Source organism: Papaver somniferum, chromosome 11 (assembly GCF_003573695.1).
Source record: "Papaver somniferum cultivar HN1 chromosome 11, ASM357369v1, whole genome shotgun sequence".
NCBI lineage: Eukaryota > Viridiplantae > Streptophyta > Magnoliopsida > Ranunculales > Papaveraceae > Papaver > Papaver somniferum.
This window is the reverse complement of record NC_039368.1, coordinates 131,409,153-131,464,363: the sequence shown is the minus strand read 5'-3', so window position 1 is coordinate 131,464,363 and position 55,211 is coordinate 131,409,153. Positions and strand designations below refer to the sequence as shown.

The following is a 55,211-nucleotide window of genomic DNA, read 5'->3' as shown; positions in this document are numbered from 1 at the left end:
TTTTGGAAACCAAGCAGGTGTATATATGAAGTTGAATGTTTTATTAATGTCCAATGCTTTATGTTGTTCTTCTAGTCTTTCCTTTATATGAAAACATATTTGGTAGTATTTAAGGTTTTCTGACTGGGGAGATGGGAAGCACGTAAGTTTTAACATCCCCATACTTGCCTCTACTTTCCATCTTTGAAGGAAGATATTAACTTTAAGAACTATCCTTGATTTATTGTAGGGTTAATGCAGATATCTATATACATGTGAACTGGCATACAGGGACGGGCCTAGCAACGGGCTAACCCGGGCTATAGCCCGTCCCTGAATCTGGCCCAACAAAAAATGTGTCCTGATATTTGTTGAAAGTTCTGTTTTAGCCCATTAGTGTAAGGTAATTTAGCTCATTTCAGCCCACTGATGAGATAATATGTAGCCCATTTGATGCAAAATTTTAATTTATCAGTAAAAAGAATCGATTTCTCTCAAAAAAATTCCACGGTCTCCGGCCGCTTTGCAAACAGGAATGGAGGCAATGCAGTGCAAGGGTGTGCAATTGCACACCCTTAAATTTCCAATTTCCATACTAAGTGTTAGTTTTGCAAGCCCAAATCAAGGGACAAATGGGTTTTGCACCCCTAAAATCCCAAAAGTCCAACTCTCCAAGACCAATCACAGTTATTATCCTTGCGAGTGTAGCTAATTCTTGCCTCTTTCTTCCCAAATTCATTTATTTGATCAAATTGAAGCATGCATCCGCATCTCAGACTCTTTGTTGCTGGTTGAGGTTGAAGGGCAACGAAATTTTATTTTTGATGCGTAAAAGAATTTTTATTATAGTAATCTTTTTATTTTGTCGCGTATTTATTTTTCTTGCACCCCTCCACAGAAATCATGGCTTCGCCCCTGTTTGCAAATTAGTGATGATCCAGCCCTCCCTCAAGAGAAATCCTAGGTCCGTCCCTGCTGGCATATGGTGGGCCCGGAGATGCGTATAAAATTGAAGCGAAATGAAAACGCGGGCCTACAGTAATACCGCAAGTGCACGGTCGTCAGTTGTAGCTCGTGCAAGTACGGGTCGATCCACAGAGACTGGGTGTGTTTTGGAGTTTCTAGCTATTTTGGGTTCTAAATTGCTATTGTTGGGCTTTGGGTACCAATGGATTTTGGTAACCAATGGGTTATGATTGTGCTTTGGGCCTTTGAGTTCTTTGGGAATGAACTGGGCTTTAGCTTTAGCCTATCAGTACACTAGGCTTTTGGAGAGAACTGTGGACTGGGCTTTAATGAACTGGGCTTTTGGAATTACCAGTGAGTGGGCTTTGAACCTGGGCTTTTAGCCTTTGGTTTCAATGAACTGAACTTGGGCTCAGTGTTGAAGTGAGCTTTGGAGCAGCAGCAGACAGGGAAAAGGCAGCAGCAGCAGGACTTAGGCCTTAACCAGCTGCAGCAACAGCAGCAACAGTGGAAGGAAAGCAACAGGCCAAGGGGAAGACAAGGCAGCAGAACAAGGCAAGAGGAAGAAAACAGAGATGGCAGTGAAGCAAAGACAATGGAGAAAATTTACAATGGAAGCAACACAGGGCAAAAGCAACAGCACAAAAGCATTAGGAGAAGGTGACAGAACACAGCAACCACAAGCAGAGAACAATGCAAGTGAACCAAGGCCTAAGCCAAGGGCAGGGGAGATGAGAAGCTAACAGTGATGATAATGCAAGGCCAAGGCAGTGGCTTCTAGGCATACAAATGGAATGGAAAGAGAATTAGCTTGCTATGAGCACTAATTTCTCCCATTGCTCAATCAAAACAATGCATCCTAAGCATACAAATGGAATGGAAAGAGAACTAGCTTGCTATGAGCACTAATTTCTCCCATTGCTCAATCAAAACAATGCTTCAAAGCTCTAACCTAGCATTCCACTTCTTGACAGTGAATTAAACCTAACAGTGAACTAAACATGGCACTAACATGACATTAAAATTAAACAGGATTAAAACATTGCATGAGATCAAATATCCTAAACATCAGACAAAACAAACAAGATATATGGCAACAGAACAATACATGAACATTTAAACTAACAAACATGAACATCAACAGGAAATTAAAACAGGGAAAGAAAATAACACACATGAACATCAACAGGATATTAAGAGTAGAACATTACACAGAACATGAAAGTCCTGGACGCCGGCTATTCCAAGCATAAAGTTTTACAACAACACCCACAAGGCTATTTATACCCACAGACACAATTAGGGTTCTACCCAAAAAAAATTCCCAAATTAACAGTAGACTAGGGTTTGATTTTTTTTTTTTACCTAATTTGATGTAGCAACATCAAATTAAACTCGACCCATGCTTCTATTTGTCCTCCTCTACCTCTCCATGCCTTCAATTTCTCTCTAGCACACGTTAATCCATCAACCCATAACCTAGGGTTTAGGTTAGGTAATAAGTTGATGGGATAAAGGGCTAGAAGGATGGGGGAATCTATCAATCACGCGTAGTATGATAGGGTGGCAGTGTGTGAGCTCGAGGTGGTTGTGGCAGGGTGATGGTGGTTGCAGAGGGTGAGGGAGAAAGAAGTCGATGGAAAGAAGGAGGGTGCGTTTGGGTAGCTGGTATAGGGTTTGGTACTCCAGTGTGTGGCGGCTTCATCAACTTTTGATGTTTTGTGACTAAGCCGTGAGATGTGGAGCTGGTAGGTAGATCGGACGGTGATGCGGAGGCAAGCGAGGAGCGACCGTCGGATGAAGGGATACAACGAAACGAACGGTGCTAGATTAGGTTAGGTGCTGTAGTGTAAGGCGGAGATATCAAACTTTGATGAACAGCAAGGGAGCAACCGTTGGATTCAACTACCATCTAATCTGAAGGCTTGGAATTTCAGCGCTGTGGTGCTTGGCAGAGACTTCAGATTTTGATGCTCTATGAAGGAGCGACCGTCGGATGCTTCTGAGAACTGATCTGATGGCTGAGAACGGAGGCGTTTTTGTGTGTAGAAAATGAGGTTGTGCGCACCATTCTTCGCGGCTTCCTTGCGTGATTTTTCCCGGCTTTTCACTACTTTTCTGCTCTTTTTGCTCCGCAAGTCATCCAGACTTTATTTATTACCTAAAAATGCAAAATTAATTAATAAAAATATTTATTCTTGAAAACAATGAAAATACAGAATATGGGATAAAATGTAGAATTAATGCACAAAAGATGAGTTAAATGCCAACAAAAAAGGGATAAAAATATACAATATTTGGCACTCATCAAATACCCCCAAACCTGAATTTTACTTGTCCTCAAGTAAAAAAAAACTAAGGAAATCCTAACTATACCACTGTCGCTGGTCTCTCGAATGCATTTAGCGTATGCACTAAGCCTTTTAAACCACTAAGTGTCCCTAGTGGACGAGTTGAAGTCTCGTGAAGGTTTGCTTAGAACGTACCTACAAAGTTCTAGGTCAAAATATAAGCTCATATTCCATCAAATGTGACATGTGCAAAACAGTTTAAGCTCACAGCAAAATGGAGATGTCAATCTAGCTATCGAAGGCACAATCCTAGCACTGATAACAAAAAAAGACATGTGATAAGAGTGTAAAGTGTATCTACACATGTGTAAAGAAAGATCTGAAGTTATGACTACTAATCACCAAGAGATAGTTTCTCAGGCTAAGAACTGAGGTCGAAATCTAGCTAGCTGTCCGGACTTTACGAGAATTGTGAATGAGTTGGAGGTATTTCACAATTACTCGCGTTGTACATCAATGGCATACACCCTCCTTGCTTATTACAATGAAACAACAAAAGATGACTCTTTACATGACTCTTATTTACATTGACTATTCTCATTTTATTTTTGGAACAAGAGATGATGGAATTGATAAGTACTTGATTTTTTTGTATTTTTCTGATATATATATATATATATATATATATTTTTTTTTTTTTTTGAAGGAGACACTTTTGATACATATACAAAAGGAAACAAAAGATTACATGACACTTTGCAAGAGGTATCCCTTTTTGATGCACCCAGTTAAATTCGATGGTTGTCTTTCTTAATGTAACCTCCACCTTCTATCCCAACCAACCAAAGAACAAGCTAGTCAAGTTTCGTTCAGTATTCTAAAGTGATTGGCAATCGTAACTTCCTATCAAACACCTTGAAGATCGAGGCCATACATGTATTGGTAGATCGTGCGCGTGCAAACTTCTTATCACTATGTGAATTGTGCTAGAATCAGGGTGCCTAAATATCTAGACTAAGACTCCTAATAATTACATATTTGCACAAGAGTCAACATTTCAAGGTAAATGAGCTCCATTTTTATGATTTTTCATTTTTTTAATTTTTTTGAATTTTTTCGATTTTTTCAAAAGAAGAAGGAGTTCGTTTTCAATTATAGCATATTATCGTGGTATCTACTCTATACCCCCAAACCTAAACTAAACATTGTCCTCAATGTTTCAAAATATGGAAAGAATTAAAATGCAACATATGGAAAGGGACATGCTGAGTAGAGTAAAAGGAGAGAGAATACCCGATTTCGGCGAAAGCAGAATTAAAACTCCGTTATTCAAGGCAAAAATCCAACATATTTCAGCCGAGATCATATTGGATTAGCAAAAATATACAAAAGGAAAAAAAGGGTTTTTAAGAAATTTTATCTACTGGATTATATACAAAAAAATTCACCATACACTAACAATCTAAAGAGTTGAGGATCAACCCAAAAGACAAAGTGTAAAGGTTTCAACGCTTCACACATATATAACAGGAAAGAAACGCAAGTGAAACTGTGAAACAAAATGAGCTACCCCCAAACCTGGATTTTACAGAAGATATAATTTTGAAAACAAAATCGCGCAGTTTCGGGGGTTCATCATGCAAAAGGTCTAGCTCGAAATGAACTTTGCTAGGGACGGGCAAACATGCTAATTCCAACTGTGGTTCCTCAAATGTATTATATTTGGATGAAAAATAGTCCAAGAGGACTTGGGAAGCACACAGTTCCAAACCTAGGTTGGGAATTTTCAGAAAAATCGGTTTGACAATATGGGTACAAACCAAATCTAGGTTGGGTGGAAGGCCAACAGATTGTGACTTATGTAGGAGAATAGGCATATCATTATCAATCAAATCAAAATCTCCTAACTCATCTACACATGTCACATCATGCTCACAATCATCAATCAAACTGGCAAGATCACAATCAGAGTCATCAACATCATCAACAAATTTATTCTTATGCATCGGCAAATCAGGAGAAATATCACAATGTGAATTAGGTAGAGAATCAGACACATCAAATATATTTTCATGCATATTAGTGTCTACAGAAGATTCAAGTATTCCTATGTCATGCTCATCTTTACAGAATAATTGTACGAATCCCATGTCAATATCAAAATCATATGAATTACAATGAGTATTAGAAAAAACAACATTCATGAAGGTCGAGGGCGAGAAGCCATATGTTTTTGAACCAACAGGTTCCACAATATTTTCATGTTCTTCTAACATATCATCATAATCATCATCATGGTAGCATGCATATTGGTCCTCATTAACAGTGGTGGTGTCATCAGTCGATTCATGTTCCTCTAAATTAGGTTCATATTCAACATTATTTACATGAATGGGACTAGACACTTCATTAGGGACAACATACATTTCCTCATGAATTTCCTCCTTTTGTCGGTGAAGCAAAATCTGATCTAAATGTGCATGAATTCGTGATGTAGATCTATCATAGTCTTGCTTACAGAGTCTTAAAGCTTCTGTGGTGGAGTCTAAATTCATGGGAGTACAAAATTCTTCATGTTCAAATTGTGGTGAATGGTACATGTGTGCATGGTCATTAGGGTTTACAAAATATTGATCGCAACCCTCAAAGGATTGATTATGGTCCCAATGACTACCATTCTCACAATTTATGGGCATTTCATACATTGGATTTTCTCTAGATTGCCTAAAATTATGCAAAATATGACAATGCTCAACAGGGTGGTCTAAACTACCACATGCGGGACATGCATAGATTTCAGGTTGCCTAAGAAAATTAGATGTGAAAGATTCCTCATGTGATTGCATTTCTAAAGCTGTGATTCGAGCCTCTATTTGATCCATAAGTGATGATTGTGTGAGTGAGGCACTAGCAAAATGTTCATTTTCACGTTGCGATGAATGATGCATGTATGAATAGTCATTAGGGTTCATGTATTGCGGCTCGGGACTTTGAAAATGTCCATAATAATTCCTATGACTATTGACATCATGGTCCGTGGAAGGTTCATAACGTGGTACATGCCCATAAGCAAGTTCTCTAAGAGTTTTATTTCCATCCCCAGGAGCAGACCAAAATCCAGACATGATTGGCTCAAAAGCTAAGTAACTATGTTACAAAGCCCAAAATTTGGTTTTTTAAAGGGTTTGGATTTTTGGGAAAAATTTGGTTTTGGTGGGAGACATTTGAAAATTTGGTTTAAATGGGAGCAAAAAAAAACTTTTGGTTTAAAATGGGATAAAGAAGAAAAAATTTGGTTTAAAATGGGAGCAAGTAAAATTTGGTTTTTGAATGGGAGAAAAGTAAAAATTTTGGTTTTTTTTTTTTTTTTTTTTTTTTTTTTTTTTTTTTTTAAAAAGAAAATAAAATTTGGTTTTTGAATGGGAGCAAGCCCACTGGTTTTGTGTTTGCTTTGGCTCGCTGGTTGAAAACTTTTGGTGGAACTGAGTCCAAAATCTCGGCCTAGAATTTGGGTACTCGGCCCACTAACGAGTTCAACTAGCGTGATCGGTTACAAGCTCAGCTGGGTTTAAAAACCCAGAATACAAAATACAAGTCCAATGAAAGAATTTAAACAAGCCCACAAATTAAACAAACAAGCCCACAAAAATTAATTACAAACCCAACAGAAAATAAAAAGCCCAAAAATTGGCTTTAATATTACAATCCCACAATTAAAAATTGGAAGCCCACAATTCGGGTTCTCTTAAATGGGTTACCTTTTAAGCACAGCCCAGCTGCTCTGATATTGTTGCAAAAACCCAGTTGGGCTTTGGTTCTTTTCCTTGGTGGCGTCCCAGCAGAGGAAAAACAGGTTCAGAACAGCAGGTCCAACATCAAATGAAGTGAAGAAGATGCAGATGCAAATGCTATGCAGTGAAATGCAAAAATAGCTAATAAAACAACAAGAAAAACACAGCACCAATCCCCGGCAGCGGCGCCAAAAACTTGGTAGGCCCGGAGATGCGTATAAAATTGAAGCGAAATGAAAACGCGGGCCTACAGTAATACCGCAAGTGCACGGTCGTCAGTTGTAGCTCGTGCAAGTACGGGTCGATCCACAGAGACTGGGTGTGTTTTGGAGTTTCTAGCTATTTTGGGTTCTAAATTGCTATTGTTGGGCTTTGGGTACCAATGGATTTTGGTAACCAATGAGTTATGATTGTGCTTTGGGCCTTTGAGTTCTTTGGGAATGAACTGGGCTTTAGCTTTAGCCTATCAGTACACTAGGCTTTTGGAGAGAACTGTGGACTGGGCTTTAATGAACTGGGCTTTTGGAATTACCAGTGAGTGGGCTTTGAACCTGGGCTTTTAGCCTTTGGTTTCAATGAACTGAAGTGTTGAAGTGAGCTTTGGAGCAGCAGCAGACAGGGAAAAGGCAGCAGCAGCAGGACTTAGGCCTTAACCAGCTGCAGCAACAGCAGCAACAGTGGAAGGAAAGCAACAGTCCAAGGGGAAGACAAGGCAGCAGAACAAGGAAAGAGGAAGAAAACAGAGATGGCAGTGAAGCAAAGACAATGGAGAAAATTTACAATGGAAGCAACACAGGGCAAAAGCAACAGCACAAAAGCATTAGGAGAAGGTGACAGAACACAGCAACCACAAGCAGAGAACAATGCAAGTGAACCAAGGCCTAAGCCAAGGGCAGGGGAGATGAGAAGCTAACAGTGATGACAATGCAAGGCCAAGGCAGTGGCTTCTAGGCATACAAATGGAATGGAAAGAGAATTAGCTTGCTATGAGCACTAATTTCTCCCATTGCTCAATCAAAACAATGCATCCTAAGCATACAAATGGAATGGAAAGAGAACTAGCTTGCTATGAGCACTAATTTCTCCCATTGCTCAATCAAAACAATGCTTCAAAGCTCTAACCTAGCATTCCACTTCTTGACAGTGAATTAAACCTAACAGTGAACTAAACATGGCACTAACATGACATTAAAATTAAATAGGATTAAAACATTGCATGAGATCAAATATCCTAAACATCAGACAAAACAAACAAGATATATGGCAACAGAACAATACATGAACATTTAAACTAACAAACATGAACATCAACAGGAAATTAAAACAGGGAAAGAAAATAACACACATGAACATCAACAGGATATTAAGAGTAGAACATTACACAGAACATGAAAGTCCTGGACGCCGGCTATTCCAAGCATAAAGTTTTACAACAACACCCACAAGGCTATTTATACCCACAGACACAATTAGGGTTCTACCCAAAAAAAATTCCCAAATTAACAGTAGACTAGGGTTTGATTTTTTTTTTACCTAATTTGATGTAGCAACATCAAATTAAACTCGACCCATGCTTCTATTTGTCCTCCTCTACCTCTCCATGCCTTCAATTTCTCTCTAGCACACGTTAATCCATCAACCCATAACCTAGGGTTTAGGTTAGGTAATAAGTTGATGGGATAAAGGGCTAGAAGGATGGGGGAAGCTATCAATCACGCGTAGGATGATAGGGTGGCAGTGTGTGAGCTCGAGGTGGTTGTGGCAGGGTGATGGTGGTTGCAGAGGGTGAGGGAGAAAGAAGTCGATGGAAAGAAGGAGGGTGCGTTTGTTTAGGGTGTATAGGGTTCGGTGCTCCAGTGTGTGGCGGCTTCATCAAATTTTGATGTTTTGTGACTAAGCCGTGAGATGTGGAGCTGGTAGGTAGATCGGACGGTGATGCGGAGGCAAGCGAGGAGCGACCGTCGGATGAATGGATACAACGAAACGAACGGTGCTAGATTAGGTTAGGTGCTGTAGTGTAAGGCGGAGATATCAAACTTTGATGAACAGCAAGGGAGCAACCGTTGGATTCAACTACCATCTAATCTGAAGGCTTGGAATTTCAGCGCTGTGGTGCTTGGCAGAGACTTCAGATTTTGATGCTCTATGAAGGAGCGACCGTCGGATGCTTCTGAGAACTGATCTGATGGCTGAGAACGGAGGCGTTTTTGTGTGTAGAAAATGAGGTTGTGCGCACCATTCTTCGCGGCTTCCTTGCGTAATTTCTTCCGGCTTTTCACTACTCTTCAACTCTTTTCCGCTCCGCAAGTTATCCAGACTTTATTTATTATCTAAAAATGCAAAATTAAGTAAGAAAAATATTTATTCTTGAAAACAATGAAAATACAGAATATGGGATAAAATGTAGAATTACTGCACAAAAGATGAGTTAAATGCCAACAAAAAGAGATAAATATATACAATATTAGGCACTCATCAGCATACAAATGTTTATTTATGCAAATTTAAGGTTTAGTGCGACACTGTTTCTTGCAATATATATTGATGTGAGGTATCGATATGTATAAGGTGTATCTCAAGGTCGAATATTACGAAGCTATACTAACATGTTCTTATAAATCTTAAGACTTGTTTTGAGTTTCAAAAGTACTTAGCTGGATAAAGATGTGCTTGCTCCGCACTTGTTTTTCTTTTAATGCGATCTTTTGTTTGCCTCAGCGCGACTTTTCATTGTACAGGCGCGATCTTTTATTGCCTCAGCTTCCTTCGCTCTCCTTTAGTGGCTAGCATTTGTATGAATTTTATAGGTCTTATTTGCCTCCTAAGTAAGGTCTTACTTCCTTCCCCACATAGAGAACTTAAAAGACTTATGGTCGCCTTGGGTAGGGTCTTCCACATTGGGCGACGAAATCTCAATTCCATGTGCTCTTGCATGCGGGTCATTGGCCATCGATCTCGCCTTAACTGTATTAGTATTTTTACCTCCTCAGGTTATTTCTACGACAATATACCAGGCCTTAGATACTCCCTAGAGTAAAAAGCCCCAACATATTGCCGTCTTTGACACAATTCAGCTCCCTAATGGAGGGTGCCGTCCATTTATATTCCCCCTGAATCTCACTTTCAAGGAGGTCACACCTAACCATTTCAGTTGGGCTTCTCCCATCCAGTTATTCAACGACCAGTTTTGTCGTGACCTCATGCCTTTCGCCTATGTGGCTCTGGGCGCGAGATCACACCCTAAGTGGGGTTTCTTTGGACCGAGTGAGGAACCATGCCATGCCTTCTCCTATCTCCACTGGCTATGTTTGTATACCCCATGACGGAGAACTTTTAGCTGAGTGGTTTGTTCTCAGTGGCCTCAAGCGGATAGGCTTTTGTTTCGCCCCAATATAGTGACTTCTCCAGGATACCCCAATTATGACGCGCGTTAGGGCTTATGATCGCCTCTTATGTGATCGTGCTAAAACGCCGTCGCACGACCATGCGAACTAAGTTGACACGTCAAAATTGTAGTCCCAACCTTCCTACTTAGAGGTTTTATAATAGTGACTTGCTGCCCCCTATTGAGGTCTTACGAAAAGAAAAACTTTGTTTCGCCTTTTGTTTGCTTACTTATAGAAAGAACTTTTCCTCATATTAAGGTTCCTTTGAATTGATACATAGCTTGCTTTCTTCATTTCGGCGTTTTAAGTGGTGTTCCTTCACATATAGTTTTCGCATGATTAGTGAGATGCGGCATACGGTCTTTCCCTCTTTTCTTTCCCTTTGTTTCAGATTTGGGTATGGGATTGACTTCCAGCGTAGCTTTTTTCATTGTCACCCTTGTAGATTCGCTTTAGCATTCCGTTGTGCGACACTTCAGTCTTCCTTAGTATGGATGTGGTTTGAACACACCACCGGTTCCTTGGTTTCCCCTTGTCGTGGCTCTATGTGACTCTCGTGTTAGCCATTTTTCCCATCGTTCATTCTGATACAGTGCTCTTCTGGTCATCTTTTTTCCTTTTCGTCCATGTTGGTACACTTCGATCCACAGTCGTCCATCTATTTGCTTTTCCCTTTCTTCTCTTTCAATGTCCCTTTCTCTATAGGATCTTTTGTACCTTTCTCCGTACCCTATTCCCAGTTCGTGCTCACGCACCTTTCTTTTCAGGTTCTGGTTTTCTATCATCAATCGACCGTGCTCTTGAGCGAGATTGATTCGTTCTTCTGTTAATATTTTTTCTGTTTCCATTATGCGAACCTTGCTTCGTATTCGCGCCGGAGGGAGAGAATCTCTTCATTCTTCCGTTGATGGCAGAACTGGTTTTCTTTTCTTTTGTCGTTTATACCAACATCTTTTCTTTCTGGATCATATGGCCTGACCCATTCCGTCCAATATTGCGGGTTTTCCGTGACAGTTGCCAGTTCCTTTTCGCATCTATTGTTAAAGTTACCTTTTTGCATCGCTAGAATCTTCGATGTTCGAAGGGTGGGGAGGTATAGCGTCTTGAAGGATGAACAATCTTTAGAGAATTTTCTAAGCAAAACAAGGAAATTGTGTTGTGTCTTCCACACTTTACGATAGAGAGAGAAAGTGAAGATGAGTTTACTGGATGTTTTGCGAAACCGCGACGATTTATGGTTAATACTTCGTGATGGGACAGGGGAGGAAAGTGGTGTAGGTTTTCAGAGCAATGATGACTTCAAACAACCAAAAAACGAATTCTCGTAGTGGTCAGGAAAAAGGTGGTAGTAAAAATAACAAACCAACTTGGATAGATGATGTTTTATAGCAATTAAGTAGCACATGAGGATAAATTCTCCCTGTTTCTAACGCCAAAATGTATTTGCGGAAAATCCAACAACTACACCCGTTGAGATGATAATAACACAAAACCTAAGTCATGGAAATTAACTCAAACATTAATGATATTACACACTACTTTGACACTAATTTGTTCTTCTCAAACACTTTTTATTGAATATATGATGTTTTTACAATGATTACAAAGACATTCGATATACAACAATGGAGGAAATAAAACTAAGGTTGAACTTTTATGGCTTATCTCTTTTCTTTAGAAGTGTTTCTTAGCTCTCTTACTTGATTGAATTCCTTTTAACCTCCCTCTCTCTTTATCATTTTAATCCTTATATAGGCAAATACATCAGTAAAAAACAACCAAAGTTCACGTGCACGATCTTTGTTAGCTGATCTTGTTTCAATTTGTCTTATTCGTCAGGCTTTTGAGAGTTGTCGTTGTCTATCGCGTCGTTGCTTCGTATCTCTCTCGATGAATGTTGCGTTGTAATTATTGTGTGATTGTTCCTCGTTCTTCTTCCTTGTTATCACATAATTACTCTTCGCCTAATTTCCTTCTTCCCCGTGCTTATGACTGTTTTAGTTAGAGTGAAGTTGTGGATTTGTCTTTTGCGATATTCCGCCCCCTCCAATTTCTGAGAAGGGTTCTGAGATTGATGGGGTATATGAAGTTTGGGCTTCAGATGTTTTTGTTTGTTTTGGTAGGTGGAAAGGATATTCACTAGTGTTGCCAATTTTGGTGTTTGGGTTTGTATTGAGACGGCATATTTGGATGTTTTGACAGTTTGACAGTGCAAAATACAAGAAATATATGACTCGATAGAAACTTATATCATTGGAAGCGCCACTGAATGTACTATTCATCGAACTCGGACTTTCACTAGTTCTCATACTTGAAGTCAGAAGTTCAAATAATGAGTCGAAGTCATTAGAACCTTTGACATGTTAAAATGATGAGCAATTTTGGTTTTTGGATTTGTGTTTGTCTCGCTAGAATCAAAGATGGAATCCCTTTGGAATTTACTATAAGTGATATAGATAACATTTACGAACAAGATGATTCGGCTAATCGAAATCCGAGTAATGAAAATGATTTAGATAATTTCTGTGAAGGCAGGTTCTCGGTCGGTTAATGAGAAAGAATCTAATGAATTGGAAATCGAATGGAGTAGAAGATTAATATAGATAACGTTCAATCATCAGTTTATGGATTCCAAGCTGAACTTGCTGAAAATGAAAATCACCATCCAAGAAAAAATAGTGCGTTCACCCCAGGGTCTTCGAAGCGTTACTGACGATCTTGAACCCCTTCAAGATCTTTCAACGACATCGAACTATGCTGTTTTCATTAGGAATTATGTTTATCATGTAACAACCCGTATCACGTCCATCCAAAAGTTGGTTCATTGTGGAAGTTTTAAGGTCATAACAGTAGAGAGTCATGTAATTGCCAAGAAATATAACTCATCGTACCTTGTAATCGTTAAGGGATCAAAGCACAACAAATCTTTCCAGAACGGCTCTTCCCGCTGATCAATGCTGAACTTCTTGATCCAATGCCACAAATTCTCGTCTTTGTAGTTTTCTTTCAAATCGCAACCATTTGTACCGGTGTTTGTATTTTTACTCTTATATTCCCAACTATCCATGCAGTGTTTATTATAGATTGTATACACCAAATACAAATTATTCCCTCCAAGCAACTTCAAGGGACGGTGTTATTAATATCTTCTAAACGTGGAATTGGGATTAACTGGAAATTCTCATCTTCCAAATCGAATGCTATGATCGAACGATCTTTGTGCCAATGAAGAGCTCCAGTTGCGTAGATACCTATTGGTGAATCCATGTCGGAAATATGGATGGATTTGTCTTTGTTTCTCCAGTCACTGTCACCCCCAATAGTATAAACTTGGACATGAGTATTCTTCATTGGATCTTTGTAGCGCTTGTACATTCTAACAATCTTGTACTCGTTCATTGAATGATAATAACCAAACCCAATTATCATATTAAATGCCAAATCTTCCGGTGTATATGTATTCGTTTTAGGCACATGCACAACTTTTCCGGTAACGGGATTGAAAATTAAGAAAGGTTCTCCAAGATATGAATTACATCGTCTTTCGAAACAAACCAAACCATTATGTTAGAGCATAGCTCGGTCAATCTCGCATGCGTTGCTATCTCAAGCATGTTTGTCAATGTTAGTGATCAAAACTATAAGTCTTGATTTCTAGCCTACATAGCTAAGTCTCGGACTAGGATAGAAAAGTGTAGTTGAGCTCAACGACTTCATGGCGATTCATCATACAACGACGAAGATCTATACAAGGAAACGTGGAACTTCATCAACAAAAAGGTATGTCGAGACCTGAACTTATCTATTACTCAAAAGTCTATCTCTTCTATCTCCTACTTCTTATGAGACAAAAGTCGTATGCTATATAGACTAGATCATACACATTTGATATTTCGAGCCGAGTATATCTCGCTTATCTATATCTCGAAATCATGTGTTTGTAAAGCGTTTCACTTTGATCAAGTTTATCTTCACCTAGTGACGAAAGTCATGAAAAGTTTCAATCACTTTGAGAATTGCTCTGACGTGAATCGGTCTGTGAATAACTGCTACATAGCGTCCTCTGAGAATGTCTCAATGATTGAAATTAGAGTTTAGATTACATAACCATGTATTCCTTGAACCGAAGTTTTCGAACTTTGTTGATCAAGAGAAATCGAAAGGATTGTGGAATTGGCTTGCCAAGACCGCGAAACCAGTCCGGAACTGTCGGAAGCTCTCGACCGAGAATTTCTGCTGGATTTTCCAAAACTCGTTTGTGTGCTTAGTCCGCGAACTGGCGGAAGTTCTCTTTCCGAGAATTTCTATTGAGTTTGGAAAACTCAACCGATTAACTTAAGTCCGCGAACTTGTTTGTGAACTTAAGAGGTTATGATCTAAAGATGTGCTCTGAACATGAAACATTAAATTACTAAGGAATGCTTTATGCAAACCGTGGCTATAATGTTCATGATCTGATTCAATCGAATCGAATCATCTTTGTTTCAATTGTGTCTTGTGTAGTTACATAAGATCTCATATCAATTGAACAACTCTTTAACTAGTTCATTTGAGTCAATTGAACTAGTTATGGTGAAGAAGAACAAGGTTAATATGAAATGCCCATATGGTTAACCTTTTGGGTTACTATGTTGAACCAACATATACTTACACGTTTGGGCATGGTTTTCACGAACCCAATAAACGTTTACCCAAGGGTGTGTGACAAGCTAGGTTTTTCGATCTAATGGTTGAGAAATATTAGCTTGAATCTAAATCAGGTTTTCATCTAACGGTGAATATAGATTGCTTTGTAACTAAGGCAAAACCCTGATTTGAAAGCTATATAAATGAGACATCTAGCATTGTGCAAAACTAATCCCCACACGTCTGTGTGCTACTAGTGCGCCCGCTAGAGTCGATCTCCATTAACCTTTGATTTTCTTCTCTAAAATCAGGTTAACGACTTAAAGACTTCATTGGGATTGTGAAGTCAGACTAATACTACTTTATCGTAGTTGTGTGATCTGATCTTGCATCTTCTATCGTACGAGTACAATCGATTGATTGGCTTGAGATCGTGAGAGTTCTCTGATAGGCAAGATAAAGAAGTCACAAACATCTTCGTCTCACTGTTTGTGATTCCTCGACAATCCGCTTATGTAGTCAGAAAGGATTGTAGAGAGGTGATTGATTAAACTAGGCTGTTCTTCGGAAATATAAGACCGGATTATCAATTGGTTCATGTTCACCTTGATTTTATATCTTAAGACGGAAAATACCTAGGGTTTATCTGTGGGAGACAGATTTATCCTTTGATAGACTTTTCTGTGTGAGACAGATCTGTTTATTATCAAGTCTGCGATTTTGGGTTGCAGCAACTCTTGGTTGTGGGTGAGATCAGCTAAGGGAATCAAGTGCGTAGTATCCTTCTAGAATCAGAGGCGTAGGAGTACAACTGTACCTTGGATCGGTGGGAGACTGATTGGGGTTCAACTGTAGTCTAGCCCGAAGTTAGTTTGCAGTAGGCTAGTGTCTGTAGCGGCTTAATACAGTGTGTATTCAATCTGGACTAGGTCTCGGGGTTTTTCTGCATTTTTGGTTTCCTCGTTAACAAAATTTCTGGTGTCTGTGTTATTTCTTTTCCGTATTATATTTTATATAATTGAAATAATACAGGTTGTGCGTTCGTGATCATCAGTTGGAAATCCAACCTTTGGTTGTTGATTGATATTGATTGATCCTTGGACATTGGTCTTTGGTACCGTCCAAGTTATCTCTCTTTGATAAATACTTGCAGATTTCTATTTGCTTGAGTAAAGATCAAATCGAGAGATTGAGATATAAACTCTTTGAAATATCTTTTTATTGATTGATTCTGACTGTCTAGTTGATTCTCATAAAAAGTATATTGATTTTTGTCAATACAGATTGCTAAGCGAAATATTGGGTGGTGTTGTTGGACCCCGTTTTTTCACATTACATGACCCAAGCATGTAACAATCTATGGTTTTATACCCGGAAGAGAATTGGCGTAGTTCTGCATCTCATCAATTATATGATAAGAGTAACTATATATCATCATCTTCCCATGAATAAGATCAAACTGATCTCCTGAATAAATTATTTCCCCGTTTTCGTCATAATATAATTCATCAAAAAGCAAACCTACCTTATCAGTCTTACTACTGAGGAGGATTCTCCATGTTTGGCATACCTGTTTGGCTGCTAAAATTTGTGTCAATTGGTAATCGATCAAGTATATTATATACGATATCCGTGTGAAGCTTCTCCATTATGCGTAGATTTCTTCTCCAGCTTACTTTCGATGAGAACCCTGAACCCTAAACACAAACTGGTACGTGTGTTTCCTTTTTATAGATGGATGGTGGAAACCCACACTAACAGGGAACCCCACGCAGGCTATTAAGGTAATTGGTCAAAGGTCATATACCTTCTATGATTATTGCTTCTGGGATTTTTTGATGCCACATTACATGGAACTCCATCTAGCATCTCCTCTGCCAATAGAGTGAAACCATATTCTGTTAACCATGGCATGCATGTGGAGTCTGTTTCTATTTGTTAGCATGCCATCGGATGCTTTAATGTTGCCGTGCACATTTGTTCGGAGACTCTTCTCTTTGTGGGGAAGTTGTCTGTGGATGCATGATATCCCTGTTGAGTGAGCCCCATTTCCCGGTCCAAAGGGGTGTGGCCTAGAGATCTTTTGCACCTGCACCACATGGATTTATACGATCAGAGACGACCTAGGGCTTGTCAATGATGTGAATATAGTTGCGGAATACAAATGTTGTGTATGTTAACAGTAAAGGGTGCTAGATGATGTGAAAGCAGTACTCACCAGTAACCAGGGTCGGCCACACTACCCATAGGTTATGCTGTATTAGGCATTAGGTGAGGCGAGGCGCCAGGCACCTCACCTAGGCGCGTCGAGAAATCACTGGAAAACTGCAGAAGCATTCTTAGTAATACACCTGATATAGTAGTTGGATAAGATAGGTAAGCTTTCTACCGTTCATACTACAAATCACCTCTCGCTCATGTTCCATTTCATAAGAAAGCACGATAACATCTAAATGATCATCAAATAGTAATACATATGACACACAATTCTAATTTGTTGGTAACATAAACTCCCTCTATTTCAAAATTCATATCCTCTTTTTGGTTTGTTCCAACATTATGTCTTATTTTTTCAATAAACTTTCAAATATACCCTCATTTTATTTTCATTATGAAGATATTTTCAAGAAGATCTTATTTAAAATTATTAAAATACCTATGTAAAGTTGTTAACAGGAAACAAGTATGATTAATATCTTTATTACTTTTAAAAACAATTACGGTAAATATATAAGGTTAGTCTAGGAAACCCGGGATCTCCTTAATATTTTGATTTTGTCTAAGCGCACTAAAATTTTGAAACAGAGGGAGTATTTCATTTCGTATCAACATAATTGTGTTTCATTACGTTGGCTATAAGTATGTTAAGTTTACAAGTCGACTTTTTGTGATATACAAAATCCAGTTTGAATCGTAGACATATCCTTATCGATAATGATTATAATAAAAACATTATCATTATTTTTTATGAGATTTTGGGGAAAACTAAGCTGGAGAGAAATTAATAAATTATGTATTTGAGTCAAACTATTAAAGTCTGCGGGCATCCAACTCAAAATCAATTGGCAATGAGTGGAGAGGTCCTAATAGATTATAAACCTGCGGGTCTTACAAACACGTGGACAATAATCGGGTGACGCGGAGTAAAGGTGCGGTCAACTGACTCGGCACAAATAGCCTGCTCTGATATCATATTAAAGTCTACGGGCATCCAACTCAAAACCAATTGGCAATGAGTGGAGAGGCCCTAATAGATTATAAACCCACAGAATTTTAAATAACCCAACCATGTGGGACTAATAATCTCAACACAGACAACTCGTGTTAAGGTATGACGAAGATATCATACTCATCAGGTTCGCTTGATCTTACTCGAGCAAGGACACACAAATTAACCACTTGGTCAAGAGAGTCTTCTTAAATGTCAATATAAGTTCTCGATGAAACATCTATGCAAGTCATCTCCATGCATCCGGATCCTGGTGGGTCTTCCATTTCATCTAGCTGGCAGTGGAAAAATGGAAACCCATGCAATGAGACTAGGGGCCCAGTAGCATTATGCGATTTTTTACATGCCGAACTATTTTCAGACGCTATGGTGGATTTCCTGTATTAAAACAATTTTGTAACTTTGTAAACTTAAAGTTCTAAATTTATCATAAAAGTTGTGCCAATAATGAAACTTTTATAGCGACGTTAAAGATCGTAGTAGTGATGAAGAAGTGGGTGTATCAGATAATTTTGAATCCGATCCTACCGATTTGGATTATGTATTGAATGAGCAAGATCATATCAACCAAAGCATGTTTGAGGGTATTATTGTAGCACAAGAACAATACTGTCAGGAAGAAAGAAGGTGATAATGTTTATAATGGGAAGCTATGCTTTCTAACTATCTACTAACATTTATATGCATGTTACAATCACCCGAAAAATGAAAATGATCTAAAAATTTAACCCAAAATCGGCTTACTCGAGAGCACCACATAAACCAATCCTTGGGGCCTAGGCGAGCGCCCAGGGTGCCTTTTACAACATAGCTCATATCCCATATGAGAGTAATAGTAGAGAATAAATTGATCCACTTTGCATACAAGCTAGTTCCTCTAGTTTTTTTTTCTGAATTCTCTTTTGCAAACGGTTATTCCCTCGGCTTATGGGTCTGACTCGGCACGAGTCAGATCTTAGTCCATTTGTTTTTTAGTTTGAGTACATTCGATTCGCAACCTGACTCAGACCAAACACCTGACTCGGAACTGTTTGAGTCGGGCATTGAAATATCTCTGATTTAGGGATTAGTCCAATGATTCACATATTTTTGAGTTCGTTTAGTCAGATCAGCTAAAAAAACAAACATATTATTTCTTTTTTCAAAGATTGCAACTACTGACTAGAGCTGGCAATCCGAGCCAAAACCCGCGGGTTGGCCCGTCCCGTCCCGTGAAAACCCGCACCCGTCCCGGATCGTAACTAAACAAGACGGGCGCGGGTTGTATATTTAGTGGCTTGTGAAGAAACGGGTTAACCCGGCCCGTACCGTGAAACCCACGGGTTAACCCGGCTCATTCCCCACCGCTACGTGTCACAGTAATGTAAGCCTGTTACGTACGTGTCACAATATCTTGTTTCCCTCATATAAAAAGTTAAAAACGAAGAAGGAAACCCTAACTCCCTAAGCCTAAGCTGCTGCGGCCTTCATTCTTCCTCTAATCCTCTTCTTTTCTTCTTCCCTGCTGAGTCTTCTGAATTTGATGGCAGGTACGAATCACAGTCACAGAACAACAAATTGAAATCTAAAGATCAAAGTTTAAAGGCTAGCAGGTAACAACAACATACTTCAAAGTTTTACCCAAGATTTTTCTCTTCACTATTTCCAGATATCATTTTTTGTCTCTGAAATTTTCGTGTAACAGCAGAAGAAGATCGATCTCATGTATTTAAAGGTTCACTGTAAAGGTTAACTTCAGATCTCGTGTTTGAATTTCGGATTTCATCTTCTTACAGTTACAATCAAAAGTAAGTTTTCTTTTCTTTTCTCGTAAATATCATCAAAATAAAACATGGGTTTTGGTAATCAATTGTTAATTTCTTAAATCTAACCCCTTTACTTTTGTTATTCATCCAGTCTACCGAGAATACTCATACCAGCAGATGAAATACTAGCCTTTTTTCCCCAATTCTAATTTTATTGTTGGTAATCTCTGCTGTAGTTTGCACATAGGATATTTAGATTCTTTAATTGGTAATTTTGGTTGTGTTTATCGATTTGTCCCCCACAATTTATCTGAATACTCTTGTCTCTCTGTCCTGCAACTTAATTACTGTTTAGTGATGAACAAAATCTCATCTGTAACCTTTCCATGGAACTCAGGGGGGGACATCAAGCACCATCTTTGATTAAATCTACTGGGGAGAGAGTGAGTCCTTTTGCCTCCATGTGTTGTTATTGCTATCAGTTACTGCATCTTTTTCAGTTCAAGTTATTCTTCAATGTTCTGTTTAGCTGTATGATTTGGTTGGAATATTCGACTATATCAGTAGTGGAATTTGAGGTCTGAATTTCATTGACATTAGGTTTATATATGATGAACTATTAGGTACGATACTGGTAGGTCAATTTTTTCTGTGATGTCTCTTTCTCTTAGAAATCAATGATACACCTGATGAAGATAGCTTTTACACAAACAACTAATACAAGTGACAAATTCTCAATAGATTGGTAGTCTATACTTTTTAGTCACCAACACAGCCAGCAACATAAATAGCACCACCACCATCAGAGCATTATGCTTAGAAGAAGAATTGTATAAATACTTACAACAGATTTAGAATTTCTGAAATATGGTTAGGTTTCAATAGACAGTTGATTTTTTATGGTAATACAAGCCTGAGCTCCAATTGTATAAATACTTGCAAGACTTGCAAATCTGTAAGTACATTTTGTAAACTTAAATCAAATAAAATTTGACTTCTTTATCTTTTATGGTAATTTTCATTCTTTCTGTACACAATCACCATCTGATCGTGTGTTTGGGTTGCAGGGAAGAATACCATTGCTCTTTTTTCCAGCCTCGGGAGAAGTAGCACCAATCTACAAGTACACTACACTAGTACTGGTTTGTTTGTACCTCCTGTTTATTCATCTTCTTATTAATTTCATGTACTCTTTAAGAAGATAGAGAGATCCACATATTTCTGTTTGGTTTTGTGTTTTTTTTTGGCAATTAATATCATGTTCGGATCTAGGAAAATGGATATGATATTTGTTTCGGTACATTTTATCATGTTTGGATGTTGATGGTAAAGCTCATAGTTGTAGCACATCGAGTTTAGGTGCTGTAACTGCTGTTTATATTCGGCCGTCTCGGATAAACTCTCTTGTTAATTTCTTAGTTATTTTTTTGGTATCAAGGGAGAATGTAATTGTGTAGCATACGGTTGGAATGTGAACATGGTGACTGGTGATGCTTATGATATGTGCTTGCTTCCATGTAAATCATGAAAACTCTTGGAAACATGTGCATGAACATCATTATTGCAGATCTCAGAGTTAATGCATTTTTGTTGAACTATGTTTCTTATAACATTATTATTAAACAACAATATTGCAAGTTTGGTTGGTCAGGTCAATGTATCATGATGGTTGTATCTTTTCCCCCGTATAATGAAGATCAATTGGTTGTTTCCAAAACTGAGTTTAGGTGATGTTTATCTTCCTGATCATGTGAACTTAGAACCAAGGCTGTTAGTTATGGGATCTTAGTTGGCCGATTGCTATAATAGTTTTGTTGGATGTACATGTATATGTATTATTCAATTTCTGTTTATATAATTTTCACGTTTCCGAATGACTCTTTGACTTGTTCTTTGTGGCTCCATCCATTTCAGGATGTCAAGTGTACAAGAACAAGAGTTACCAGAACCAGACCATTACAACGATGTTATGAGTGGTGACGGTCAAGATGATGATGATGATGCTGATGCTGAGATGCTAGATTCTGTGAATGAGGATCCAACTGTTGGTTGTGCACCTACACCAGTTGCACGTGGAAAGAAAAATAGACTTAGATCCGAAGTTTGGGAATTTTTTAAACTTGTTAAGTATAAAGATGGTACAACGAAGGGGGTGTGCAAGGCTTGTAATGTAGGATATAAATATGAAAGCCAAAGAGGTGGAACCTCAGCCATGAAAAGGCATAAGTGCCTTAAACGTCAGTCTATGGATGTAGGGCAGATGATGTTAGCAGCTTCACAGAATAGCCAGTTGTCTACCCGTCTACGCAAGATTGATCAAATGAAATTACGGGATTTGTTTTCAGCTTTACTCATTGCAAGAAATGTTCCATTTGCTTTGGTGGAGTGGAAAGAATTTAGGGATATATGTGCTTATTTGAATGATGACTTTAAACCAATATCAAGGAATACTGGGAAAGCCGACGTGGTAAAGAAACATAAAGCACAAAAAGAAGTTATTCGCAACAGATTGAAACTTGCTCCAGGTATGATTCAAAATTGCCTTTTCCTAAAGAATTTATGGATATATGTGTTTCATTAATATGATGTGCTAATGTGTATGGCTTATCCTTACAGGTAGGATATGTCTAACATCAGACATGTGGACTTCTGTAACAACTACTGGATATATAAGCTTAACTGCGCACTATGTTGATCAAGATTGGATATTGCAAAAGAAGCTTCTGAATTTCTGTCCCCTTCCACCACCTCATACAGGTAAATCCCTTAATTTTATTTCTTTATTATCTTAAATATAATTTCATGTTAACTTTTCCCCTTTCTACTTCCTCAAACAGGTGAACACCTTTCTTCCAAGTTATTTGCAATGATAGAAGATTGGGGAATTGAAGACAAGGTATCCAACATCACCTTGGATAATGCTGCAAATAACGGAGCTTGTGCTGGAATTATGAAGAGTAGACTTGTTGCAAAGAAGATCTTGTTGAATGATGGAAAATACTTTCATGTGCGTTGTTGTGCTCATATCTTGGCTCTTATTGTAAAAGAAGGACTTACGAAGATTGATCCAGCTGTGCTTAAGATTCGAGCGACAGTAAAGTCCCTTAAAAAGTCCCAAGTAAGAAAACAAAAGTTCTTGGACATTGTTGGTACTTTAGGAATGTCTGGACTGAAAAGAGGTATTCGGCAAGACGTAAAGACAAGGTGGGATTCCACTTTTATTCTGTTATAAATTGTAAAGTTAGAGAATTGTATTAATGTTTTTTTAGATACTCACTGAATGTTTGTTTTATGCAGGTGGAATTCAACTTATCTTATGTTAGATAGTTGTATCTTGTATAAGCCAGTTTTCTCTCATTTGAAGTTGGTGGATTCAGACTATGAAGACTGTCCAACTAATGAAGAATGGGAACAAATTGAAGTAGTCACAAAGTTTCTCAAGGTGTTTCATGAACTCACAAAGATATTTTCTGGTAGTAAGTATCCTACTTCCAATCTGTATTTTGAAAGAATTTGTCAAGTTCAGGTGTTACTAAAGAAAGAGAGCAGAAGTAATCTTGAATTCATTAGGAACATGGTAAAAGAGATGCAAGAAAAATTTGATAGTTATTGGAAGGAGTTGAGTCCTATATTGGCTATGGCAGTTGTGTTAGATCCTAGATCGAAAATGAATTTTGTGAAATTTACTTACTCCAAGTTGTATGCTGATGAGAGAGAATTAGAACGTCAAGTTAATAAAGTCCATAATAATATAAAAGCACTTTTTAATGAGTATTACACCATGTCATGTTCAAGAGCTTCCAACAGTTGTGCAGCTCAAAATTTGGGTGTTCAAAATGGTGGGAATTTTGTTGTCCAAGAAGGGAGTGACTTTTTTCAGGTAATTTTAAAGCTTACTTAACTCTAATTCATGTTAGTGAACTGTAATTATTTCTCTTCCTTTAGATTACATACTTTAGTGAACTGTGAGTTTTGGATTCACCGTTTTTGGGGATTCTTATGTTCTCTTGGTTAAACTTGATTACATACTTTGTTAGATGATTTTCCTTTAGATTATATACTAAGAATCGACAAGCTATTAGCTGAACGTTTAGGTTCTCGTGTCAGGAACTCCACCCATTGGAAGTGTTCCACACTTTATAGAATGTCTCAATATAGAGATATTGCCTCCTGCTCTAAACTAAGATGTATCATGTTTGTGGTCATGAGTAGGTTTTACTAATCAGTGAAATCCCTTAGGATGTAAGTTTAATGCCACATTATGACGATGAAGCTGTTTTGCTGTGCAGTCACATGAGTGCTTTACATTGTTGGATTTAGCTTGTTTTCAACTGTGGATGTAATATGTGATGGCGTTAGCTTGTTTTCAACTGTGGATATAATATGTGATGGTGTTAGCTTGTTTCTAAGACTTTTAAGACTCGTATATTCATAGTTCACCCACTTCTAGGTTGTTTCATGCAGGAATATGTTGCAACACAGGAACGTGGTGGTAATGTATTAACTGACTTGTCAGAGTTAGATGAATATCTTGGCGAGACGTACAGAGGTTGTCTAAATTCACTCGACATCCTAAACTATTGGAAGAACCATGAACAACAATATCCAGTACTTTCAAGAATGGCAGGGGATATTTTGTCAATTCCTATTTCAACTGTCGCATCGGAGTCTGCATTTAGCATTGGAGGAAGGGTGATTGATCGATTTCGCAGTTCCTTATTACCTGAAAATGCTGAGGCGTTAATAACAACTCGTGATTGGGAATATGGAATTGGTAAGAAAATCAGTAATATTGTATTTATTGAATGTCTAATTCTTATCTATAACATTGGTTGTTTTTATCCATGTAGGAAAAGAAGATATGGATGAGGACAATGTGATTGTTGAAGAAGATGTATTAGGATTTGAACCTGACGCAGTGGAGGATGGGGCAGTGGAGGATGTGGAGGAAGTAAGTTCTTATGCGTCTAGTTAGTATGCGTACTTCTTCAATATAAAGCGGGGTAATTATGCAAATTCCATGTTTTTGACTTGAATCTTTTTTTTGCTTGGTTTATTTTTTCTTGAAATTACAGATTCATATTGAATAGTTGGAGCAACTCAAAGAGAATGTTTTTTGGACAGACAGTTATTTATCACTTACCAATGTCTCCAGTTTGCATAGAAAAGAGATTGGAGATGTTTTTTTTGACAGTTCACACTTTTTTGATTAACCACACAATATATATTTTGTGCAGGAAGTGGTTATTAATATGGTACAGTCTCGGAGGTTTATTTTCATTGTTGGAAACTATGTTTATTTTCATTGTTGGAAACTTGGAAATATCATCATGATTCATGAACTGTAAGTCTGTAAGTTGTAACTAAAGTACTTAAGTACTAAACTACTAATGACTAGTATAGTAGTATCTGTGTTTCTTTAAAGGCAAAATTAGTTTAGTTTTGTAATTTTGAGTTTTTGAATTGATATAAAAATGAATTGGATGAATGTTAGGTACTTAGGTTGTAGGAAAGGAACTTTAGATGGGCTGAATATGGCCGGAAATAGCCCAAAAATCGGTTTCTGGCGAGTTAACTCAACAAAAACCAGTTCACCCGTGAGCACCCGTGAACCCGCGAGCTTTACCCGGGACGGGCGCGGGTAGGATAAATGACCACCCGTGAAGAATTTCAACCCGCGAGCTCAGGCTGGTATTAACCCGTAACCCGCGGGTTGATCACAAGCCAGACCCGTCCCGCCCGTTTGCCAGCTCTACTACTGACCTCATAACTAAAGTCTAGACAACTTTCTTTCCAACTAGAACAACTTTACCTTCTTAAAAATTCCCAAAATATACACACTATTGCGCTTGTGTTTCCAAAAAGTGACATGCCGGGAACTCTATTGGGCATCACATCAAGTGTGGCATTCACACATCCGTTTTTAGTCAACCAAATAAACAAGTAAAGAATAACAAAAACAAAAATAGTCCCTTGAAGGGAATGGAGAGGGGCGCCAATTTCAATCTAACAATTTCGTGAGAGATAAGGTTTTTATTTTGGATTCGTCCTGATTATTTGTAAGGCTCTAAAATACACAAGCAGCTCTCTCACAGACACTCTCCCCATTTGCCCATCCTTGGGTTTCTCTCTGTTTTCCCATTCAGAGAGACTCAACACACAGCACCAGCACCAGCAGCAGAAGAAGAAGGGGTTCTCAGTTCTGCTCCTGCAACCAAATTAATCTTCTGCAATTCATAAATTGAAAGGTATTTTTAGGGTTTTTGAATTTGTCGCCATGACTGTTCTTCAAGCTTATCTGCTATGTAAACCCTCTTGTTATTCAATCTCAAAATTACAAATTTCTTCTGATAAAACCCGTTTTAGTTCTTCTTCTTCTATTGTATCTTATTCTTATATTAAACCATTATGGGTTGGGAGATTAAGATTAGGATTATTACATAAATCTCAATTGAGTTCTTCTATTAGGTATAATAAACCCTTGACTGTTACTTCCTGTGTAATGTCATCTGATAACAAAAACCCCATCTTGGAATCATCAAATTCAGACCAAAGTTTGGATAAAAATCCAATCTTTGAATCAAATTCAGACCAAAGTTTGGATTTGGAATCAATTCCAGATCTTTCTGAAGAGAAATTTGAAGATAAGAAGTTGAGTGAAGAAGAAGGAGAAGTTAGTATTAGTTCTAATTCTGCTGCTGCTGCTGCTGCTTCTACTCCTGTAGATGTGAATGAAAATACAAATAATGTGGAAGAAGAAGTGAAAACTGATAAGATATTACCAATTCTAGTGTTTTTAATGGGAGTATTTGCTTCAGTTAAGAAAGGGTTTGAAAAGCTTAAATTTTTGGAGTGGTTTGAAAAATGGTGGCCATTTTGGAGACAAGAAAAGAGATTGGAGCGTTTGATTGCGGAAGCTGATGCTAATCCAAAAGACCCGTTAAAGCAAAGTGCTTTACTTGCGGAGCTTAATAAACATAGGTATGCACATTTCCTCGCTTATGAATTGAATTGTTTTCGTCTTATGGTAATGGATACTGAATGGTTGTGTGGTTGCATTGGCAGTCCTGAAGGTGTCATTAGGCGATTTGAAGAAAGAGACCATGCTGTAGATAGTACAGGAGTTGTGGAGTATCTTCGAGCACTCGTGGTTACTAATGCCATTATGGATTATCTTCCTGATGAAAAATCTGGAAAGCCTGCTAGTCTTCCTTCATTGGTAACGTTTCTCACTCCCAAAGTACTATAGTTGTTTGAGAAGTGAAAACAGTACTAACTTTGACCTTGTGCAAACAGTTGCAAGAGTTAAAGCAACGTGCATCAGGGAACATGGATGATCCATTTCTAAGCCCAGGCATATCTGATAAGCAACCATTGCATGTAGTAATGGTAAGAAATACAAACTCATTGACACACTAATTTGGTTCGGTTCCTTTCCTGTTGATAACTAATAGCGATATAGCAAACTGGTGATATTCTTTAAGTGTTGCCTTCAAGACCTGCAGTGCTTAGTGTATGTATATTTTCTGTGGATAGGTTGACCCTAAGGCGTCAAGCAGATCAACACGTTTTGCACAAGAGATCATCTCAACCATCTTATTTACAGTTGCTGTTGGCTTGATGTGGTGAGAAACGTTCCACAACTTTTGACGCGTTTATGTTTTGTAGTTTTATGAACATTATTTATCTGTCCAGTTGGTTTGTCTGATGGCAACTCAACTGAGTACGGTAATAAATAACATGATTTTTCACAAAAAATGTTTTGTCATAGCATGGGTGTACCTTTTTCCACATAAACATAATGGTTGAATTGTTTTAAATTTGCTAGGGTAATGGGTGCAGCTGCTCTTCAAAAGTACGTCGCAGGCCTAGGAGGTATAGGTGCTTCTGGTGTTGGGTCCAGTTCTTCTTACGCCCCAAAAGAGTTAAGTCGAGATGTTACACCAGAGAAGGTAGATATCTTTGTCTAAACAATATCAAAATTGCAGCTTGTAGAACACCAATTTATGGATCCTCAGATTGTTATTGTTTTTCTTTATATTTTATCCTAGCGAGTCGAGTAATTTTGGTTAAAGGTCAGATTCAACTGCATCACATGGAAAAATTCTGAATGCTTATGAATCGCAATTGTGCTTCAATCCTTTCTTATTGGTGTAGGCATATAACCGTCACATTTCTGCATCCTACTAAATACTTGACTTTGATGCAGAATGTAAAAACATTCAAGGACGTAAAAGGTTGTGATGATGCAAAACAAGAACTTGAGGAAGTGGTGGAATACCTCAAGAACCCAGGGAAGTTTACACGCCTTGGAGGAAAGCTTCCCAAGGTATGTTTAGATATATTAATTGTATACTTCTATGTGAAGTTATAGTTTACACTTGGTGCGGTTGTGCTTCTGTACTTATCGTCCCTCTTTCTTTAACCATTTATCTTTATCATTTGGATCCTGCTTTCAGGGAATCCTTTTGACAGGTGCTCCTGGGACGGGTAAGACTCTACTTGCCAAGGTAATGGGTTATCTGTATTTGCCTTTTAGATGGTTCTAGTTTTTATATTCCTTTTTCTTATCTTCCTTGAATTCTTACCCTCACTCGTTAATATTATTTTTCATTTGGATGTGTAAAGGCTATCGCAGGAGAAGCTGGAGTCCCTTTCTTCTACAGAGCAGGTTCAGAATTTGAGGAAATGTTAGTTGGCAGTTCTGTATCTCTGGTCTGTTTACAAGAATGCCATATATTTTTTATAAATGCAACACTAACTTAAGTTTTTACCTTTTAATTCCAGGTTTGTAGGTGTTGGTGCTCGTCGTGTTCGTGCATTATTCCAAGCTGCTAAGAAAAAGGTTAGTCTCTTGATGGTTGAATATTAGTCCCTTGATACTGAACACCCTCTTGGTAATCAACTGAGTCTCATTGCTACAAATTAGAGAGTATTTCGTGCTTCCTCTCTAGTTTCCAATATTCATAAACCTCATTTCTGTTTCAATGTCTCTGAATTTGTCCTGGAGCTTCCGAAGTGCAATTCGTGTTCCTTGTGATGTTGTGCACCTCTTAAAAAAGAAAGTTATGATGAGTTGTCCATTTGTTTGTTCAGCTAGATGATTTGTTTATGCTGAATGCTGATAGCTTCTTTATATCTTTAACTTTGCTGCTAGGCTCCGTGCATCATATTCATCGATGAAATAGATGCAGTTGGGTCTACTCGTAAACAATGGGAAGGCCATACAAAGAAAACGTTGCATCAGTTGTTGGTTGAAATGGATGGTTTTGAACAGAACGAGGTATGTTTAGACGAGCTCCCCTGGTTTTAAATTTTCTCCCGCAGAATGTAACTCATCTACCATTTTCTTGTCTAGGGCATAATATTGATGGCAGCAACAAATTTGCCCGATATTCTCGATCCTGCTTTAACAAGACCTGGTAGATTTGACAGACATGTAAGTTATCTTATGAACTCTGGAACATTGAACTTTATCTAATTTTTTGTTTTATCTTTTCCATTGCTGTTTTTTTCTGGAGATATTGAAATTTAACTTTCGTTCTACTAGATTGTCGTACCAAATCCTGATGTGCGAGGTCGTCAAGAAATATTGGAGCTCTATTTACAGGACAAACCACTGGCTGAAGATGTAAATGTTAACGCAATTGCACGTGGCACTCCTGGATTCAATGGAGCAGGTGTGCTTTTAACCATTGAAAATATGCACTTCCTTCACAAATGTACTTTATTCTTGGCAGTCTCTGTATTGGGCCCTTGACAAATATACTTAATTCACAAATGTACTTCTGTAATACCCACTGATTCTACTCAGCTCCTCACTTTTCTCGAATTTATCTCTTCTAATAGATCTGGCGAATCTTGTAAACATTGCTGCCATTAAGGCTGCTGTTGATGGTGACGAGAAGCTGACTTCTACAAACTTGGAATTCGCAAAAGACAGGATAATGATGGGCACAGAGAGGAAAACAATGTTTCTCTCTGAAGAATCCAAGAAGGTAATTTCTATTAGTAATTGACCAAACCAGGTGTCTACTATATCTAGGCTTATCAGGCATGAAATTTGATGTGGATATTCTTTTATTTTTTGCAGCTTACTGCATATCATGAAAGTGGCCATGCGATTGTTGCATTCAATACCGAGGGAGCACACCCAATTCATAAGGCTACCATAACGCCTCGTGGTTCTGCCTTGGGTATGGTTACACAGCTACCTTCAGATGATGAGACATCAATCAGCAAGAAGCAGTTGTTAGCTCGTCTAGATGTTTGTATGGGAGGAAGAGTGGCTGAGGAACTCATCTTTGGTCAAGATCATGTAACCACTGGAGCAAGTAGTGATCTTCATACAGCTACCGAGCTTGCACATTATATGGTACTTCTTAATTATGACACGGGAACTATTGATGATTAAGATTAATTTCACCTATTCAATATTTTCAATTAAGACACCATCAATTTCTGATGTCATTCTTACATCTCCAACCTTCTTTATTCTAGGTATCTACTTGTGGGATGAGCGACGCCATTGGGCCAGTTTATATGAAGGATCGACTTGGAACAGAGATGCAATCACGCGTTGACGCTGAAGTATGTTTATCTAGTCTTGTTGTTTGTGCGATGCTAGAAATTTAAAACCTTATATGCTGTATGCACATTTTTCTCTCCGTGCTCTATTTGATGTTTAACTACCACAGGTGGTGAAGCTCTTACGAGAGGCTTATGATCGTGTTAAAACCTTGCTGAAGAAGGTACGTTCTCTATAATATCTTATTTGTGACGTCGCTTTCATAAGATAGTTCATCTAAGTTTTAACATACACATTTACATTGCTAAACAATACACTTTTTGGCTGGTCAGTGAAGACCCTAACCATGTCCCTTCTCCAAAACTGTATCTCACTTATACATGCTGACCCTTTAATAAATTACATAAAAATGAACACATATGTTAAGAGCCTGGTTCAGAGTCAGGCCTAAAAGGACAGGTTTTGTGAGTGCCCACATGGAGAACCAAGTCCAGGGGATAATTTTGGTTGAGGATGACATTATCAAGGTTTGATGCCTCTAGGTAGCATAGTTCAAATGGTAAACTCCCTCTCGGTGGTTATAAATTCCGAGTTGCGTACCTTGTATGCAACACTAAATAATTAGGTGTAACCTTCGGAGGTCATTTAATCTGAATATCATTAGTAGGACTTGGCTAGGATTTTGTTAGAAAATTTTGCTTACTTCTGCATTTGTTTTCTCCTCCTTCTTTTCAGCATGAGAAGGCTTTACATGTATTGGCAAATGCACTTCTCGAGTATGAAACTCTTAATTCAGAAGACATTAAACAAGTTCTTCTTCCCTTTGGAGAAGGACGATTCCCTAACCAACAACAGCAAGAACAAGAAATAGAAGAATTGGCGATTGCATAAAGGCAACAAGAAATAGAAGAATTGTCTTTGGCATAAAAAGCTCCTCCCAGCCACGACTTCGTGCTCAAATGAGACGGAAGCGTGTACAGTGTACCAAAAAAGGGTTCCAAAACCTCACAAAGTAATTTATTTGTAAAAAATGTAACCCAAAACTTTTATTATTTTTTTTCTTTTCATTTTTAAAATTTTAGATTTTTAGTGTTGTTAACATTTTAAAGTTGATAGTTATAAAGTAGCAAGGAAATTTATGCTCCCTCCTGAGAAGACATTTTATGCTTCGACTCGCCTACATATACGCTTTTGGTAGTGGTCCTGGGTGGGGTGATAACTCCCATTTTGGCCATCTCTGTGCGCATCTTAACAAACAGAAAGTCCTCATTACTTAAAGACTACAGAAAACAGCTACAATGGTTGGCAGATGAGGAGTTTGGGTTGCTCCGCCTTCTTGCTTTGATTGATCATGTAGGATTGTTGGGCTTGAGTTTGGTGCCGCGCAAACAATTTTCATGGGGATTGGCAATTACATGGGTGAAAAAAAAAAGATTAAAAAAATGCAGAAAATGTAAACAAGCTATGATATAATATCTCCGTTTTAGGGAAAAATAATATTTTCACTTTTTTTCATTTTTGCTTAAAAATAGGCAGAAATTGAACAAAATAATGGGATTATCATTTTGCAGAAACAAAATGACTCCACATGTCTTGGAATCTATTCTTCCAAAGGGACTCGTTTACCGAACTCATGCTTTCGCGAACAAAGGGAATTGTATTCTTTATCTCAGCTTGAGTCAGAGGGTTGAGGCAATGAAGAAAATAAACAAGTAATTAGGTAAACACCCACATTCTTTTTGAACCCTCATTTGCGGCATACAATATAATTTTGGGGCATATAGAATAAGGCAAAAATAGGGTTAAAAATAGTGTTTCTAGGGTATCCTTTATCCAACTTATTTTCGTGTAAAATGGTGTTGGAAAAATGATGGTTCTTCTTTTTATTACCTGAAAAGAAACCGCCTTAGTTCAAAACCCCAAAAAATAACTTGAAAGCCCAAATGATTGTTTCAAGGCCCATCATACAATAGCATGTTTTTTCCTCGATTTGAAATTTTTAAAGCAATTTGAGAAAAAGATCTATTAGAGGCTACGAGGAATTGATACTGAATCGGTGTTTATATGATAAGGTTTACTGATCCCCTTTCTTGCTGATAGAACACTAATTATTTCAGTTTACTCCCACATCTCAAATCACTCAGCCAAACTAAAATCTGGCTAAGTAAATACATATTAGAAAGGCCTCACGAAACGATAAAATAGATAACCTTAATTACGTTCTTTATTGCTAACTCAAAAAGACTTTAGGTCATCCTATTCGTGTGTATGCAAAGACTTGCATTACAAAAAAAATGCTCAATGCGAACTATATGAATCGGCTATTCCTCACAATGTCAATGACTTGATAAACCTATAAATTGTCCGTACCGGACTTGTATCAGTTAGGGGCTACAATACTACAATAAATATCTGTTAATTAAAATTAAACAAAACGAATTTAGAAATTGAGCTTCACCAATATGACTAAAGCCCAACGACCAGGAGCATTGTGCGGCTTTGGGTTGCATACTTTTCTCCAAACATTGGCACTTCTCCGCGCCAAGGCATGCCGACCATGCCAGCCGGATCACTGTGCCAATGGCATGTCATACCAGCCACGTCTCCAAGCCAAGGCATGCCAGCCGCGCCACTGTGTCAATGACCTGCCATGCCAACCACGTCTCCGCGCCACGGCATGCCAACCATGCCAGCCGCACCACCATGCCATTCACGTTCCCATGCCAACGTCATGCCGGCCCTGCTACATGTCGTTGGCTGCCAAAACGAAGGCTTGCGATAATCAACGACCATCCTTCTATATGAGACGCCAATCTTAGCCGTCCAAGGTCGCCAACCAACACATGGTAACCTTTGGTCCGACGCCAAAACCCTAGTTTTGGCCACGCCTAAACCGCTCCAAGGCATGCAGGCCATGCCACATGTGCCAATGGCATGCCAGCCACCTTGTCGCGCCATTCCATGCCGGCCTTCCCTTTACGGCTGCCAAAACAAAGGGTTGCAACAATCAACGACCACCTTTTCCATCTCAGATGCAAATCTTAGTCGTCCAAGGTCGCCAAACAACGCATGGTAACCCTTGGCCCAACGCCAAAACTCTAGTTTTGGCCACGCCTAAACCGCGCCAAGGCATGCCGGGCATGCCACATGTGTCAATGGCATGCCAGCCACCTTGCCGCGCCTAAACCCTACCATGTCGGCCTTCCGTTTGAGGCTTGCGACAATCAACGTCCATCCTTCCATCTTAGATGCAAATCTTAGCCGTCCAAGGTCGCCAACCAACGCATGGTAACCTTTGGCCCAACGTCAAAACCCTAGTTTTGGGCACGTCTAAACCGCTCCAAGGCATGCCGACCATGCCACATGTGCCAATGGCATGCCGTGCCAGCCACCTTGCCGCGCCTAAACCATGCCATGCCGGCCTTCCCTTTACGGCTGCCAAAACGAAGGGTTGCAACAATCAATGGTCACCCTTCGATCTTAGATGAAAATCCTAGCCGTCCAAGGTTGCCAACCAACGCATGGTAACCTTTGGCCCAACGCCAAAATCCTAGTTTTGGCCACGCCTAAACCGCGTCAAGGCATGCCGACCATGCCACATGTGCCAATGGCATGCCGTGCCAACCACCTTGCCGCGCCTAAACCATGGCATGCCGGCCTTCCCTTTACGACTGCCAAATCGAAGGTCTGCAACAATCGACGGCCACCTTTCCATCTAAGATGCAGATCTTAGCCGTCCAAGGTTATCAGCTAACACATGGCACCTTTGGTCCGACGCCGGGCTCTAGTTTTGGTCGCGCCCAAACAATGCCAAAACCCTAGCTTTTGGCGGCGCCTAAACTATGCCATATTAAATCCATGACGGCCATCCTTTTATACCACTGGCTACCAAACGAAGGGCTGCAATAATCAACGGCTACCCTTCCTCTAAAGATGCAAAATCTCGACCGTCGAAGGTCACCACCGATCCGGCAAGTCTCCCAAGCTCAACTTGCTAAACAACAACAACATGCTACATAGTTTTCACGAAAACACTCGAGACATCAACACATGTCACAAACTTGGGGATGTTCATTGGGTATTGGTTTGGCGGTTTACAGCGTGCGGCGTACATTACGCCCGTTACAAGACATTGTAATAGTGATGAGGCGGTTAGTAAATACAGGGAGTAATGGTGAAACACTTTCTTTTATGGAACTTCAATTCCAGGCGTTACCGGTTACCACCTCCTCCCATATACTCATCCGTTTTTCCATTTCTTACGAGACCAGGGCACGTTTCACTTAGACTTGTATAAATAGGTCTTACCTATTTCCACCAAACAACAATTTCAGGTCAGGATCATACAACACTCAGAAAATATTTGCTAGATTTCCATCTGTTAGCTTCCCACTTTCTGATACAAGTCGTGAAACAACTACTCTTCCAGAATCAACTATTCTGGTCTTAACACTCTCTTCGCTTCTCTACCCAAAACCAACCCTTCTCCTTCACTTTGTGACCGAAGCAAGTCTGGAACGACCATTTCTTGGTATAGGCCGGATTTGTACAGATTGATCTCTCGAATCTAAAGTATTCCCTTGCAGTACATTTTTTAGGGTTTAAATTCGTTTCTCACCCGCAACACATGAAATTACTGAAACCAGCAGAAACCGTTTTCACCCTCAAACACTTGTGAAATCACCACACTGGATTAAATGGATGATGGTCATGGAATTATCTTAAAACTTCAGAGTTTAGATGCTTAAAAGCTTGTGAAAGCTATAAGAATGCTGCTAGTCTATGGATTTGGAACAACTTTACCCCCTTTCCAGTTTCAGGAGCCAAATAGTATCGACAAAATTATGGAAATCGATGAGCACATAGATTGTGCAATGAGTAGACTAATTTCAGTGTATTCAACTGATGCATCTCTTTCTATTGCATGTGGTTTAGCTGATAAATAAAAGAAGGGCTCCACTATGGACATAGTTGAAGGAGATGTTGATAATCAGTCGGAAGACCTGCATTACATCGAAGAATTATAACCAAAAAAAGATCAGTATTGAAGTTAAAGGAATTGAGTCCTCTTTTACTTCATATATGTAATATCTATTTCAGATTAACAAAATTCCTCAGTGAAGTCCCAAGTTGAACCAAGTGAAGTTTAAGTTGTTTCACTGATACAAAGTTTGGTTGAAATAACCTAGAAACCGCTTGTGCAGATCATTCATGGTTGTCTTTTCTTTTTTGTTTATAACCTATAATATGAAACAGTTTTTTCATATGTTGGTTGAAGGTCTTGTCCTTAATGACACCAACACCGCCATTCCAAGGTGACATTCTATTTCTTATCTTCAATTTATCACTGTTAATTATGTTGCTTGTATGCGATTTTACGAACCTGAAAGACATACGTTTTGATCAGTGAATACTCTTAAGTTGAAACATTGTATCTTACTAACTTCTTTGTTTTGTTGTGATTGTGTATGTTAGGTAGTGTGAACGGTTGGTACAGGTGTTACTGCAATGGAAGAGTTTGAATTCCAGTTCGTTATCGATCTTGTTATTAATCATGTACATTGTTCAAATTTGCTTCGGAGTGACCACTGCCTCTTGGTTTGATTTTACATGCCCAAGATATATCGAGGGTTGCTTTATTGTTGATAATTTATTATTCTTTCTCATTACTTAAAAATGGAATTGTAATTCCATGTTTTCTCTCATCCAAAACAAAAACTCTATATCTTTACTAAAGAACTTAATGTCTTTCTGTTTGATGTTAAAACAATGAACAAGGGAGTAACTCAATGTCCAATGGTGTATGTCTTCTAATTTTTTTTTTGTTTTTGTTGTTACTTGTCATTCTTTTTCAGAGGTATACAGAAACTCTTTAGTGTAAAATTCATGAATTTCCTAAGTTCAACGATAACTTTTAGAATTTAATGTATGAAATGATCATGTATTACCCAAGTTCTTCTCTGTTTCTGTTGATTGAAAGATTTCTATATTCAATACATATTAATAATGTCTTTTAGAATCTTATGGTTACATGTTTTGATTATTTTTCTAAGAAGAACTGGAGAATTTCTGTGAATTCCGACTGAATTTCTTATTGCAGGGGAACTGTTGCCGGTCAAAACCTGAGGTCGACCTAAGATTGACCAGGTCAAACACATGATTTTGACTTGATTTCATGTTTTTGACCCGTCAAAACCACTATTTTTTTTGTTGTTGCAAAAAAAAATCGCAACTGCGATTAACAGTTGCAACCATCTAATATTGCAACTGTTTCAAGTTGTTGCGACCTTTTAACGTTGCAACAGTTCTAAACTGTTGCGACCAAAAATTCGCAACGGCAATGAAGTCGTTGCGAAATATTACAACATCGACTTTCGCAGCAGAGAAGAACTATTGCGACCCCACTTTGCAACTGCCAGCTACGGTTGCTAACCACTAAATTTGGTGTAGGGATACGACCCAAAGTCGAAGACTTGGTAAACAAATCTGTCTCACACAGAAAAGTCTATTGAATAGATAAATCTGCCTCTCACATAAATACCTACGAGTTTTTGTTCCGTATTTTAATAAATCAAGGTGAACAAGAACCAATTGATACAACTGGCATATATTCCCGAAGAACAACCTAGTAATATAAGTCACCTCACAATAATCTTAATCGTATGGTAGCGACACAAGATATTGTGGAATCACAAACGATGAGACGAAGATGTTTGTGACTACTTCGCAGGCGACTGAAAATTGGTGCCCGCCGAGGATAAGGGGTAACCTGCTGACAGAATTGCAGGCTACAGTTCGTTAAGGGGCACCCACTCCTTTATAACTAAGAGCTAGGTCGAGGGTTTTATTTCACAAGTTCATCTTCCTCTCTTCGAGCAGAAACTTAGCTGCACCAATAACGTTGCCGGCTAGAGATTTGGGTCCATTGGGTATTGCCGATGAGCTCTGTGGCCGGAAAAGGAGGATTAATGGGTTTGTGCTCCATGGGTCCGATAGCTGAGACCATGGGTTCAAGGGTGAGAAGAATAATGAGCAGATGATCGAGTTTCATCTATTTAAGCCGTTGTTCAAGCCAAGAAATCAGAGAAGAAACAAGTTTGCAGTCGATTGATTGAAGTATTAATGGAGATTCAGGCCTATTTGTGTGTTTCAGTTGCATTGAGAATATGGGTTTGTGTGTATGACTGTAGGGAAGGAGATTGAAAGAGCTTAAAATCAACAACAGCTGCCAAATGTTCATCACCAGCAAATTGCACGAGAAGTGCTCGTAAAAAGGCCTGGATGAAGCTGCAGTCGACTGCACTATTGTTGCTGTGGATTGCCATGGGTTTTGATGATATTTGAAGCTGCAGAGAAGATTGAGTGATTGTTGTGTTAATGGATTTGATGGTGGGACTGAGATGGGAAGGAGAAGAATGATTATGAATCTTGTAGAGAGTTAGGCTATTCTTGGTGCTGAGAATGGAATGGAGTATGAGAAGCTGCTGCAATGAGGTTGTGAAACTGGAGCTCAAATGGAATGAGGAGATGAGTCTGGTTATGGTAGTTGGTTGCAGTTGCAACTGGTGATGCTGCCATTGAGAATTGAAATTGGTGCTGGTAACTGGAGTTGTTTCTACTGTCAGTTAGAGAGGAAGTTAAGTTAGCTGAGAAGAGGTTTGTGAGATCGAGATTCACAGGTAAGAGTTGGAAGGTGTGAGTTAATGTCACAGGAAATGAGCTTGACTGAGAAATGTCTAGAAGCAGCTGATAGTTGAGCTGAAGTTGGTGTTACAGGTGCCAGCAGGACAATGAGCTACAAATGGTGCTGAGGTTGTGGAGCTGCAACTGATACAGTTGGAACTGGTACTTTGCTATGGTGGTTTGAAGCCACATAATTGCAGTTACGGCTAGAGGAGTTGGCGCTGCTGCAATGCAAGAGAAGGTCTGCAGAGATTGAATGAGTCTCTTCAGAGCCTGAGATAAAATGATTGCAGGTGAAGGAAGTGCAGTTGTAAGAAGTTGCAGGAAAGCTCATAAAGAATGGGTATTCGAATTTGGAGGAATTCTGGAGCTGATATTGGAGATGGTAATACTGTAGTGCAAGTGATGTTGTTGCCATGGTGTTTTCTGGTTGTGTCAAAGTAATGGCAGATATGTTGTTGTTGCTGCAGTTGGCCAAGTGGGTACAGGTTGAATACTGTAGCCGAAGAATTGGTGGAGTCTGATGAAGTTTAGAATGATGGGTCTTGAGCTGGTAGTTGCAGTGAAGTCTTGACTCGAGATTTGAAGTGTTGTTGCCATGGATTCGACAGATTGAAGTGGGATTGTATTGGATTTGGCAGAGATTCAGAAGATGAGAAATTGGTGATCTGTTACTGTTGGTTTGATAAATAGTTGGATGGGTTTGCCTCATAATCGATTTCTAAGTGACATGGAAGGTTGAATTTGTGTGTTGCAGGAATGGTGGTAAAATAGGTGATTGAAGAGATTATGATGGCTGAGATGGAGTTGGGTTTGAGTTAATTGAAGAGTTGGGTCTGATTCTGAACCGAGAATACATAAGAAATGGAGGCAGTGAATTCAAGCTCATTCAAAGATGGGTATATGAAGATTTGATGTTGTTGTTGGTCTTGGAGATTATTGAGCTGAGAAGGGGAGAACAATGGTGAGCTGTTGTCGCCATTTGAAGTGGTGGTGCTGTTGCCATGTTAACAAGGATCTGAAATAGGTTGTTGTTGGTTGAATGCAAGAAGAATTGCAGACGGTGAAGCAGTTGCGGTACTGAACTCATGGAGGAGCTGGAAGTTCAGGTCAGGTGCTGTGGCAGTGTTGCTGTGCTGGGTGATAGTGTTGCAGTGGGAGTTGGCTCAAAAAGGAGGGAAGGTTATGGAAAGAATTGCAGGATGAATTGATGTTTGTTGCAGCGGTTTGGTGGTTGAAAGAAAGCTGGTGATGATGAAATGAATAGAATGGGTTATGAGTTGACTACCTGAGATGGAAGAATTTGAAGCAGATTACAACTGCAGAGGTGGAATTGCTGCCAGGGATGTGTAATTAAGCTGAATAGTGCAACAATTGGTTCAATGAGGTGTTGCAGGGTTGATTGCAGGTGCAGAACAAGGGAGCAACAATAAATGAATGTGATGTTGAGGTTGAGCTGTTGATATTCAAGTGAAGAAGGTATTGCAGCTACGATTCAGATGTTGCAGCGAACACAAGACACAAGTGGAATTGCAGCGCAGGAGTTGAGATGAATGGATGGTTTACATAATGCTGTGCAGTTCAGGTGGTAATGGATTCAAATGGTTTTGCAGGAAGATGCGATGCTACTGGAGCTGAGGTGCTGGTTGTGTTAGAATTAGTTCTGCAGCTGAAATTGCCTGTGAATGAGCCAAGTCACAGAAGAACAAGGACCTGCTGTGCGAGATGGAGTTATGCTGGAGATTACAAGGGTTATGCCGTTGCAGGTGCAAGTACAGATGCAAGTGCTCGCTGCCAGGGATTTAGCAGAACTGCAGTATGAGCTGTTGTTATTGGAGTTGTGCATTGGCATTTGAATGAAGAGTAGATGCATTTGCAAAGAGAACAACGGTTAGATGGCTGCGAAGGTAGTTACATGCAAATTAAAAGGGGAAGCAAAGGATGTTGTTGTTGGAGCTGATTGAACTGCCTGAAGTAGATGTATGTTTAGATTGAATGAATGCGATTGAACAATGCAGGAGAGCTGTAGAAATAGGTCGGACTTAGGCCTGGAAACAGTCAGATTACAGCCAGAATTTTGCCTGGATTTCAGTTTGCCGAGTTAACTCGGTGATCCGATCCGACTCACTTGGCCCGGTTCGATCCAGAGAAAGACTTGGACCTGTTTTGATTTGGGCTTGGCTATGGGCTATCAGAGACTTATTTGGAGTCGGGATCAGAATTGGAAAGTGATATAAGAGGGTTTGATATATCTCCATGAGGGATTATCTCTACTTCTACTTTTGGTTCTAGGGTTAGAAACATGAGGTTTTCTTTTCCTTCTTGTTATGAACTCCACTCACATGATTAGATAATTCTCTTTTGGTTAAGGAATAAGTTGGAGTTCCAACCATGATATTTATGCAATGAATTAGTTTTGTCTCCATATTTTGTTTCTTATGATTCACTTTTAATATTGTTATATGATTTGAATGCATGTTTAATCGAGTCGCGAATCGTTTGATTTTGTGTTCATCTCCATTGCTAGATTAGGATTTATTATACGCAAAAGTGATAGAATCCTGATTACAAGTAGCATGATTGTGATTATTGCTTGTAGTGATACATCCTATTAGTCACATGTGAGTCATAACCTTTGTTAAAACGGATTAGTGCTTTTACACGTTCGTTTGCATTGATTAGTCATATTTCATAGAACTTAGTGCTCCTAGGGAGTTAAACTTAATTGTGCTTTTACACTTTAGGTTGTTGTTTAGGAAGAATTCACATTCGCATCTTTTAATGTGTTTGTTGATGATAAGAGGAAATTAGCGGGATATTCTTGCGATCAAGGTATCCTAGGACTTTTGATAAAAGTTGAGATTAAATATCAATTCTAGTTATTGTTACAAATTCATGTTTGTGAATGAAAACTAATCCTTGACCAATATCTTCATCTTATTAATTTGCTTGTTTATTTCATTATTTGCTTTTAGTTTATTTTCCTTTACATAAAAATCAGAAATCCCTCCTTGTTTATTTAAGAAACCGAAACATATTGACAACCTAGTCCTCTCTGTGGGAACGATCCTTTCTTACCCTTGCTATATTTTATATTTTGAGTTGTGAGAAAGTGAATTATATTTGCTCGGATGACAATCGGTCACTGAGATGGCGTGGAAGATGGAAGATGGATGGATTACACCATAAGACTTGCTCTAAATATGGTAATTCTAATTAAGGTAAACAATTGTGAGGAGTTGGTGTGGTAACAAATTTGATGGCCTATTCAGCACACCAGAGTGAAGCTGAAGACATATCTATATCCCTCTGCATTAGTAGTTTCCCACTTGTGGAAGTAGGGTTTTGACATTATTGAGACAAAGAATAAGTTTTACGAAGAAAAAAAAAAGTAGATTAGGTAATAAATCTTGCAAAAAAAGGTTTTCGAAACATGAAAAAACATAATTTTATAAACTATGAATTTGAGAGAAATTTTCTCCTAAAAATTGGGGGCTACAAGCGCTTATATAAGTGGGTCATTCGTAATATCCGATTCTTCATTTACGTACAATTTCTTGGTCCCGACTGATAGATACTCTATCATAAAACCATCCTTCCCACCTATTGTCTCAGATATTTTATGTGTGCTCAGATAGAGACCACAAATTGGGGTAAACATTCTTATCACCTTTTATTGTGGTATCACTCGGTTTTCTGTGTGTTCCACTGGACTGATCGTGTTCGAGTAGTCATTTCAACACATCAGAGGAGATCAAGTAGAACTAGTTTACATTTTTCTTCTTACGTGCAAATGGTATCAACACAAGGCCATGCTTAGATTCATGTACCTGAAGAAATCACTATTTTAATGCAATATATTTGAATAATAATACAAGGCAAAAGATGTACCCAAAAACAAGAGTTAATATTTATTTTGCAACACAATTGCGACAGCGAGAACAAGTAAATGGATAAACAGAAGTTGAAGATAAGCATTTCCAAAAATGTGAAGAAGATAATGAATTATCCTAAAAACAAAACCACATGAATTTAATGGAGTGGTACAAGTATCAAACCTAAGCTAGAATTGAGGAGATATTTCCTTGTTAAAAGGGTATAACACCTCTTGTTTTTCTCTTTACCTTAGCGACTGCTACAAAGAAATTTTACAGCATGATCGTCATTCATGATGAGTAATTTGGCTAAAACTAAAATAAGTTTGTTTTAGACTTTTTAGAGCTACATTGTAGTAAAAACATGAAAAAGATACCATAGAGTTCAAAAATGATAAAAACGCATCACTAACTTACTTGTTGCCGACGACATGGAATCTTTTCAACTGCCTATTTGCATAAAATGTGAATTTTCCGCTCAAAAGTGATCAAGATTGCCTGATAGAGATGCGCATCTGAGTGCAACCTGTCACTGACTCTTTTCTCAACTGTCTTTACTCAGTTATTAATATTCAAAAGTTGAGATTTTGCAACTCTTAGAAGTTGTAGTACTTGGAGTTCGGACAGCAAAATCACTATCCCATTGTGACCAGTATGAAGCTTAAGTGGACTGGCAATATGCTCTGAAAGAATCATATTAATGTCCAAAAGGAAAAAAAGTGAATGCAGTTCTCTTTTCTCCATTTACACTCGATTTCTTGGTCCCGTAAAAATTGATTGGTGCTTTATCATAAATCATATACACCAGATGTTTTATGCTCGGAATGCGAAGACAGATTGGGATATACAATCTTGTCACGTATTATTGTTGTGTCAGTTGGTTTTCTTTCGCATTAGTCCACCCGACGGATCGCACAATCACTTCGATTTTCATCATATCATAGGAGATCATCAAGTACAACTATACATCTTATGTTCTAGAGTGAAGAATAGAACACATAATGGCTACAATATTTTATGAATGTGACTACTAGGGATGTGGTCATGTTGATACTAAGGCTCGCCTCTATCTTGTAAAACAGAATGACATGTTTGTAACCCACGGCATCATGCTTGAATTCAGATTGCCATGAAATTACTTGAATAATACAAGGCAAAAGATGTTAATGGTCATGTGCCCAAAAGAAGAGTAGTTATTATTCAAGTAGGACAGACAGAACAGAAAATGGATAAAAGGAAATTGAAGATAAGAATTTCCAGAAACAGGGGAAGAAGATAATGAATTCTCTTAAAAACAAAATTGGATTTAATAGGGTGACACCAAAAATCAAACCTAGAATTAAAGAGACATTTCCTAGAAATGGAAAATGGTACAAAGAAGATAACAAAGAAAAACAACGAACAACAAGTTGAGGTTTTGGGCAAACTAACTCCAAAAGTCTTTAAAACTTGCCCCACTCTTATCCCACATAACCTCTTAAAAATCCTGGCTAATATAATTCTAAAAATCACCAATTAAGAAGTAAAATTTACAAACCCCTAACTAATAAAAGCAGTAAAGCCAGGTTTTTCCAATTAGGTTCACCATCTCTTCAATACCAACTCTTTTTTGCAGCACAGATATTTACAACCATTAAGTAGATACATACTCACCATTAACCAAAACCCCAAACTTAGTCCTTTTTCTTTTTATCACAGTGAAAGAGGAGGAGTCACTCCTCTTTCCAGGGTTCTTTGCCCTCTTTGCAGAAGAGATGAGGTTCTTAAGCTACCGAAGACATAACACGAAGTACAATATCATTTTTTTTTAAGAAAATAAAGCATTAAGAAACAAGCAAAAGAGAATGGGAAAGACAAAGAGAGAAAGGGTGAGAGACTCCATAATATGAAACTTAACTACTACCAGTCTGTCTCCAAAGTTTCCGAGTTCGGAAAGCCTCGGAAGCTTCATCCATGGTGGTTGGAAGCTCGCCCAATCACCTAAGCTTCCATTTCAAATTCGTTCAATGGGTTCTGTCCGATCCTGAACTGCGAGACGTTCTGAAACATCGGCCAATGACTTGAGGTTACACTTTATTAATGCTTCTACAAAGTAGCAGGTCTCGTCTTTGGTATTCCCTTCAGGCACATCGACTACAAAGGATTCAATCACTAGAGTCCCTGGTCTACCATCAATGATCTCCGGGTGGAGAGTGATTATTGAAGAGTAATTCTGCACAATTAAGTTAGACAAGCAAACAAGGTTAAACTAACTTAATTTCTATGACATTTGTGGAAATAATAAAGACAACGTCAGGCTTTAAAGACATTAAACTGAATAAACCCCTAAACCCACCATGTAAGCATATTGGGGAATCTCCCAGCTTGGGTTTATCTAAACATCAAATTCACAAGCAATGTTGTTGAAATTGAAGCAAAATATGTCTTTAGGTGGAAACTCAACTTAACCAACCAGAAACAGAAACCTTATCTTGATTGGAGATTCATGTCAATGAACACTTCTTATAGTAATCACCACGTGCACAAGATTAGATTTGAAGACCACAGGATATGGTGGTTACCAGTTAATTACTGGGCCAGAATTTATTCGACAGGTGACCCTAAGCATACGTCTACTATAATTGTCCATATTTTCTTTTGAATACTAAACCTAAGTTTGGATTAATCCAATTCAGCATAGCCAGAAATGTACTCAAGTTACATAGCAAATAATGGAGGAATTCAATGATCAATAGTAGTATCATAGGAATCAGAATTTTCCAAAGAAACAGGAGAAAAAATTGAACATAGTAATCATGCAACAGAATAGACTACAAAGACTAGAGAGATGGAGCACTAGTTCAGTGAACTTCTGAAAACAGTCGTTCCCCAACAAAATCTCTATTTTCTTAAGCGAGAAAAGGTAAAAAAAAAATCAACAAACAAGACAAGTGATCTTTTAGTTAAAAACATACTATGAACAAACTCCCATAAAACTTGAAAAAACCAATAATAAGCTTGGGCTTCCCTTGCATATGGAGAAAATTTTGAAGAATGCAAAAAGAACATAATTTTGTAAGAAGTTATTATACAACATTTGAACTGACATTAGCATTTTGGAGAGTACAGAGAGGCAAAAGAGCAGCACAGCTTAACTCTCCCCGCCCTGTACCTCAATTATACTAAAGACTGGATACAAACCATAATCAAAACTAAAATTGCATCACAGCTGCATGCACACCATACACAGAAATGAAAGAAAAGGTTGAATGGATGATACCTGAAGGCGGTGATCACCACCAACAATTCTAATACTGAGGATATGTTCCTCATCATCAAGTAACTCCAATCTTTCAGTACTGGTTGTAGCTGGTAATCCAGATTTAACATTAACTTCTCTAAGACTTCCAATTTCCAAATCACCTTGAACAACACATCTACTAATAAACGGCTTGTATTTCTGCGGTTGATCAAATCTCCTCACCAACGACCATACCTAACCAACCAAAAAAAAAAACAAATTATTCCATCAGATTAATCAAAAAATTCAGATTATTTCAACCAAAACTAACAATCTCCAAATCAAATTAATCACTAATAACAGCTCCAGAGATCACCTAATCTCTTCTCTCAGCTTCAATTAAAAAAAAAAAACAACAGAGAACTAACAGCTCAGATTCAAATCAAAATCGGAATCATAATTGAAAAGATAAGAAAACAAAATTGAAGTCAAAACAAGCAAAATTGATGAAGAAATTGCAAGATCTATAAAGTGATGATCCTAAAGAAGAAGAAGAGATGGAGATCTTACGAGATGAAGAGGAGCTTTGATATGTTTAACAAGAGCAGAACTACACTGATTATCTCTCATTCCATCGTGTTTATGATGTCTGTATATGTATTCGTTCTCCATACTAGTAATTCCACCATTTCCATTCATCTTCTTAAAAAATTCTTCTCAATTCATCAACCAAATCCTCTTATCTATCTCTAAATCCACTTTCACTCTCTGTTAATTTCTACTGCTGCTGGTGTTTGACTTTGTCTGTAACTTGTTTTCTCTAAAGAATTTGTTGTTCTGCTTCTGCTGCTGCTGCTTCTTCTTCTTCCACCGGCATCTGCTGTCCAATACCAAAATCCATGTCTTTCATTTTCTTTTACTTCTGAATGATTTTATTATTATTATAAGATTTTTGTATTATTTATTTAATAAGAAAATGTGAGAACCTCTTTTTATGATATAGCTCGCCATTTCCTGCACCGTATTATCCAGGAAATGCTGTACTATATGCCATCAGACTTTCACTATAATTACGGTTACACCACCATTGTTTTTGTCGTATTTGTAGTACTTTTTTCCTCTGTACCAACAACAATTTTGACTGCACTGTTGCGGTAATTATGTTGGAAGGGCAGTTAATAACAAGTACCATACCAGTCCACTAACTTAACATTATCACTGGGGATAAGTTAGAATCAAGGTTTGAAAAACATGTGACGGCTCATGTCACGGCCACTGTTATAATACGTATTGACGAATGTGAGCACGTTTCGGACAAAAAACGCGTTATTTAGAAGACAAAAACGTGTTTTTTATAAGTCTATAATAACGGGCGTTATAACGGTTAAAAATAAAATAAAAAAGAATTATAGTTTGAAATTCATATCTAACGGTTAAAACGTGCATGAAAACAGTTATAACGGGTCTAATAACGTTGTTATAACGTTTTCTATACTTCATTATTTTATTCTTTTATTTTTAAAATATTAATTTTAATTTTTTAATCTTTAGTTTAAAATATAAAGAATTGTAAGAAAATATTTTTATATTCTTTTTCCTTAAAAAACGGTTATAACTGACGTGAAAACGGGAAAAATGGTCTTAAAAACTTGAGTTAAAATGTTATTTACAAGAAAAAAATGTAAAATTCAATTTTAAAACAACAGTTATAACATGCGTGAAAACGGGTACAACGAGTCTAAATAACGCCGTTATTTCCTATTTATCGGTAATATATAGACATGGGTGTAGATGACCTTCACGAACACGCTACATAGGAGTGACCATTTCAACGGTTGTTTTTTCAGAAATAACAGTCGTTTTTCGAACCTTTGTTAGAATGTCAAAACTAAAAATTCATTTGGGTGATAGATGGAAAAAAGGCTTCACTCTGCACGGTGCTCTAGCATACTTGATCTGCTTTGTTGGTTATGTTGCTACTAAGTAAAAATATACGTACAAGCAACATGAGTAATCATAAAAATTTCCTTCGCACGCTGCTTAACCATAATTAATCTGCTTAGTTGATAGTCGCAATCAGAAATGTACAAGCGACGCAAGCATAAAAATTTCACTAGACGCTGCCTAAACTTATTTTATTTGTTTTGTTGGTCGAGTCTCTGCTAGATTAAAATGTACAAGTGAAACAAAATTAAAATTTCACCAGCATGCTACTCAAGCATATTTTATTTTATTTTTTGGTTAGTCGATGCTAGATTAAAAATGTACAAGACTGAAGGAAAAAAATTCCTCCATGTACAGTTTATTTTATGTTCTTGTTTGTTTAACACACAAATCAATGCGCATTTGTTGGATGGAACTCCTCTCCTCACCTAGGTTGTCCCATCAGAACAAGATCAAACTTTGGCAGCTACTAATTTTCATGGTTGCTAATAGGATACCCAGTGGCGGAGCCGGAACTTTCTGGCGAGGGGGACAAATGGGACTTACGAAAAAAAAAGGGAATTTTAACAAACTGCCACACTTGCAAATCCCGATTCAAGAAACTGCCACCGTTTTTTTCAGAGTTTATTTAATGCCACAACCGTTAGCACTAACGTCTTGGACCCACATGATTGGTCAAACTTTTTTGACTTTGTCCAGATTACTTACACGTGTCTTATGTGGACGGCTCAAGATGTCGAGCATGAGATTATTACACGTAGCACAGGCTAAATGACTATTTTATCCTTCGTGGGATTGAAAACAGTTTGCAACTTTGTATCGTTTCATTTTTTTCTAGGGTTTGCTCGTTCTCTCTGTCCGCTCTGTTCTCTAGTGGAAGAAATTAGGGTTTGGGTCAGTTTTCAGCGGGATTTTGCTTAGGTTTAGTGTCTGAGTAAAGGGTTGGGGAGCGATCGAGATTCAGAAAAAGAAGGGGAAGGACAAGCAGCAGATATGGTATGATTGCAAACCCTAATTTCGTTTTTCTGAGTTGAATTAGGGGTTTTCTCTTAGGTTTTTGTTTCTCTTTCTTGTACTTTTTTTCTCTTGCTCTATGTCCGCTCTGTTCTCTAGTGGAAGAAATTAGGGTTTGGGTCAGTTTTCAGCGGGATTTTGCTTAGGTTTAGTGTCTGAGTAAAGGGTTGGGGAGCTGAAGATGAAGAAGAATAAGGGGAAGCACAAGCAGCGGATATGGTACGATTTCAAACCCTAATTTCGTGTGTTTGATGAGTTTTATTTTAGGAGTTTTCTGTGTGAAGTGTGGAATTTTTAAAACCCTAATTTCGTGTGTTTGATGAATTGATGAATTTTATTTTAGGGCTTTTCTGTGTGAAGTGTGGAATTTGATGAATTTTATTTTGTTTGTTCATTTACAGTGACTATACATATTATCCATATAGAGATATCAGTGTGTTTGTTGTGAATAGTAAACTTAATTTGCTATTCCCTCACATGGATAGAGATAGAATTGACCTTAAGGAATTTGAGAAGATGTTGCGTGTTAAGTTGCATCTTGATGAAACAGAAATTCCAAATTTATATTGGACCATAGACCCATGTCTGCCTGAGTATTTGGTTACAAATGAAGACTTGTTTAAGTTTTGGGAGCATGCTGTACCTGATGATAAAGGGTTCATATGTTTACAAATGAGTGTAATGAATTCAGAATTTAGGAATGACAATGACTTCATTAAGGATGCAATGGAACAACCAGTAGTAACAATTGATGAGACTCCTAAGAAGGCACCTAAGAGGATTGCTAAGAAGCCAGTTTCAAAGGAAAAGTCAGTAAAGATATCACCTACAAGGAGATCACCAAGGTTGCATGCTCAATCAAAGAATGAAAACTCAAATGGAGGAGCATCTAGGAAGTTGTTGTTCATGGATCTGTTAAATGAAGTGGAATCTCAGGGGTTTTCTTGCCTAAGTCAAGCCACTGTTGTTGGTTCTAGCAGTACACCAGTTGATAGCTTTAATCATGATTACTGGGTTGATGAAGTAAACAACACTGCTGCAGGGGATAACACTGATGCAGGGGATAAGACTGATGCAGGGGATAAGGCTAATGCAGGGGATAAGACTGATACAGGGGATAAGACTGATGCAGGGGATAAGGCTAATGCAGGGGATAAGACTGATACAGGGGATAAGACTGATGCAGGGGACAATAGTGATGGTGATGATGAGGACAATGTGGTGCTAGAGAACACTACTGTAGATGAATGTCACCCCATTGAAGACCCAAATGCTCCACCAATCTTTGACAGTGATGAAGAAAATGATATTGATTATGAAGATATTGTCAAGACATACAAAGTTGGAGATGAAAGCAGTGATTCAAGCAGTAGTGAAGAAGACAATGAAGAAGGTATGGACCCTTTAGTGTTTATAATTTTTTGTTTATTTTTTACATGTACTAACACTTTGATGTTGATTGCAGTTTCTAATGATGACAAGAATAATGATAAAGATAATGATGGTCCTGAAGTAAATGATGATAAATATTCCAAACCAAAGCTTGATTACCAGAAGTGGAAAGAAATGTTCAATATGCACAGTGATGAAGAAGAAGAACCATTATTCCCTGTAGAAGAAGAGGTGACTCCTGTTGATCCTACTAAGATGGAGGTAAAGTATGCTTTTAATAACAAGAGTGCTTATAAGAAACATCTTAGGGGTTACTGTGTAAAACATAATTATCAGTATACGGTCTATAAGAGTGACAAAACAAGATTAAGAGTGAGATGTAGGTTTAGGGAAGAGTATGGTTGTAACTGGTTTGTAAATGCTAGCATAAAAAGGCATGAGCCTACTTTTATTGTTAGGAAGGTTAATCTAGAACACACTTGTGTTGCGGATCCAAAGAGTTTTAACAGATCCGCGGATCCTGAGTTCGTAAAAGATGTGGTACATGAGAAGTTAAAGCAGACAGCTGGGGCCTTAATTCCAAAGCCTAAACACATTGCAAGAGACTTTTTTGTAACTCATAACATCAATATACCTTATATTTGTGCATGGAAGGCTAGAAATCTTCTTTTAGAAGATCTGTTTGGTAATTATGAAGACAGCTACAAGGATGTACCCATCTTTTGTGCAATGGTGGCTCATACTAATCCAGGGTCTGTTGCTAAATACACTTATGGGAAAAGAGGTATACATTATGTTAAGACATTCATGATTGATTCATTTATTTGTAAGTGGTGCTCAGTTATTTAATGGTTGGTTACTAAATGTGCAGATAAGACATTCATGAGCATGACTATTTCATTTGCTGCACCAATGAGAGGATTTCAGAAAGCTTGCAGGGGAGTCATAGGTTTAGATGCATGCCATCTAACTGGAAAGCGTGGTGGTGTTCTAATGGCTGCAACAGCAATTGATGGTCAGAATTCTCTGGTGCCTTTAGGCATTAAGGTGGCTAAGAGTGAAACCAAGGAGAGCTGGACTGGGTTCCTCAAGGATTTGGCTCCAGCAATCAATGCACATCATGCTGGCAGAATTACCTTTATTTCTGATAGGCAAAAAGGGTTGTTGGAATCTGTTCCAAAGGTTTTCCCTGGTGCAAGAGTTAGATATTGCTTCAGGCACTTGTACAAGAACTTCAAGAAGTACCACAAGGCACCAACCTTGCACAACTTATTGTGGAATGCATGCAAAGCTTACAAAGTGAGGCATTTTCAGGTTTGTGCCTCTCTTTTTTAAATATCCCTATGTTTTTTGATTCATAGTTAGTAGGTTATATAATAACTCAGGTTACTATAATGTAGGAGCACTTTGACAACATATGCAAAGAAAGTCCGGCTGCTGGTGAATATCTTAGGAAAGAAGATCCAAGTACTTGGTCTAGGGCTTATTTTGATCCCATTAGCTGTTGTGAGCATATGAATAACAATTTCTCAGAATCATTTAATTCTATGAGTTCTAATATGAGAGATAAACCAATAATCCAACTAGGCATGATGTATGGTCAGTTAGTAATGGGTTTGTTATTTAAGAGAAGGGAAGAATCTGCTAAGTGGAATCAAAATGATTTGGTCCCTGCTGCTGTTAAGTTGATAAATAAGATGCTTGACTTGGTTGGGAAGTTTGATACAGAAGGAAGTGTGGTTGGACAGGTTTATTTGGTAACTAATGTGTCTACCAAGAAAATTTTCACAGTGAACATTGTAGACAAACAATGCACTTGTTTGCAATGGCAGCTAAGGGGATTCCCTTGTCAACATGCTGTATGTGCATTGAAACTGCTCAGGCCAAACTGGAAAGAGTAAGAAATTTTGTAATATGCTATTACTTTTGGGTTGTAATATGCTATTACTTTTGTTTCTGTAAACTGACACATTTGTTTGATTGGTTGAACAGTTATTGTGCTCCTTACTACTCTGTGGAATATTATAGGACCATATATGCAGATGCTGTAAATCCACTAGAAGACATAAGTGAATGGAACTGGGAAGATAAGGTACTTTTTTCAGCATTAAATATTATTGAATGTGATACATTCACATTTTCTCTACTTTATTATATCCTTATTTTTCTCTACTTTTTTCTCTACTTTATTATATCCTTATTTCTCATTTCTTTTAGGGTTAGGGTTTCATTTCTTTACTTTAACTTTCTCATTCCTTTTCTCTTCTTCTTATCTTAATTGGCAGGCATCCATGGACATCAACTTAAAGCCTCCTCCTTATCAAAGAAAAACTGGAAGACCAGCAAAGAAGAGGAAGAGGAGCTATGATGAACCTGAAACTGTGGTGAAGAAAAGGAAATGTGGAAAGTGTGGATCTACTGCTGGTCATAATAAGAGAACCTGTGCTGGTGGTGATGTTGGTAAAAACCCAACTGGATTCATGCCAAGCACCGAGTATGATGCTGCAAACTGCACCTTCACTAGTAGAGATCATCCTGAAAGTAGCAGTGCAAGGGGTAAAGCAAAGGTGAACAAATCCAGAGGTACATCTTCATTTGTTGGTGAGTCAACAGGACCTAAAAACTTTGGAAGAGCACCAACAGAACCTAGCACCCATGGATCTACACAAGATGTTCTGAATTTCAGTCAGAACTTTACTGGTATTGGATCTGTTAGTCAACATATTCCTGTCACAAAGGGAAAGCAAAGCAAGGCTAAGAAGAAGTAGAAGTGTGTGTGTGCTTCTTGTTGTGTTAGATCTTTTTTTTTTGCTTTAGACACTGATATCATAGTGTTAGATCTGTTTTTTTTTATGTACCTGAATTCAGTTTTATTTTGATGGATAATCTTACTTTATGAATGGAAATGATATTAGTTAAGAACTAATTACATGTTAATAGTCTTTTGAAGTTCCTTACATATGGCATTGAGATTGAAACTTGAATGGATAACCCTATTTTTTGCTGCAATGAAAAGGTGGTCTGATACCCATCTAAATGCTTCACAATCTGTGCAGATCAGGTAAGCAATGTTTCTATTGTGTTCATTTTTGCATCTTCTCAGCTGCATTATTGACTTGCATTGCTCTTTGTAGCATTCTTGCTTATGCAGTGGGCATTCTTTGTAACAGTGGGTCTCTTCTCCACAAGCACAACAACAATTCTCTTTGGGTAGCTTGATATTCTTGGATTTGAGTGGATGACTGGCAGAATCAAACCATTCAAAGTAGGTGCAGGTAGGATTTGAACACTTCAAGAACATTTCTCCATCTGTTTCTCTTGTGCTGGATCTTAGTAGTTGTCTTATACCATTACAAGGTATATGTTTGCATCTAGAGTACATCCAGGGACAAACCTTAGACTCATGACTTCCTTGTTCACATGTTGGACATAGATCTGGGGTAGTTTGCTGTCTAAATTTGCTGCTGCTGCTGCTCTTGCTACTACTACTGCAACTGTTACTACCTGGAGAGTTTATAACCTTTTGGCTCATTTTTATGTGTTGAACTTCTGAAGAAATTGACTAATGAAGAGTTTGGGATCTTCATTAGTATATATAGAGCTTCAAGATGATGAATAAGACCGTTATAAATCCAGGTAAAATATGGATCGTCGATTTTTTCTCTTAGATTGATCCCACGTGTATTCCGACCGTTAGCAAATCTTGCACGTTTTTCTCACGTGCACGGAGTCGCGAGTTAACTCACTACTCTATAGCCGGTTAACTCAATCCCAGTGAACTGATTAACTCAATCCCTGTTAACTGATTCAGGGGCTTCTATGTAATTTTGGACGGGTTATTTAATGCCACGTATGTACTAACAAAGACTAACAGCCGTTAACCGTTATCTCAAAAAAACGGGATGATAAAAGTCAAGAGTATGGCATTTAATAAACTCTCAAAAAAACGGTGTCATTTTCAGAAACTGCATATTGGAAGTGTGGCACTTTATTAAAATCCCCAAAAAAAAACAATGCTACACAAATTAGCATACGGCCGCTTCAAATATTTTTGACGTTCTTTTAGCATAGAAGTTGTAAAATGCTTTAGTTTGTGGTATTTTTATTTTGTTAAGAAATTTTACACCATATTTTAATCGAATTACAAAAAAAAATTGTAGAATTTGTTACAATTTTGACCTAATATGCTAATTTTATAAAATTTAAAGGGGGCAAGTACCTAATAATCCTAAAAACCATGGTTAAAAATGCAATTTTGAGATTCTAGGGAGGACTGTCCTCCCTGGTCCTCAAGTGGTTCCGCCACCGGGGATACCAATTTATTCTCGTGGATACTAAAACTCATACTCCCTCCGTTACTTTTTAATAGGCTAGTTTTTTTTTTTGAGAAAATTAAAAAAATTAAGAGAACTAATTATTGAAGGTGGTCCTCTAGACACTTGTCAATAAAAGAAGTGAAGTGAAATGGTCCCCATGACACTTGTCAGCCAAAGAAATAAGTGAAATGGTCCACATAACACTTGTCATCAAAAGAAGTTAAAAGAAAAGTGGTCCTAGAAAATTAAAGTAACATTTGACTTTTCCAATTAAGAAACTGGCCTATTTTTTTGAAATATTTATTTATAGAAACAGGCCTATTAAAAAGTAACGAAGGGAGTATAAAACAAGCCGGAAAACACTTTTTTCTCACCGTTTTCTTACTTCTTCTTCCTCCCACTTTCTCGTCTGTCTAATCTGCAACTTGCGAATAAAATAGCGAGTCCAATGTCAATTTCCAGTTGTTGTTTTGAATTTAGACAAGAGCATATTCCAGTGATGAAATATACAGTTGTATTAAAAATTTGTATAGCATATGGTATTCAAAAATCTATGTGCCTTGGTCTTGTTGCACGTGCATCACTATAGTCTGTATGTGTGTCGGTTTCCCGGAATATCCAACGGGAAATCCAAAAGCAGATTCAACGACCCGTTTCAAAATTGAGAACCCAGTTATCCATGGACATTCACATCTACATAAAATCACATCCCTAAAACAATTATTAGTTTTTATTTGGATAAGTTCATGTAGAACAGTGGTGGATCCAAAATGAATTTTACAAAGGCAATGAGGTCAAATAAAAATTTCAAACATCAGAAATTTTTATTGGGCCCAAAACCCTGACTCCGACATCAGAAATTTTTATTGGGCCCAAAACCCTGACTCCGACACCGTTCGATGAATATAGTTCAAGGACCTGGTAAAGTTCATAAGCACGAGGTCAAGGATTTAGGAAATGATACTTGAGTACATTCTTATCATTCTCCTACACTGCTACGTACCCTCACTCGTACCCCCACCATTCTCCCCGCGATGTGACATTTTTTCATTGGTGATGGAGCAAGCGGGGGTTCATTGGTGTTGGATGAGCCACTAATGCGATGACACGTCGCGGGGCAAAGTTTCGGGGCAGAAAAACGGGGGTATAAAGCATTTTCGATTATTCTCCTCAAGTCCTCACAGGCAGCTAGTGTCTATGAAAGAGTTTCTACCAATAAATATCTA

General features: G+C 38.1%; 3 protein-coding genes and 2 long non-coding RNA genes across 5 annotated transcripts; 4 read left to right on the top strand and 1 right to left on the bottom strand.

The window, feature by feature from the left end:
• Positions 1 to 19,773: 19,773 nt before the first annotated feature.
• LOC113320286 lies at positions 19,774 to 20,238 on the top strand. The gene is made up of 3 exons (XR_003346014.1): positions 19,774 to 19,860; positions 19,953 to 20,055; positions 20,165 to 20,238. It is a non-coding gene; the product is annotated as an uncharacterized LOC113320286 (long non-coding RNA).
• A 173-nt stretch (positions 20,239 to 20,411) lies between these two features.
• Positions 20,412 to 24,673, top strand: LOC113320285. The gene is made up of 3 exons (XR_003346013.1): positions 20,412 to 20,456; positions 21,081 to 21,155; positions 24,478 to 24,673. It is a non-coding gene; the product is annotated as an uncharacterized LOC113320285 (long non-coding RNA).
• A 1,338-nt stretch (positions 24,674 to 26,011) lies between these two features.
• On the top strand, positions 26,012 to 31,686 carry LOC113322061 (ATP-dependent zinc metalloprotease FTSH 11, chloroplastic/mitochondrial-like). The gene is made up of 17 exons (XM_026570076.1): positions 26,012 to 26,994; positions 27,079 to 27,232; positions 27,310 to 27,402; positions 27,550 to 27,638; positions 27,842 to 27,965; positions 28,223 to 28,342; positions 28,473 to 28,523; positions 28,642 to 28,703; positions 28,801 to 28,858; positions 29,171 to 29,296; positions 29,372 to 29,452; positions 29,564 to 29,693; positions 29,863 to 30,011; positions 30,107 to 30,388; positions 30,514 to 30,603; positions 30,711 to 30,764; positions 31,277 to 31,686. The coding sequence occupies exons 1-17, from the start codon at positions 26,291 to 26,293 to the stop codon at positions 31,430 to 31,432; spliced, it is 2,523 nt and encodes an 840-aa protein (XP_026425861.1). The 5' UTR covers positions 26,012 to 26,290; the 3' UTR covers positions 31,433 to 31,686.
• Positions 31,687 to 43,390: 11,704 nt separating this feature from the next.
• Positions 43,391 to 46,286, bottom strand: LOC113322209 (abscisic acid receptor PYL8-like). The gene is made up of 3 exons (XM_026570254.1): positions 45,890 to 46,286; positions 45,359 to 45,574; positions 43,391 to 44,311 (listed from the first exon to the last, which is right to left on the bottom strand). Exons 1-3 carry the CDS (start codon positions 46,016 to 46,018, stop codon positions 44,093 to 44,095), a joined length of 564 nt encoding a protein of 187 aa, XP_026426039.1. The 5' UTR covers positions 46,019 to 46,286; the 3' UTR covers positions 43,391 to 44,092.
• A 3,502-nt stretch (positions 46,287 to 49,788) lies between these two features.
• Positions 49,789 to 52,514, top strand: LOC113321626. The gene is made up of 5 exons (XM_026569527.1): positions 49,789 to 50,453; positions 50,541 to 50,983; positions 51,070 to 51,566; positions 51,662 to 51,761; positions 51,955 to 52,514. Exons 1-5 carry the CDS (start codon positions 49,844 to 49,846, stop codon positions 52,435 to 52,437), a joined length of 2,133 nt encoding a protein of 710 aa, XP_026425312.1. The 5' UTR covers positions 49,789 to 49,843; the 3' UTR covers positions 52,438 to 52,514.
• Positions 52,515 to 55,211: the final 2,697 nt, after the last annotated feature.

Bases quoted from the DNA above. Each gene is read 5' to 3' on its own strand.
- LOC113322209 (XM_026570254.1), bottom strand. From the start codon at position 46,018: ATGAATGGAAATGGTGGAATTACTAGTATGGAGAACGAATACATATAC. The intron at 45,575-45,889 runs GTAAGATCTCCA...TTGGTTGGTTAG, and splicing joins TCAAAGCTCCTCTTCATCTC to GTATGGTCGTTGGTGAGGAG. The intron at 44,312-45,358 runs GTATCATCCATT...TTAATTGTGCAG, and splicing joins GTGGTGATCACCGCCTTCAG to AATTACTCTTCAATAATCAC.
- LOC113321626 (XM_026569527.1), top strand. From the start codon at position 49,844: ATGTTCAATATGCACAGTGATGAAGAAGAAGAACCATTATTCCCTGTA. The intron at 51,567-51,661 runs GTAAGAAATTTT...TTGGTTGAACAG, and splicing joins CTCAGGCCAAACTGGAAAGA to TTATTGTGCTCCTTACTACT. The intron at 51,762-51,954 runs GTACTTTTTTCA...CTTAATTGGCAG, and splicing joins AATGGAACTGGGAAGATAAG to GCATCCATGGACATCAACTT.
- LOC113322061 (XM_026570076.1), top strand. From the start codon at position 26,291: ATGACTGTTCTTCAAGCTTATCTGCTATGTAAACCCTCTTGTTATTCA. The intron at 28,704-28,800 runs GTTAGTTGGCAG...TTTTAATTCCAG, and splicing joins GGTTCAGAATTTGAGGAAAT to GTTTGTAGGTGTTGGTGCTC. The intron at 30,604-30,710 runs GTATGTTTATCT...TAACTACCACAG, and splicing joins AATCACGCGTTGACGCTGAA to GTGGTGAAGCTCTTACGAGA.